Source organism: Glossina fuscipes, unplaced genomic scaffold (assembly GCF_014805625.2).
Source record: "Glossina fuscipes isolate IAEA_lab_2018 unplaced genomic scaffold, Yale_Gfus_2 2, whole genome shotgun sequence".
Taxonomy (NCBI): domain Eukaryota; kingdom Metazoa; phylum Arthropoda; class Insecta; order Diptera; family Glossinidae; genus Glossina; species Glossina fuscipes.
The window spans coordinates 10,976,458-11,046,313 of NW_023998416.1; the positions used below are offsets into that span (position 1 = coordinate 10,976,458).

At 33.3% G+C, this 69,856-nt stretch overlaps 1 protein-coding gene across 1 annotated transcript; it reads left to right on the plus strand.

The window, feature by feature from the left end:
• The first annotated feature begins 20,782 nt into the window (after positions 1-20,782).
• Positions 20,783-57,693, plus strand: LOC119633037 (lipase 3-like). Its single transcript, XM_038026228.1, has 6 exons — positions 20,783-21,578; positions 45,966-46,143; positions 46,325-46,536; positions 48,553-48,702; positions 48,826-48,984; positions 56,611-57,693. The coding sequence occupies exons 1-6, from the start codon at positions 21,279-21,281 to the stop codon at positions 57,163-57,165; spliced, it is 1,554 nt and encodes a 517-aa protein (XP_037882156.1). The 5' UTR covers positions 20,783-21,278; the 3' UTR covers positions 57,166-57,693.
• The last annotated feature ends 12,163 nt before the right edge of the window (positions 57,694-69,856 follow it).

Below are 69,856 nucleotides of genomic sequence, written 5' to 3' on the forward strand. Positions count from 1 at the left end.
ACGCAAAGACGTGCGTTATCCCGCTGAAATGTAAACTGCATAGTTTTTGAATGAACTGAGTTTTTTATGAAAAACACATTTACATTTTGTGCTCCTTATTTGTGAATGTTACCTAAGCGATAGCGAAAGTTGTCTTCTTCTAACCATAAGTAGTGAAGATAATAAATGTTTTGGAATCTACAGCAAACGTTTTATCCTGATATCTTGGTTGTATGAGAAATTCGCAGAACAGGAAAGGAAAGGTGAAAGGAACTTCAACTTTAATACTCTTTCTAACAGCTTTCCAATTTATTCGATCTGAATTTATTCGTTCTGAAATAATTTTCACGAAACCCTTTAAAGTGCTTACAGAGGACTTTGGCATTCTTGGAGTTGGGCATCCAAGAATTCTTCTCTTCCTCTGTCAATCGTCTTCACTGATTAGCCCATGTCTTCTTTAGGGAAATTGTTTTTAGTTTTATTCGCTAACCCAATTCTTTCTAAAGATGAATCGATAGATTGCCTCGTTCTATAGCCGTTTGATGAAAGATTCAAATTGTTAGAGACTGTTCGCTCCGCGAATTTTTCAATTAGCCGATTGTGATGCTTTCTAAAGGTGTTGTGTCACGTTAGATAAGAATTGTAATTTATGCGTAAACATGTTTCAGTTTCAAAAACCGCACTCATCCTTGAACCAATTTAATAGAGAAGTTGTTTTGAAGCGGTATGAGAATAACGTTATGATACTTTGGAAGGAAAGAGAGCAATTTAACTAGATTTCAAACTAAAAATTTCATTTTGTAGTTTACTCTATGTTCGCAACAATATTTGTTATTGTCTTTGTTCAAGCTAAGAAGAGTTGAAGTCATTTGAAAAAGTTATTGAGAAAAGCAATTTAAGACAATTGATTACTTTTCAGTTTACGGTAAACAATTGTGTTGACTCTGGTGTATAGACAGCGTTATTCGAAACGAGTGAATAAAAACACGTAAGAAAGTTTTAATCGATTCAAACAATATCTTGAATATTTACTAACTCAAGCAAAAACTAATGAAAATTGAAAGCTTTTTTCTTTGTTACGCAATCGTTTAGTCGTATCTTCAGATCTGACGAATACATGCAGCTAATTATTCCTGAGACGACTAGAACAAGAATCGCAATGACTACGTCAGACGCGAATTCAAACCCTAAGGCATTTTGACCATTCTTGATCGTTACTATATTAAGTGTTCAGGCGGTAAAGGCATAACACTTACCCATTGGACGCACATGTACTAGGCTGCAGCCATTCTTTATCGTTTTCTCTCTTTCCACACTTCTTTCTGACCATCGCTACGTCACACTTGTAGGTGAAATCTACTGAGCAATCTGTCACTATAAAAAAAGGCAATAATCTTTTAGGCTTTTCCCCTGTTATTTGCCGCTAGCTGTTCTAGAAGAGGGTTTACGGGCAGCTAGCGATGGATATCAGACTTCGCAGTCTTGTACTATCAAGGAACTCATACGTCGAGTCAATCGTTGGCAGGCTAGGCCATGCAAGTGACATGGCTACTAACAAGTAATCTAAAAGGGTCAACTGAATACATCTAGCAGGTTGACACTCTTCAGATAAGTGCTTTCGACTTATCCATTGATATTCTTCTTGTTTAAGCTGATACATTATCCTGGAGCAATGTCTTCAGGTCCGTTCTGACCATTTTTGGTCAGTGTACCCTTTAAATTGATGAGGTGTTGTGGATAGCATTTTTGGGAACTCGCAATACAGTACATTTTTGTGGAATCACCGAACGGGAAACGTTTTCTTTTCCGCCATCGGTTTCTCTTTCTTCGTCACATGCGTGGATACGATCAAAACACGACCTTCTTATAGGTCTTAGAAGCAGCAATGTCATTCGGCTCTGCATGTATCTCGTTCCAGACTTTATTACTCTTAAAATTGTGAAACTTGAGAACAATACCATCAAATGCCATAAACACCATTGATGGCTAATGGTTATGAAGGAGTAACACTAACTCTTAACCGAATGAAACGAAAGACTTTGTGCACGTAGAGTTGATAGTTGTTACAAATCGAAAGATCAATTTATAATACTCTGCTTTATAATGGTGAAAGGGGAAAATTTTGCAAAACACTTTTCCCATTTGCTTAATAAATTTCAGTTTTTCATTACATATGCTAATTATAGAGAATGTTTATGCCTTTCTATCAAATATGTTTCTTTGTTAATAGTATTTTACATCTGCCCGATCTGATCTCTACACAAATTTTCAGAATAATAACTGAAGCTAAAGCTATGTGTAAAACTCATTTATTCTTCTTTTACTTTTTTTTTTTCTTGTATTGACATGTCATTGCTTTGTCTAGACTTAACCTAATGCGGATAAAACGCTTTTTTTTCATTATTTACGCTGTGAAAATAATAATGAAGATTTGGAATTGGAGTTTGTGTGTGAAATGATGGTAAAAAAGAGTGCAAAAATCAACAACAATGCAATCAGATAAACTCTGCAATGGTCACGGCTTTTAATGCAATTTAAACTGCGAGCAACAAAAACAGCAACAAAGTTAACATTGTTAACGGCTTAAAATTGAAACCAAACAACAGAGAGGCAGTTACTGAAAATTAAACGTGATATTGCATAAAATTTTCCGATAATTAACCAAACAACCATAAGGAATAAGTCTGAGTATAGGTAAATAAATATAACGTGAGTCGGGCATAACATGCATACACTTTAATATGCAAAAGGTACACAGTATGGTTTCTCAGTTGTTTTTCGTTTCAATTTTTTATTTCTTCTTCCATTTTTGCTTTGTTTTCGTTAAAACGTTGATTTATTTGTTTTATTGCGGCATTGTAAGTGTAGCGAAAGAGAAGGATAAGAGAGTGTTAACAACAGATAATTATACAATTTAAATGATATTTACAGACTTGGGTAACAGTAGTGGAAGAGTGGAAGTTTCTGTTAAAAGTAAACAAATAATTCTTCTTCCGCAGAAACCGCCACCAACGTCGTAACCAAGTTTACAAGCCAAGGGTTAAATGCAAAAATGTTGAGTAATGAATGATTACAAAACTAAGTAAAGAAAAAGAGAAGTTAACACTAATTATTAATAACATTTGTTAATGTTTGAAATTATGGCTTTTTTGTTTCCCCAATCTTTTCAAAACACTTATCCATAAAATGTTGATAATAAAAAAAAGTACTAACGAAAGCATGTTTAGATTGCGACGAAATCTGCACACCCCGCACCTAATAGATAACGATTTATATGGAAGCCGCTTACCGTTTCACACATTTGAGCGATTTACAAAAGCCGTTTGTTGTTGTTAGTAAATCGCAAAAGTAATTTCTAATTATATAGAAATCCAGTGAATGAATACAATCATGTCCGCTTGTAAGCTTGTCGCTATTGTCTAGGTCTAAATTTTTTACGGTCATTAAGTTAAGTGCGATTTCGAACGATCGATTCGAATGAGACGGACTCGCTTATAAGCTAACAAAACGAATGACATAACCCTTCCGCGAGATATTATAGACTGGTATATGCAGCAATGCAACAACAACAAATTTTTCGTTGATAATCGAATCAAAACACTCCTTATTTTTTAAACGTAAGAGTGTGTGCCAAAAAACAATGGAGCTGTGGTTTGTAACTGCCTCTGAAAGACTGAGGCAAAGAAGAGCCGGGCGTTGTCCGTTCATCAATCCCCTTCATTCTTAAGCAAAAACGACTCTAACGTAATACGCCTTTTACTGTCGGGGTTGTCCGTACGTTAATTCGCTAGCAATGACTGCTGGTGTGGATCTTGATCTGCCCTGGCGAAATTTAGGGCGAATTCGAGATGGCATGGAAAAATAACGATATAAACAGCGAATAACTATGCATAATAAGCAAAGAGTAAAGTCCCTCAGAATGGCAAAGTTTTATCTCCCAACAGCATCTTCTAAGCACAAACTCTTCATATAAGCTTGACAATTTCGATTTCCGCTTATGGAAAGCGATTTGAGTGAATTGATGTCATAAAAAAAAAATTTGAGCGACGCGAAGAATGCCTAAAGAAAGTGCTTCAGTGAGATGGTCAAGGGTAAGAGGATAAAACTGACTCTGGTCTGCTAAGCTTCCGATAGTAGGTGGTTGACGGCTCCTCATTTCAAAACTAACCTTTTAAACCTATGTTAGGTGAAAGTAAACGCAACAGTTAGGAGATTGTCTAACACATCATTCCATTCGGCCGTCAATTGGACATCATCAATAGCCCTTCTATTTTGTCTATCAGCGAGCAACATGGGTACGTGGCGACTTCGCCAGCTATTGCAGTGGCATTGACTTGCAAGATCCTACACAAATGAGACAAACAAAGGTTTTCCGAAAATCGTTGAGGTCGCAGGGTTGAAGTAGATAAAGAAGTTGAGTAACAATTGACTATAAAATGTGTTTCTCCTCCCGATGCTATTTTTAAAAAACATTTTCAGGGAGTTATGCATAATTAATTGTTAATTTCATAACAATGATATGGGGTTTAATGTCTTATTCATTCATTGTATTTTCCGAACTTATTTTAAGCGAATGAACTATTTCACAGCTTATCGTAATATAAAAATAATAATAATTGTTTTTATTGTTTTCATATGTTGACCACTTCTTGATATTTTTAAAAATTCGATTCTGTTTCGACAAAGTTTCAATCAGAGCTCTATTGATCACGTTCGAGCCTTCTTACACTAGCCAAGACAACAATCTAACAGCACCCTTGAGAAAAATATATACGTAAGACGGCAGTTATATTGCCATCTTTGTCTTAAACAGAATACTAAGCAATTACAGCCGCATGGGTAGCCGAATAGGCAAAGGTTCGCGATTAACAATCCAATGGTTGTGGGTATAATTTCCAATACAGCCGATCATATGGTCTAAGTAATCTATCCGTCAGCCTTTAAATCCATACTTTACAAAGTGTATAGAAAATAAGTGGATAAATAGTGTAGAATTACATTTCAAGGCCATGTAGCTTATTACTCTTAAAGCTACGGAAAAATCACAAGGATTTTCTTTATTCGAAACATGGAAATTTCAGTTATTCATGAGACTATTGCAGCAACAATGAACCTGATCATGTATGCTTTTTCAATACTAGCGGGAGCGAGAAAGACAAAGTCGCCTTGACTATTGAAGGCTATCATCACATATCCGATTAATTTGGCGACGTTAAGAATTGCTTCTGCAGGAAGATGTGACATTATATCTTTGGTGATCCTTTGCTTTCACTTGAGTATAGCGGATAATCCATACATTGGCGCTCGTCTTATTGTAGGAGTAGGGAGAAGGCCCCTTAAGGAGAGGCTCCAGAGGATGCCTTACCCAGGCATTTGTACATTCACCTACAAGGGACAATTTGCGTATATCTACGTTTTGCAAGCGCAGCAACAAACTAGTGCATCTGAATGTTTTTATAGCAATAACCAAGATAATGACGAAGTCGGTTAAGAGACACGAATTTGCTGACATCATAATTAGTGTTCATTAAAATAAATGAGTTTTTACTTTTAACTACGAATAAAACGTCATTCTTCTTAACCATTTCGTACTGGTGTTAAAAGCAAAAGTCTTTTCATTGTTTTTTTATTTCTACCGTCGATATCACCAAGAGAGTAGTAGTTGGCTTATCATGACATTTGTAACACATTGACACAAGATAGACGATTTATGAAGTGAGTTAAACAAAAATTTACACAAAACTTAATTCTAAGTTAACTTAATTATTAGTTAGCACACAAAACAACACAAATCACACATACACTTCTACAGCTTGCTTTATGCGTTCGATTAAACTTTTTCAAAAAAAAAAAAATAATAAAAAACCATATATTAGAAGTGAAACCGAACTAATTACTACTTCTGAAGATTGTCCTAAAACTCAATGTTGTTATTACAACATTTCTACAAATAAGACAAAAAACATAATAACATAAATTTTGTTTTATATGAAAAAATTTAAATTTTTTATTCATGTTGCGACAGTTTTTCTGTGCACAGACTAACTAAACTATTTTTATTTTGCTTCGCTTTTATTGCATTGGCATCGCAATCTTTCAATTGTAATAACTAATAATATTCGCTTAATTGTAGTTACGCTGGAAAGGTTTTAATTATATTTACCAAAAAACCAAAAAAACCAAAAAAAAAAAAGAAGCGATTTTTGGCAAAACAACGAATCGTAAGCTGCTACCTTAATCAAAATAAGTACTACATACATATACATGTATACAAAATCTTCCTCGATTCCATTAATTCTTGACAACGGTCGCGTATGACGATAGCCCTACAGCAAATTTGTCGATGCCTCTCATCTGACATCGGCTAGAGTTCATTGGTTAGCAAAAGTTTTGAGCTTTTCATAAACCGTAGTTATAACCATTTTTTTTATTTTTTTTTTTTTAACTATTTTCGGAGAATCTAATGATTTTTTATTTAAATCAATTGTTTCTAGTGGAGAAATTTAAATAGATTGGCATTTAAGGTGAATTTAAATCAATATATATATATATATATAGGGTTTTCGATGCATAGCTTTACTGGTCCCATTCGTACGTTAGTGGAAATAAAAATTTCATATCACTCTTTTTTTTTCTTTTTATATATATAATTAAATTATTTTCTCACACATACCCAATTAAATTCGCTGGATATTATCAACATTGTTTAAGTTCATTTATGTGAAGATGCTTATGCTTAATGAATGTAAGTAGTATCCATGTTTGTGAACGCTTTTGGATTTTGGTTAACATCTATATAAATGTATGTATGTGCGCGTGTATATGTATGTCGCCATACGAATTACTTATTCAATTATGAAATTAATTTATTTATACAGATGTTCAAACACTCATGAGCTTTAATGGCAACGTCACTGCGAACATAATTGAATTTCTTAAGCTTAACCTTAAACGCTTCGACGCATTTATTTTATGTAAATATGTATTTATTTCAGTTGATTACATATAAAATGATTGCATTAAGGATTATTTGTTCGTTTTAAGGAAAATAAGTATGTAGTAAAGGATATTGAAAAATGTTGTAAACTTTGCTATCGATCTTATCAACGAAAACAATAAATCAAAAATCTCCCACAAGAGCTGCGTAAACATTAATCAGTAATCAATTATTGACTGACACGTCATTTTCATGATTTTTGTGATAAGCAGCAACCATGTCCGCGATATATAATATAAAAGTGAAACGTATTTTTTTCCTTTAAGCTAGCAGCGCCCACTAAAGTGAATGCTGCAACAACAAGTGAGTTCTGTTCGCGATACCAAAGTTGCGTTATAGAAGTGCGATGCAATCGTGACAATACATTATACAAAGTGAAAATTTTTTCTTAAACCAATGTATTGGTGACTGATAAGGAAGCTGTTTTTTTTTTTGCTTTTGCGTTAAACATATCAAGAACAAAGATGCAATGAATTTGCATTTACATCCGCTGCAACAAGAAGAAGGCCGAAGTGTATGTAGACTACGTAAGCTAAGTTTCGTAGACTACATTAATTAAGGCTGAATGATGAATAAGAGAATTCAGATTATTCAATAGTTTTAGCTGCTGAAACATGAAGTGCGCATGAAAAATATTTATTTAATTTATTCTCATGCCTGCGGACAATGGTAAATTAACTGTTTGCGGATATATGCAATGCCCAGAAGGACTTCGCATAGCACCTTTTTTTTTTATTATAACAATCGATTAGAATAAATTTTTTAAATTCGTTTAAGCATATTAGTCCGTCTGTCCGTACACTTTTCTGGTGAACGCGAATGTCGAAAATATCGCAGATATGTCTTGGTTCAAGCATGTACTCTGTCGGGAATGAATTGAATCGGAGCATATTTACGTTTACTAACCACATAAGGAGGAAGTGTGGAAATACTTTGCGGCAATTAATACCTTTCAAAAAAATTGATCAAAAATAGTAAGCAATTGGTTACAATTTGGATCGGATGCACCCTTTTATGTAACTTATCTCTTAAAAAAAAAAAAATCATTATATAATGAGGATTCGCTTTCAGTTGTAGTAGTGGCTCGATGGACAAATATCGCAGGATAAATTTGGATTGATCCACTTTTGTGACCCCGCCTGATATAACGATCCTCATGAAAGATAAGTCTAAATTTTTGGTGCTTTACGTCCCAAACAGCCAAAGAATAATGAGTTCTACATACATACTACATATGCTAAGTTTTGATCTAGTCCGGTCACTTATTAGACCCCAAGCTTTCTACGACTTTTTCAAGAAGTCGTTTGTTTCGAGTTTTAATTTTTCTTATTTAGGGGCTGCCAAGTAGATACGAATCACGACTACGAAGAAAAAATCTTAGCAAGGTTTGACGCCACGTAGGCGTAGCTACAGTGAATGCTTCGTCGGTGAAAGCATAATATTTACTGTTTGCGCTCGCAGCCACTCCCTTATCTTCTTTTCTCTTTCCTTACTTCTTACTGTTAGTCACTGTCTTACACCTATAGGAGACCATCCCCTGGATGATTGGTTAAACTAAACTAAAAAAAAAAAAACTCGGTCCTTTGTGCTTTCAGGTCCAGTTTGACCTTCTCGTGCCGTTTGAGTGCTTCAAGTATAAATTCTTAAGGCAAAGGCTTAAATTTACATCTTGGTGTAAGTTTTATAGATTTTTGTTTGCCTGTCTTTACAAAGTATGTCATGTATTTCTTGCTGCTGCACACTTTATCAGGCTTATGTAGTCATAAAGGGATCCTTGCAACTGCAGTAAACGTAAAATGAAATAAAATTTAGGTCTGGAAAATTTCAAGTAATATTATTATCAATCAATTCCTCAAGGAATATCCATTATTAGCAACAATGATAAGATATATGTGCTCTGGAATGCTTTTTTTTAAAACTGATAATATCTTTTTTTTAATAATAATAACAATAATAATAATAATAATGATAATATATAAATATGTAATGAAAGGATTTATTTTTAGTTTAATCTTAATGCACAACATAGTTTTTGTATCTTTTATTATTATTATTATTATTATTATTGTCAAATGTGTGCGTGCTTAGGTATGTATTTAAGCAACTATTTTATTTTACATTTGAGTGCATATTTAACACAAATTTCTACATGTTTTCTGTTGTTGTTTTTGTCCCCAAATCTAAGTGCATAAAAGAGTAAATATATGGCACATTAGGTATTCTTTGTCTCTTTCAGTTGTTTTTTTCCGTTTCTTTTTTTTTTCTTTTTTCCAGGTACACACATATAAATAAAAATTTAAAAAAAAATAAAAAAAAAAAAAAAAAAAACAGAGAAAAACATTTGCTTTTGTGCATGCGAGAATTTCATCATCATTCATATGGCCCTGAAGTACTTTTGTTATACATCTGTTTGCTAAGTTGGTTTTCCTTTTGTTTTTTTTTTTTATTTTTTATTTTATTTTTTTTTTATTTATTTTTTTTTTTTTTTTTTTTTTTTTGTTAGTATATAGTATATACTGCATATTGTTAACTTTATCGTATTGCATTTGGCTGTTGGAAGTGATGATGTTTGTATTGATGCTGTCCACAAATAAAAAAGATAAAACCTCAAAAACCTACAAAAAGCTTAACCAGCAAAGTGTGTCAACGATAAACATTAACATGAACACATTTGCAAAGCTAGAATACAGAGATGGAAAATTTAAAACCAAATTGACATGCAAAGATAACTACAACTGCAAGATTTCTTTCACACACACACACACACACACACAATAGGAAAAAGAAAAAACATCGTAATCTTAAGTCAGGAAGTTTCTTCCGTTTAAAGGCGATTGTTAGATACCCACGAATCAAGTCATTTGGTGAAAATGAAAATTTCCTGCTCTTCTTAAAAGTGCGTATTCCCGATTTAGATCTAGAACAGAAAATTCGACCTTAGTTATTCTTCTATATATATATATATATATATTGACCTTAGAAAGGAAAATGTACAAAAATCAAAGAATCGCTTTTGCGAATCGCAGAGTTTGGCCAAATAAATAGTGGCATTACTTTTCAATTCAACTTCTGTCGAAATCGCTTATAGAGCAACTGCAACTACGTTAAGCAAACTCTTTTAAATCCAGTGCTTTACGGCAAATTTTTATTTGCATCGTATTATTGCGATTACTTTATGCTATCTATGTTAGTCTCGCTTTATGTTCGGATACATTAAGTTATTATTAAAAAACCATCGATTAGATGAGTTTAAGAGCTTAAGAAAGTCTTTGTAAGTTATGTAGTGTTTAGGAAATTTTTGGTGTCTTTTTATTTGCGATCTTTGATCTTTGAAACTCTAAGTTCACCTTCTTTTCCACCTGATCTAGTTTTCAAGATAGCGGACAACGCATATCTGCTTCTACGAAAGTGAACTAAATCGCGTCATTTTTACATATTGCAACATCGTAAATACATTATCTAGTAAACATAAAGCATAGTAGAGATGACAGCAATACTCAGTAAATTAATAAATTTTACTATAGATGAAAACAAGCTGAATGAATCTGGACGATTGTGTTTTTAGATTCTTTTATTATAGTATTTGAGGTTATGTGAAGTTGTTTGCGCTTAGATAACATCCATTTTCACTTGCCTTACAACTGCATATAACTGGACGGACGTAGTTTTTGAATTTTGCTTTAGCATACGCCTGGTATTGCTGCAAACTGTGTGACAGTACAAATATGCTACCATCTGTCGATGGCATATGGAAAAGAAAAGAAAACGACAAGTTAAGAAGGATATGGAAATTTAAATATTTATAAATAACATTTCTATATGCAGATAGATGGTTAAGCTGCATCGTAGCTACGTGCAAGTTTATGAATACAAAAACAGCAACAGCATCAGCAGCACCAACAACGACCCATCCTTCTCAAGGTAAAATGAAATTTTATATTGCTGTTGTCATATAAACAACAGCTCCAAGAAACACATGGTCGTAACAAATCCCTTCTCTTCTCTTCTCTTCTCTTCTCTTCCCTTCTCTTCTCTTCTCTTCTTCGTTTGATGGGCACTTTGTGATTATTGTCACGAAAGCAATAATATAAAGTTATATTATGGGATGTGTAAAAATTGTAGTTGTTGTTGTTAAATGTGCTATACGTTTGAGTGAAGGGTGATCAAGATTTCTCTTTTTTGAATCGAAAATTCTATGAAAAAAAGTTTTTATCAGTTTTTCCAAAACCCTCCTCTTTACTCCTGTTGCGAACAGTTGTCAACAATACCAATTATAGCGATGAGAGCTTAGATGTAAAACTACGAGCGATTAGATGTAAAACTACTGAGCCTCAATAACGTGTATACATAGCGAAATTTAAGAAGGCGAAGAGAACGGTAGACATTTTTGGTATTAAAATTGCCCAAGCTCGTGCTCATGTATTTCTTTTTTTATTTAATCGAAAGAAAAGGATAGCAAAAGATTGTGAAGACCATGCCTCAAAGATTAAAATAAGTTTAACCTGTTTTGGACTATTAAAAAATAACGACTTCTCTGCAGAGGACGAAGAGTGTCCGGGGGTCGTAAGGAAATTGTATTGCAAGACGATACGCAAATGCAACACATGATGGCGCAACTCTGACGCGATGGTATCCTACATCGTACATTTACACATGATAATAGGAATTTTGGATTTTGGTCAGGAAAATAGGTTACATATGAGCTGAGTACAAGAACTCCGCTTCCAAAATACGAAACAAGGTCGTTTTCGTTCGCAGCATATTGTCTCAAGCAACATAAACTGAAATTGCTTTGTAAATCTAAAATCTAAAATGTGAAAATAAGAGAGATAAGCAAAAACAATCCGCATTGAGAGAAATCATTGCTCTGTGTTTCCTGGAACCAGAAAGGTGCCGTGTATTACGAACCCCCCGCACCTGATGAAGTTATCAGAGTGGCAGACAATAATATAGTACGTGACGTCAGTGGGTCCGCGCAACATTTTATATAGTGACTTTTCGACGTGACTACGCTTAGCGACAGTACGAAGCTGGAATGGGCCACCACTTCCATTGTATTTTCCCGCTATTTCTCTTTTTAAATCAATATCAACTTCAAATCATAGCGTATTGTCTGCGCTAGCACTGTTGTGACGATACCCAACAATTGAGATTTTCGTGGGTAGCCTCGGAAAACCAGATGTGCTTTTAGCATGAAATTCATATCGGGCACGAAAGATGAAAAAAGTATGGATCAAATGGCTTTTCGCCATTCTCTTGAAGAAAAAGACATTTCTTCTCAAAAAAAGGTCGATAAGTATTCATATTGTAAGCGCCTGTGCTTGCATATCTCATCGCGTCGTCACATCAATGTGTAATAGTGTTGTCCTCGAATGCTGGATATCTAGTCAATGTCTTCACGTGGTTTGCATTCATTCTCATCAATTTCAATATTTCCAGCTGATCGGAAATCAAATATCATTAGAACTGGCAAAGTGGGCTAATTTTTGGGCTTTTGAGAATGTTTCTGTAATCTTCGCGTTGCGTCATGCCTTAACCCTGCTTCTACCCACCTCATTGACCATCTTCGTCAATCCCGTGTTTATTTATGCATAAAAATATGATATTGATGTGCCATATATTGTGAGTAAGTTTTCCGGTAGCTCAACACTCGCTGTACAATATTTCGCAAAAGTTGTTTATTAACTTTCCTTTTTTGTACTTTTACCTTTAGCTACATGTAAAAAGTTACATGAAGAAAAAAGATATTTCTTTTTTATTTGCTAATTTACGAACACTTCCTTTTGCACTCTATACCAATAACAAGTAGACCATAAGAAGTTGGCATTACTTTGTTTATTGTTATTATTTTCCGATGATGCTCTGATACCTTTTGATTATTTCAGTGAAAAACTTAAAGTGAAAGGTTTAAGGCATACTTCATTTAATTGATAAGGCGTCTGTAAAGTTCCAAAATTTCCAAACATAACGATCAATGTCATGTTTTATTTAAGCTAAAGTAAACTAAACCAAAAAAAAAAAAAAAAAAAAAAAAAAAACAAATAACCGCCGAAAAAAAGAAACAACCTTGAGCCTGACATTGTTGTAAATTTTCCTCACGGCTTTATTTATTTCAAGTGATTTATAAAACAAAAAAAAACAAAAAAATTGCAATTGATTGTACTTGTACTTGATTGCGCTTTTTTATATTCAAGAAAAAAAAAAAGCAAAAACAAAAAACAAACGCACACTTACAATACTTATGCAACTTCTTCCTTATTCAAGTGTACATACTCGATGCAATCTGCGCTCACTTAAAATAAAATGCATACTATTTATCATATACCCTTGACCGCGCTTTAAGCTGAAATCACTAGTCTGACTGTTAAAAGGAATTTTAACTGGGTATGTGAAGCCTTTTTCGGTATAACTCAAATCTAAAGGCATTTATTTGTTCATTTTTACACTCATCATCGTTGAATTGAAAGACATTCCAAGTTTTTTATCTTGTTTGTTATAAGCAAAAATATATAATGATATATAAGAAATCACCGGCACAATACTGAGCGGTGGCGAAACTTGAGGTAAAAGACTAGCCTTTAGCGCAAAGGCTTGTACCACTTAAGTGCCCTACAATTGATTATTAAATTGCTCTTCGATTATTAAACAATCTCGGCTCTGGGGCTGTTTAGGACCCTAGTTTATAGGGATTTTCTAATTCGCCAGGGGGCGTGGGTTACGCTTAAATAACCCCCGTGGCTTGGGCCACCGTGACGTTAAGCCATCAAGGCAGATACTCACGTTAAACGTTTGTTGCGATCTGCTCTTCGATTATGTAACAAGTGTTAAGGCAATTCCCTGTTTATCTGATGGAGCAAACAGTGCTGTAACCATTCCACTGACAAGAGCATATGTGCCAGCTATGAACATATTTTGCCTGGATGTATATCAGAAAAAGCAAAAGTCAATCTTAAGTTTGGATCAAAATTTTCAAGGGAAACCCTAATGTTTGACTTATGTCTTCCTGGCGTGTTCCGTATACAACAAGATAAGAAAAAGAAAAGTTTTTTTCAAATATCTCACAAGCAACGATATTAGCGAAATTTGAGGAACTATGTCGTCGTATTTATTGGACGTACACACTGAATAAATCTTGTAGTCCAATTGTAGCGGGGGCCCCTAGTCTATATGTATTGTCTAACGCTCTGGAAGGTGTCGGTTAATCCGAATCTCAGCGGGCCTTGTGAGGTGAGGTTCGCACGATAATTACTCACGTTAACCCGCTCAGGCGTCTTTCTTCGCGGTGCACGTAAAATTTCTTTTTGTGAATATTTTTACTGTCATAGCTAAAGTGCTAAGTGTCAACTATGGACGGCGATTATCATAAATTCGCTTCAAGATTTATATGAACAACTTGCAGCCTGAAAGGGTAGGTACCGAAAATTCGTCATAGGACGCATACAGACTTCTTGCCTTTGCCTTTCGTTGTTTTGCATTGTGGCTGCTGCCACATAAAGTAAATTAATCATAGTGTTTTCCTTTTTGCAAAGGTATTTATAATACGTTTTTCTTTTCTTATTTCTTTTTTTTTTTTTTTTTGAAGTGTCTGATCATGACATTCTTCTTTTCATTAAATGCAAGTGCTTTGAAACATCAAAAACATTCACGTCTTGTCTAAGATGAATTGCTTGCACTTACGCTTAATTATTTATTCTTATGTTTGTTGTGTCTTACTTAAACAGTTCAACAATTTGCGCCAAAGTTTGTATAAAATTTTTATAGATATTTACTTATAAAATACTCTTTGGTATATAACTAAATTCAACACAATGGCTTTAAACCGGTTTATACGACTGCACTAGAGTCGTAAGCAATTTAATTTTAACGGTAAGCAGTGATATAAATTTAAAACTTAATGTTTCTTAAAAGATCTTATTAACCCCATAAAAAGTGAGCTAAAATAAAAACAAGTGAAGGTTCACTATTAAATACCCTACACAATTGTGCTTAAAGCTACTTTTTCGAATAAGCTGTTTTATGGGAAGTGGTCAAAGAAGTGGTCCAATCCGAATGTTTCTCAAAATCATCTGTGCTTGGATGACAAGTTTCATCTAACTATGTCAAATATTGTGGTCTGCAGGTTGAACGCAAGAAAAAAAGACGCACAGACAGACCAAAAATCTTAGATCGATGCAGAAGATGATTCTGACCTAATCCGTATAAAAAAGTGAACCTATTTCACGTCCATGCCAAGGGTGTTGCAGACATCCGTACAAACTTAATCTATCCTTATACCATAAGTCGTGTAGAGTATAACAAAAAATATATGTCTTTAGTGTGAAATAATCTGAAAGTAGTGAAAATGATTTAATTCGAAATCATAAATAAATGATTGCCAAGCAAATAAAAAATAATGGGTGGGTTTACAAAGATCTCATATTGAAGATGAGTTACAATTAAGTCCTGAGTTCTTAGAAATTGTAGAAATTTGATGAAAAGTTTATTGAATTATTGAAGAAATATTGAAATAAACAAGCGTAATAATAAATTGCAATCTTTGAAAGCTATTGTGGATTGAGAGATTTTATCACACTTCAGTCAATAAGTTCATAGGATTATCTGTAAAAAAAAAATTACTTTTAGGAAAAATTCGACTTTATTCGTTAACATAAGCTTGTGGAAGAGTAATACATTAATTTCAATGCTTCTCTAAAATTTATGTGCCGCTCTTATATAACGATCTGTGTAAACCTTCAATATACTCTTCGGTTTCGCCATTCACCTCTTCATTCCCTCATACCATTCTTTAAATTTCGCAAGCAAGTAATAGTCGCTGGATGCTAATATGATGGATCTGGAAGTGATTTCTTCTTCTTCTTATGGGACAATTTGTTGTAATTTCGTCATTAAAACGAACTAATAGTCCTATGTATTATTCACTACTGATCCATTGTCCGTTTTCAAGATAATCGGTGGGTATTATGCGATGCGTTTGCTAAAATGCAGATGCGATATCATACCCATCCCATCTTTGCATTTTTGATTGCTTTGAAGGGCTTTCGCCAATCGATCAGCAATTCGACTAACTGCCGATTGGACTACGAAGTGTAATGACAATCGTTTATAAATCAAATTTGTATGCAATTTAATTAACGGCCAATTAAAGGCTTTATAACGTTGAATTCTAAAAAAAAAACATTTATTCCCAAAAAAAAAAAAACAGTTGTAGCAAAATTAAAATGAAATGAATATTTGAAATCATATCTGTTACTTAAAGTATTATAGTAAACTATTAAAAAAATTTATCGTGTAATTCATCCATGAATTAAATAATTTTAGCTTTTTTTTCGAAACCTTCAACGAGACAGCTAAGCATAAACGTTTAGGCATAGGCGAACGCAAGCATTGTTTTCCACAAATGCATTCCTCTTTTCCTTGTCTGTTGTTTAGACAAATAAAATAACAATTAAAGTCATTTCATTGAACAATTGCACACAAATTTTCCCGAAGCACCGACATACTGACCAATTCAAACACTTATTCACGTACGAACACTTGTAAAGAAAATACCAAATACTTATGTATATATATATACATATATATATTATCCAGTCGGCAGTTTACATGTATCAGCACAATTTCGTACAGTCAAGAAGACAAATATAAATAAGCACACTAGCAAACAAAACTTATGCAACACTAGTAGGTAAGTAATACTTATACGTTATATGTAGATAAATTCATAGCTTTAACGTTTTAAGCTTGGTACCGTAATCACGTATACAACACGTATATGTAAAAGTTTTCGCTTGAGGCCCAAAAGTTAAACATAATAGAAAGGTGAAAAATTTAAATAACTGCTAAAGGATTTGACATACACTACAGTACCACTAGTGGATACAACAAAAAAGCTGAGAGGTCATTAAACGGGAGCGACCAACAACAAAAGATCGCTTCCTTTCTTTCCTTTTTGACGCACGTTTGTGTGCGACATTTCATAAAGTTAGCCAGCCTTAGAGTATAAGGAAATGCTATGTCTTGGCAACGCGGGGAAGAAACACGGGTTTCTTACATTTCACTTACCAAAATCTTTACCTTATTGACGGTAGCGAGTGATGCTAAAAATTATCTTTATCAAAAATGATAATTAGTTGGAGAGAGAAAGAGAAGTAGTTAAGATAAACTTATGCTTGACAAACCTAAGATTCTAGGTTGACTAAAGCGTTTTATGCTACTATGCCTTTAATAATTGTTGAATGGGAATCTTGATCTACGTGAAAAGGCTTTCGTCAAAAACCAAGAAAAATGTCTTTTTTTTTCTTTTTTTTTTGCGAAAAATGGAAAATATCAATTTCCTAAAGAGCTTAATTTGAATCCGCTGAAATCACCCACGAGTGCTTGCCTAAGCATAACTATCTGCTCGCCGGAGAAACCCATCACTTTTTATGAGAAAGCTGCGATGCATTAGCTCGGTTCTAAAATGCGTACATTTGCAAGCTTTTGCTGACTTTATATCCCATAAGGGCTTTAAGCAAGCCTTTCAACTATGGGCAAGAGCTGTTCTTAACGCTTTTTAGATAGAAACCTATATATTGGAAGTTGCTGTCCGTTGTGTGAAAGCTTAATAACGAATTATTAATTTCAGTGAAATGTTAAATTTCGAATCAAATATTGTTTCTGCAACCAATTAACTTCATCTGGTCTTGACGGTTGTCAAATGTAGCTGTAAAAATTGGAACATTGCCATACGTCTAAAGAAAGTAGTAATATATTCCAGTAAATATTTTCATTGCGAAGCAATTCATTGCATAATAGAGTAAAGTATATTTAGAGGCACTCTCGTAAATCATTCTATACTGCCTGGCATAATATATTATTATAGTGCGCTAGAGTTATACATGTGGAGGAACAAATAGCTTTGTCCGCTAAAAGCCTTTGAGTTGGTGGACCGGGTAATTGGCTTCTTTTTGCCTTCATATATCCAAAATTTGACTGATAAACTTTTATCTCGAACTGATTTGCTATTACGAGGATGACCCATCGCGGACTTATCCTTTAACATCTAATAAGCTTGACGTAAAGCTACATGTGTTAAATGCATATTTTTAACCTTAGGCCTCTATAAAGTTGTCACGTGTCTTGAAGAGCATGGCCTATGAAATGCTGGATGTTCACGTGGAACCTGAAACCTTAAGCCTTTGAAATGAATACATTGTTTAAAGCGTACTCTAAGCGAGAATCAATATAATATACAAGGTGCATACCATAATACTTATTTCCAGGGTACGGCACGGTGAGAGGTAGATACAAGCCTAATAGAAAATATAATTTAAATCTTCGATGTATTTTTTAACGAAACAATCATGGGTAGATCACAAACAAAGGAAAGAGAAGAAGAAGGGGCTTAGTTTAGTTGAGAGAAATCCAAATAGCATATGAAGTATTTTCACTTTCTTTCGCTCCTCCCCTTTACATTAAGATAGCTTGAAATATTTAAATAAAAATAAATAAAACAAAATGAATTAAAAAAAAAAAAAAAGATATTAATAAATTGTTGATTATTCTGGACCTGTTTTGTATTGTCCATTTCCTTAAGCAGTAATCGATCAGTGGGTCAAAAAAGCTGTTCGTATATATACCTCTCCGTCACAAATGCGTAACGCGCCTACTAGTGCATAATTTCCATTTATTATTCCGGTATTTTTTATATTGATTTTCAGTTCACTATTCAATCTGACGATATAGTTATTGTTTTATCGCCTGTAACTGCATTGCTTACTACTTAATATAAATTAAATGTTCGAACTCAAACATAATTTTTAATATCGTGCTTTATGAAGCTAAACGTATGTGATGGATTGGTGTGCAATGTACACACACAAAAACATTTGCTTGGAAGTATTTATGTCTGCTGTATTGACTGCTTAAAAATTTCATTTTCAATTTACATGCATATATATACACACACAGTTATACACGCATGTACATATAATTATACAGGAAAAGTTAAGTTTATTCAGAATTGAATAACATAAAGCGAACGGAAGTCACTTTTTGTACAGTAATGAGAAATTAAGCCGGGATATTAAGTGATTGAAAGCAGCGATGGTAAAAGTGAAAAAAAAAGAAGACAAAATGAAAAGATGGATCTGTTCACAATAATTAATTGTCTCCATAGATAATGGAATCTGATCATGTAAATATTTGCTCTAAGAATTTATTGACAATAAAAGCCCAGAATTTCACTAAGATCAGAGATTTTTATATATTAATGTTATACAATTTGTCTCTTGCTTACGCTTTAGATGTCTACTGCTGGCCTTATAATCGTATTTAAAGCGAAAAATATGAAGTTTTCTGAACATTACACGGTCCCCGGTAATTTGTTTGTACATGACATCGTCTATGACGGACACTTAATGAATGAAAATTTATAAATTTGCATAGCAGTCTTGTGAATCGCTCCCACTTTAAGGCTTTATTAGCCCTACGATTTAAAATAGTTTTAATTAATGAACTAATTTTAAGCAATATCATGTGCCTTTTGACTTTTTGAAATGTGACAATCTTATGGGTACCCGCAAAAAACCCGATAAAAATACATACATTTTTGGATAATAATCTATTAATAGTAGGATTTTAATTTCAGGGGGAATTTATGCAAGCTTTTTCTTAGGCAGATAGGCCGATGATTTCATCCTCAAATCTTGTAATTAAAAAAAAAGGAAAAATTGATATGCAGGAGATGATAAAAGGAAAACTTCAACTTGATCGTGAGGTTCAAGTCCTAAGCCTCATTTCACACGATAATTGCAATTCAATCTTCCTTTGAGAGCAGAACAGCTATAATCTTTCCGCTTATCATTTTAGTATGCTGGAGTTTCAGCACAAGTTGATTGCCAATTGCGCCAATCGGAAATTGAATTTCTAGCTTGCGGTGACTCCTAGTACATTCAAATCGCATCGATAGTTGGGAGATTGCTCAATTCCAATTCAAATTCCACTACCCAAAATTCATACAGCACCATCAGCACTCTTCTTCCTGTAACTAGGACGCGCAGTTTATCTCAAGCAGCTGTTCGCAAAAACTGTTCTTTAGTAGGCACAGGCACATCTCATCCGATTTATAGTAGTATAGTAAAGTAAAATTGCTTTCCCGAAAACTTTAGCGATTGACCTAAGGGCTTGACGCATAGCATTTAATTCAAGATTTTTTAATTGCACCAAAAATTTTAAGACAATTTCAAAAGCGGGCACCACTGCCCTATTACGTACATTTTCATTTATTTTTGTCGTGTAAAGTAACTAAAAAAAAAAACACTTGTAAACAAATACAAACAAAAACGTTTGAAATATGTTAGTAATTTAGTAAATTTACTTTTCATATTTTTAATACGTTTGTCATTTGCAATAAATATAAAAATATGAAAGAAAGAAAACAAAAAAAAACTAAAAACATTTCCTAAACAAAACATCGAATGTATTACACATGCAAGCAAAATCATTTTCAATGCTTTTTGTTAAGCAAAATCAATCTGGTAATTAACGGTTCGTAAACGTCATCATTATTAGGCTAAAGTGAATTGATTACATCTAATAATAATGCTGCACATACTCTAGCTCCGATAGCGTACACACATACATGCACATATGGCTTTAAATCTCTCTCTCTGTCATCTTCAAACTTTACTCGATACAGCTTTAATGCAGCTTTAAATACATATCATACTGACATACAACATGTCTGAAGCTTTAAAATTCGATTCAAACAGGTGCCGAATGCATTAAAGAAAACCCGGCTTAGGAATGAAACACAAGTAAAAATCACAGTTGTTGATTAACTCTCATTGAAAGCGGTTTACTGCCAAAACTAAGCAGGAAGTTGGGCAAGTGTTTGCAACAAAAGCTGTAACTTAGAAGAAAGTGTTACTAAAAAACAAAAGAAAGAAAAGAAAAAAATTTAAAAATATTCAAAAGCATTACAAAAAGTAATTATTTAAGAAAATAAAAAAGTAAAAGCACTCGAGAGTTGCCATTTTATTGCAACGTTTCTTGCAGATGGAAGAAATAATAATTTTGTTGAATTTTATTCATGTAACAGGCGGTGGTGGTGTTACGGTTATTGAGAAACGCATTTTAAAAATAATAACAACGCAACACTTTACTTCATCCAACTTGTATAACTAACTGCTCTTGTAATTACTAGTTTTACTTTTGTTTTCTTCACTTTTTATCTTTTATTTTGCGGATAAAACAAGTGACAGCAGACAGCATTTAATAACTCAAGTGAGGAAAAATAGAAAACGAAATTTTGTGCAAAGCAATGAAAAAACAAATCACCCACCTTACGCTAGTGGAGGCAATGCTAAAGAAAAGTGAAATTGTTAGCCGATTATGTGGACATGGCGGCTGCCGCCTTTGGCCGCTTGCCATTTTATTCATATCTCTGATGTTGCAATTGTTCGGAAGTTCAATGGCATTTACTTTGCCTTTGCCCTTCGGTTATTCATCGTTAAGCATTAAAAATCTTTTAAATAGTGTTTTATTATCTAGTAACGCCAATCTAGCTGGTGGCGGTCGCAATCTTAAATCGGATGTACTCGAAGATGCCTCACTGATAACGGTATGTGTTTAATATGAATTTAAAAAAAAAAAATAAAAATATTTTACACATTTTCCTTCATTTCCGAGAAGCAATAAAATAAAAGCTGAATTTAAATCGGTTTTTAACGTAACTAATTATATTAGAAATATATTATTACCGCAAAAGCCTGAAAGACTGGCAAAGCAATGAAAGTCTTTTCATCATTTTGTGTACAATGAAAGCAATAAGATAAGTTAGTTAATTAGTCCTTAATAGCGGCAGTTGCGAATATGGCTTTAACTCATGGCTACAGTTGCGAGCTATTATATAAAATATTATTACTATTATTATTAATATCGTCAAAGAAATAAATTCTAAGACTCAACTCTTAACAGCATTAGCATCTAAGGCTATCTATCGGCTTTTATTAAAAACTCTACCGCACTCGAGATTCGAACCCACGAATAAAAAAAATGTATATATAAAATAAAAAGAATAATTCAGAATGTGTTCGACAGTCGAAAGTATCTTTAGACCTAATCATTAATCTTAATATGTCGAAGGAAACTAGTATCACTCTACTAATCTATAATGCGCTATATTGAAGTTAACTCATCTGGCCTTCCAATCATCCAGTTCACCCGCATCTTGAAAGTCAAACAGCTGTAAAACTAGTGAAGAGTATTCTCTTAGAATCAACTACACAGATGCGATTGGGAAAAGTGAATGATTTTTGTAGCCACGTGCTTACTAAAGCCAAGATCTGAGAAAAAGTCGAGCAAAGTATAATTAATTTTTGTATGTTTTCCTTAACAAACCATGATTTACGGTTAACTGGATACCGATTTCGACTTTGAAGATAAATTAGAGTCGCTTAAAATTTCACGGAAGGCCTGCTTATTGACACAAGTTAGAGAGTAGTTCACGATAGCGGCTATTGAACTTGGAATTTCGTATAAAGCAACGAAGACATTTGTAATAGGTTTCAATAAGTGCATCTATAAAAGAATTACAACATAATTCATAGATTGGATAAATTGCAAAACCACAATCACTAAGAAACTGCGAAATGGCGAGAAATGTTAATTCATTTAGAATACCCACGTTATAGTGGTTTAAAGATTAAAAGGAAAATCAAAATTTTTGGCGAGTTTGCAAGTGGAAAGCAAAAATGGATCCAAAGTTCGGATAAATGTATAAACAATATAATAACACTATTTCTAACAAAGCAAACCTCCTTCATATTATAATTTCGACTTAGTTTCTAGGCAGAGGAACAGTGCCAGCTACTTCTTGAGGCCGATTTGCGATTCCGCTTTCATCTTGTGTATTGTTGAAAGCTGTTGTCCCTTCAGCAAGCTTCAGAGATACTCATTTTAGATGCATGTATGTAAGTTGTGTAAGACAACCGCTTTGCATTATATTCACGCAGCCAGTGTTCCCAACATGTAACTATATTGCATAATGTTCATATTATTTTGTCCACCCCCTATAGTTCCTTCGTAACCTAAACATTAGCTAAAACCGCTTCGTTGGATGTGCTTGAAATCTCCTGCGCGACTATTCTGATAGAGAGAAGATTTACCAGATTTGAGATTTGAAACCACAAACACTGACTTGATAGTCGCGGGTCTTGCTTGCTCGGCTACTCAGCCTTAGATTAGAAAGGATTTCAGTTAGAAGTGGTCGGGAAAAAACGAAAGCGCCCAATGTGATTTTTCACATGTCCGTAGATTCGCTACACTCAGTACTCTTCTTAACATAAGTATTGAAAGTTTTTCATATTCCACAATAAAGGCGCCAAATAACATTCGATTTTGCTGAATCTTTTATGTCCACTACACATATACCTTAAAAAAAAAAACCTCTTTCAAGTTCCCATAATGTGCAATATTGAAATGACTTGTGTCGACTTTTCTAGTTGTGTACACATAGCGTAGGATTGATCACCCATATAAAAAATATGCACCATTTGTGTAATTGTACTTTGTGGGTGTAAAGCAGAAAACCTGCTGTATCTCGTTTACAAAATCATGCGTTCTCAGTTTATGTTGTACTGCTCTGATTTGGCCATTCTCCATACTGGACTGCTAGCGCTAAATTTGAATGGTTTTGCAAAAAGTCGAGATGACTTAATTTTTACAACTAAGAGTTTTGGAGTCTATGCTCATGTAGGTAGGAATACTTATATAGAAATTTGATCTTACACCGATGGACGGAGGGACATGGTCAGAGGTATTCGGATTTTGATAACGATCAAGAATTTACGTACTTTACAGAGTCTATAAAGATTCGTTCCGGATCTTGCAAATGTGTGTACTCTCGGGTGTAAAAATAATTGATTTGTAATTGTTATTCCAATGTCAGCGTCATCTTCGAGAAAAATCAACTTTGTAGGTAAGATGTTGCGCGCGTAATTTGAAAATTTTGAAATGAAAATTTATGAGAACTCTTCAATTAAGCCTTCTATTTCGAATAGAGATATTTGATGTGATATTTGCGAGCATCTGTTGCAAACAATAGCAACGTTAAAGAAAGTTCACGTACCTTCAAGTGAAGGTATAGTAAATCATAGGCATATAAGTACGGCAAACGAATTTCTTTCAGAAAATCGTTCTATGGATATAAAAATCCTTCCCAAGCCGAACATAACCTTGCTCTCGTTGCTCGTTTTTCCACTTTTTTTTTCCTCTTTTGTTTTGTTTCAATGGTTTTCTTTTGTATGTATGGAGCTTACACGTATTTATTTCTCACTTTGTTTCTACGCATTATATTTTTCTTGTTTTTTTTTATTTTTTTATTATTAATTCGCTCAATTTGTGTTCTTCAAAATGGGAATAATTTTCCATTAGTGTAAGTATGTCAATAACCCCTTTATGTACAAATAGTTTTCTGTGTAATCTCGTTTCTGCTTTTTCCACTTTTCTTCATAACTTTGTTTTTATATGGGTGCGATTGTGTGTGCATAAAAAAAAAAAATATGTTATATGCTTACATCAACAACTCACACTTTTTTACTGTTAGCGAATATTTTTTACTGCGATTTTTAATATGTGCAATACAGAAGTTTACTGTTATTGTTTATTAATGTTTTGCATTTGTTTACCCTTCTTTTGTTTTTCCCTTGCACGACGTTGGGCTTGGTTTTTCATGATTACTTAAAAGTTCATTGGCCAAAAGATGAGATCTGCAATAGTGTTTTAACGATTTTTCACGTAAGATGAAAGGATTCTTTAACATAACGAATGGAGTTCTCATATACCTTAAGTATTTTTAGAGATATATAAGCCTAAATGTTTATGAGAATCCGATAATAATAGAAATCGTCAATAAAAAATATATCATGCATACATGCATAAATATCTTAACTTTCCAGTAAATCAACGCCATATGAAATCCAATCAGAAAAGTTAATCCGTGATACACAGGAAATTCAACGCTTAATGTTTCCCATCGGTTCTAATTCGTAACTTCTATGCAGACCTAATAAAACTTATCTACTTATCTACTTGTATACATTTTGAATTATTAGCTGGGTTAGTTTATACTTAAACGTGTGCTGCACTGTAATCAAAAGGAAGTAAAACTTTTTTTTATGCCGATGAGCAGTTTCTTCTGCTTAGATTGGAAGCATCCTAATTGCTATCTTTGTTAAATTTCATGCAAATATCTTCAATAATCAATCAAATCATCTTACTTCCTATCGTCGAAGAAAGCTACGCCTTCATGTCTTCAAATCGATTCGGCGCAATGTCCGAACAAGCAAAGCTGTATTAAGCGAATAGAGTGGTTGGAGGACAATATGAGTTGGATTCATGTTAAAAGAATCTCGAAGAGATGACAAATTGAATTGTCGTGATGCGAAGACAAGGATTTGTCTCTTCCGAGTTAACAGAGAAGGAATTGATAATGAATGCATCATAGTTACACGAAGATCAAAGAGAACTTAGTTCTAGTTCGTCTTGATGATCAGTCTAATGTAGTGCGGAATCACTTGGTGTTATGTGAATTATCATTACTTGGTAATCTACCTTGGAAACTTCTTCTAGATATATATATATACCCAGTTTCAATCTTTTTTCATGAACATAAAAGTTTCGAACTTTTTTGCCGAAATTGATTTCTTCCTCTATTTTACTAATTAATAGCAAATTCTCAATTCGATCTTTTAAATTCAATCAAGGTAATGTCCGAAAGGCATTACTTATATGAGTAATAAAATCTTCTTTAAATTTCTGATGCCATTCTTTTAGAGTATATGAAGAAAGTTTCAGTTCATTCAATATGTACGAGGACTGTTTTAGAATCAAAAACCATTTTGCGACAAACAGGTAAGAAAGTAATACTTGGACAAAGCGTTACCGAGCAACTTTTGTCGAGATATTATTATTTTCTCCAACATAACGACTTTTCAAAATGGAGCGTTGCATGAAGAGTGATCGACAAAATGGACCGATTCGAACCACTTTCAATAGGACTCGTGTTCTTGGGTCAAGGCACGTCAGCGTAACAAATTTCATAAAAATATCTCAAAAATTGTGACATATACATGGGCACGCATCAGCAGGACAGACGGACAGACAAAATTAGATCGCTTCAGAAAATGATTCTGATCCGATCGCTATAGCAAATGGTGGGTCTGTCTTAAGCCCTTCTGAGTGTTACATACGTCCGCAATAACTTAACATACTTTATACAACAAGTGCTGTAGGATATAAATAAATAATTTGAGTGACAAGTGAATAAAATTTTAACCAAGCAACGAGTTTATCGAATAAATGTTTTCAGCTTATTTATGGCTTTGGGTGGGATCTTCTAAGCAAACGCCTGCAAAGGGTTAAAGAATAGAAGGGTTGATGATGCTCAATACATACTTGCTTACATATTCATTTTTATGACTCAATAAAGTAGAAGGGCAGTACGATTAATGAACAAATCAAAGTTAACGCTAATTTCTTCAGTTAGTAAGTCATTGAATCTTGCAAATCAGTTGTATTTTAGGTTCGTTAGTTTGATTATCAAATTGACCAAGAGCTTCAACTAGTCAGCGTTCGCCTCATAATTCAGAGTTTATTGTCTGCAAAGCTAAAGATATTCGCCTTTAGATTATTTTATTTAGTGCTTAACAATAAAACCACATCACGTGAAAGCAAACGAAGCATATTGTAGCGACCTAAAAAAAAGGTTTAAACATAAGTAAAGCAACAGCCTCTTCCTCTTCAGTTCACCCCATTAATTATAAAATAGGAAAAGTTTTTATTCCATATTAACAAAAAAAAAAAATAAAAATAAAAATATTTTCGCATTACCATACAATAGTTATTTCTATTATATGTAGAGTGATGTTAAAGGTATTCAGACTCATTGGCCTCTTTCCGATTTTATAATTACAGGGTGAAGATATACTAAAATGCGCGCCTTTTCATCGTGTTCATGTTTCTTCGATGCTAATGCAAAACAGATACATATTTTCTTGATCCTTTAATCATAGTGTCTTTCGAATATTCGAGCTATCAAAATAGCGGCAATTAAACTAAAAAGTTGAAGCTTTTAAAATAACCAAACAAACAAACAGTTTGGAAGTGCATCTGAATCGCAAAGAAATCTGGAAGAAAAAGGCAAGCAATCTCACGAAAAGTTAGAAAATTCGAGTTTACATGAGTTAGTGAAGCGTTTGTGTAAAGGGTTAGCTTCGTATTCTCTAACTCTCGTGTTTCCTGGAAAAAAAATCAAGGTCAAATTTCGATATCTTTATTCCATTCTTATGCTCAAAAATGAAATTGAAAAGTGGAAATTGAAACCTAAGAAAAATGAAAGCTCTATAGCGTTGTTACCAATAACTTATAACTTAAAGGCGTAAAAAATGATAAACGAGTGAATAATGCATGTATATATGTAAATAGCAAGCCCGTATGGATTTTTTATGTTTACTGCAAACTCAGATGAATCTTTTGTTAATGTTAGCCCATTTTTGTTATGATGTTAGTTAAGCTAAATAATTGCTTACTCGGTTCCGACTACTTTGGCTATCTAAGTGGTATGGGCACCCCAAGAGTGGAAGCTTAGAAAGTTTCCATTTCCTTGAGTCAGATTGTCACTATCAGAACGGTAATGTGAGTGTATGACGTTCAGCACAGTGCCCACTATCAATATCAATTTTGATTGTAAGTTAGACGGCGAGCCTTTTGAGTGGATATCGTCATTTAATGACCTTGGAGGAATTTTTGATAGGAAACTGACACCTGATCCCGCTGTGAAATCGGTTGTATGCAAAGCGAGATCAGCGTTTGGATTCATTGAAAAGTGATCAAGGCAATTTGATGATGATACGAACGGTCTCTACGCGGCTTTGGAAAGGGCATTAGTTGAATATGCGTTCTGTTATTTGGTCTGCCAACTGCAATATAATAGAATATTACCTCCCTGCCTTTACCTACTCTCGAAGGCATCAGAATTGTTTTTGGAATAGGCTTTTTACTGAAACTTACCCTGGGTCATATATCGTTACGAGTCTTGCTTAGTAGACTTGATTTTAATATTCCTACAAAAGTTCCAAGGATTTCCCTTCGATTGGCGCATCTTCTTTTCCGCCTTTTCACGCACTTTGTAAACAATTTAACGATTTTTATTATTTATTTTCAATGGGCGATTCATGTGAAGGCGGCTTTGCTTAATCTACGTTATTGAAACGACTATTTAGCTCAACGCCATTTGTCTTTGGGCGAATCTTTAACTTCCGTGATTTCATCATTCTTTGCACTATAAATGCATTTTTATAAACTTGTCTCCGTTCTCCTTCTTCATATACTTGGAAAGAATGAGTTATTAATTTCGATCACTTACTTGATTTCACATGTAATCCTGGCTACTTAAGTGGTGGGTCTACCCTTTCTTGTTAGTCTTTATTTCATATAAATATTTCAACATATTAATCATTTTTGTTCACATTATCTGATTAATTAATCTTATATTTGTATAGTGTATTCAAACAAATAAATAAATATAATTTATTTATTATTTTTTAATGCTTTTCGCTTTTTTTTTCGGTCAATAATTGAAATTGACCGCAAGGTTGCAATAAAAACAAAGTTATATAGAAAAAGTACACATTTCATATTTATATAAGATAATAGAGTGCAATATCACTGGACCTGCCCCATAAATTTATTGTCTTATATAAAAAATAATTAATAGCGTAAACGAATTTTTGACATTCATGGTAAACTTGCCTTAAGATATAAGTGAAACTGGTACTTTTATGACACTTCAAAGAGGCAGAACAGGTTGCTGTACTTTTATTTTATAGTTCAGTTTTTATAGTTTAATCGTGAGCCAAGTTTTTATTTATATCGTATAATAATATTTTTTAATGTTTTTCGTGAAAACCATGTATAGTAAAAAACTGTTTGAGCCGTAGAATTATTTTTATTTAATTATTTCAAGGTCAATTGCCTTTTTTCACATACGCCTCGTAGAACTTCAAGGTCAAAGCAAATGCTCAAAAAGAAGACTGCACTTGTTATACCCATCATCGAAAGATGACGGTATATTCATTTTGTCAAAAAGCTTGCAACATCCAGAAAAGAGGTCCAATAAAGTATATATTTTTTTTTATCAGTAACAAACTTTGACCTTGATTTAAGCACATCAGTCTGTTCGTCTGTCAGTCTAGGTGATGTCTGTTGTAAACAATCTCCATGCTTCATACATAAAAGGAATATTGAAAATTCTTATCCGCAGATTTGTATTGAAAATAGGACAAATTGGGGAAAGAACACGCTCCCGGTACAACGTAAACAGACAGTCACTTGGCTTTCAAGAGGGGAAAAGGAAAAATGGGCACTTTTTCCCTATTCACAAACTGTACCAATAAAAATTTTCTAATTTTTTTTTTTTTAATACAAATACAGGGGGATTGGTATGAAAGATTCGGCCACAGTCGGATATAGTTATTTTATTTTTCTTCTTTCTTTTTTTTTTCTACTAACTTATAATTCGATTAACAACCCTTCACTAATTGCAAAAGATTCAATCGAAGCATCTGCCAAAAAAAATTTTTATAGTTTTATATTTTGTGTATAAAAAACCTTCACGATATTTTTGTGTAATAAAATTTAACGAAAATCTACCTACCATATTTATTCACAATTAAAATCATTGGTAAGAAACAACAACATAACAATGGAAATATATTACCCTTCCAAGGTGAATAACTTCAGAGACCCACGCAAAAATGTACTGAAAAATAAGTAGGCAGTGTTAGAAAAGCTTTTGTCAGCGGCGCCTCGTGTTATCTTGGAAACCCTCAATCAAAATTCGGGACCCTCTCGTATATCCAACCGGGTTGTAATTTTGGTCACGTGTTTGCTTTCGATGATCACGTTGTTTACATAGCGCAGTTTCTTCATATTCAAAATTGCAAATAGTCTTAATGTTAAGAATCTGCTTTATATGGGTTTCATATAAAAGGGTTTACAAGAATAGAACGCGAATAATAGCAATAGACTAAAAAGTGAAACATACTTTAATAATTAAAATTTTTTTTTTTTATTTAACTCTTATCGTAATGAATATTAATGCTTCCTATAATCGTTTATGTGTCTGTATACAAAAAATTAATTTTCTACACAAGTACTCGAAGCTGCACAGTCATATAAAGGTGATTCCGAGAGAAGATTCATTATTCACCAAGCTCAGGGTCCTTTTTAAACACCATGCCGTTCATGTTTATCTTCAAATCTCCGCCGGAATCGACTATGGTCTGCGCATTGTTTAACAAATCATCAGGGAAGGTCACACATCTGCATCGCGTAAATTTTTGTAAATTTATTATAAAACCAAAGAAACCCATTGACCCACACTTGGCGCCTTACTAATTGGTCTCGTAAATAATGAAAATTGCTTCTGTGATCACATTTGATGTGGTGTAGAATTAACGTATTTTTGTGGTGTAGGTGGATAATAGATTTTCATATGTCTTGTTTTTGTTAGGAGTAATAAGCGGAAAGCACGAAAAAAGTGAAAAGAACCACTTATAAGTTTATATAAGCCCGGCCGATTTCTTTCATTTGTGTACGTGGATAGCATGATCCTCCATAAAGTAAATATAGAAAGTATCAGCTTTCTATCTTTTATAATTCACGGATAATGAGCTAAAATCCATAAATTTTTGCTTAGAGGTATCTTTCATCCTTCGACGATGGGTATAAGAATAATACGGTGATATTTGCTGCCATTATGTTTTATTTCAAATAAAAAGCAAATAAAGACACCTTAGAAGACCACGGCCTACAAGCAAATACTCTACATCACTTTACTTAACGGAGGTATTTTCGAAAGTCATTATATGGGAAGTGGTAGAAAAAGTGGATCGATCCAAACCATTTTCAATAAAGTTAATCCTTGGGTCAAAAGTATCTGAAAAATTGCGGTTCCGAGATTGCATACAAGAATTCTAGATGGACAGACGGACAGTTGGTTAGACAAGCTTACACCGATTGAGAAGTGAGTTGATCTGAAGCCCTTTTGTATGTTACATACATCCGCACAAACTTAATATACACTTGTATTACAAATGGTGCGGGAGGATATAACAAAGACTCTTTTGTGATCCACTCATAGTTCATTATAGTAAACAAAAACTTGTTATTGGGTTTAATTATCTAGTGCTTGTAAAGATGACCTCATATGAAAGGCTCCAGGAGACTGTTCAATTCAATCTACCGTTAATCAAATTTTTGCAATATTTATTTTTAATATGATAAAATTTTTACATTAGAAAGTCGCTATAAACATACATAGTTACCCTTCGTAGTTCATACTGAATACATGGCGCAATTTCTAACGACTGACTTTGAACGTTGAATACAAACAATTTCCTAGTAGTTAAGATATTGTAAATTTATTACAACCATAGACCCACTAACCGAAATTTATATATCAATTGAAAAGAAGTAAACATGAATTGAATTAATAAATAAATAAAAAAAGAGTATTCATTTCCTAGTTAGTTATGTAATATAATCAAATCAACAAGAAAAAGTTTATAATTTCAACGAAATATAAACCTTTTCATTTATGAATTAAAAATGATCTGCACGCATAAGGAATATTTACACCGACTATAATATACAACAACAAAACTTGCATACGCAATAGCGTTGTTAAAATAAAGAAAAGCATAAATCAATAAGCAAAACACGCACTTACCAATGTTTTGATTGCCAAATCACATATTGTGCGGGAGTGTTTCCTTACATTGGTGTTTATTTTATATTATATACGTGCGTCGTTATTACAAACACTTACAATAATAATTTATGTACATATCAATGTACAACTACTACGAAGTACGTAAAGTAAAAAAGTTTAGCACGTGCAAACAATAAGAAGTCGTTACATAACCAAAAACATAAACATATAAATAAACAAATAAAATCATTATAGTTTAAGAAAGCCAACGAAAAAGCACTCTACACATCTTTGTCTATTATAAAATTTTTATTGTTTGTGATCAAATGCCATATATTACATCACAAAATATATAATATATCCTGTTCCGATATGAAGACATATAATGGAAGCCATAACAGAAAATGCCCCAAAATATGAACTGACGTGGTCTACGTGGTCACCAAATCAATTTCCTTCACAAAGATCTTTCTATTCTCTATATATTTTTTTGATCTATTTTGTAAAGCATTAGAAGAGTTACACTTTGTTATAAAGGTCTACTTTTCATGGGAATGCCTATTTAAAAAATAGACTAACCTAATCCAAACTTTTATGATAAGTTGTTTAATGATCCAATTATTATCGTAAAACCATCAGATCCTTCCGCTATATATTAGCTTACTTTTCATAATAAGGACCCTATTAGAGAGAGTTCAAACCAGAATTTTCATCCGATGCAGTATTTTCAAATCAAGTAAATTTGTCGAAATAAAATTTGAAATTTTTTCTACGCAACTGTTTAACCCAAAAAAGGCGTGATATGTCATTGTACCAAATTTGCTCAGAATATCTTAAAAATTTGCATTTGTAGGTTAAGTACAAAATTGTCTGGGCAGACATCAGACAAACGGATGAACGCACAGACAAATAGGCTTAAATTGACTTAAAAAAAATGTGCCTAAATTGTTCGATATATTCAAAGAAAACATCTTTCTTAAGCTCTTCTAAGTGTTACATACATCTGCACGAATTTAATAGAGCTTGCACCGCAAGTTGTGTAGTGTACGCAGACAAATTAATTCCCAAATACATGAACGGCCCCATAGCTAAGTGCAGGCTTAGTTAACCTTTAAAATAAATTTGTAAAGAGTTTGTTTTGTTTGCGTGTGTGTGTGTGTGTGTGTGTGTGTCTACGTTTTCGCTAAAATGTAATATAAAGTTTGTTAACATTTTATGAGCACACAAGTTTTAAGTGTTAACAACAATGCAAGTAAGTAGCAACTAACTAACACTTGTACATATAATTCATTAAATTAACACATTCCGTTTTCTCGTGTAAGAAATGAAGAGAAAGAAGTAAATAATTGTTATATTTTTTCTAATTTTAATTCGTTGGAGTTTTAAATAACTCTTTTATATGCAGAAAACTCCTTACTTTTCATAGCCTTTTTGTTTTTTTTTTTTTTTTTTTTGATTTTTTTTTTCTTATAACCACTGTTGAGCAGAGTTGGGCATAGTAAGTTTCCACTTTATATACTTTGCGCAAAATATGTGCATATGTCGTAAATCACTTTGTGGCTTGGGAATTATTAAAATAAATGTGTCAATAAATATGAAAGAAACTTTTAGTCACCGCAAGATGAATTTAAGGATCCTCTCTTTTAAGTAAATATATTGTAACTTAAACTCTCTAGAAGAAGGTTAGACACGCAGAATACGGTTACGGAATAAGTCATCATTTTATTATACACACAATTGAAACAAAGACAAACGACATCACTATATATTTTGGTTTGTTTTTGCTCACCTCTTGAGTATGAAATTAGGGGCGATTTTCTAAAGTTTATTTACGAAAGACCAATAAATGTCTTATGTTATATATGTTTGCCTACATTCTTGATTTGGGAAAAAACAAAACGGCGTCGCAGAAATCTTCGCATGGAAATCTTTGACTAAAACGCGTCAATCAAACAATTGTCAACCATGCATTTTTCAATAAAGAATGCTATTATAAATCTATGCTAGAAATTGGAAGTCAATCTTCATCAAAAATTGAAAGCGCCAGAGGTAGAGTGAAGTGGACGAAATTTCAATAAAGTATTCGATTCTTTTCATTTGCGTTATCAACACTGGTTAAGTAGTTTGTGTTGCGATGTCAAGGACGAAATTCGATTAATTCGAATTTAAAGTCGAAATGTTAATGCATTGCATTGTCACGAGCTGAAGCCATTGCACTCATTTGCAAAATTGACTTTCTAGGCGATGAAAGGTTTGTAGAACGGCGAGCATCAGCAAACGCGAGTTATCAAAAGCCTGACGAATCTTGATTGTTAAGAAGATCGCTAGGAACGACCGATGACATTTGCTAACGTCACTAGCATTAACTTTGTGTAGGATCCCAAATGCGAATCAAAATATATAAACGGATATATCGAACGATGGTTGAACGGGCGAAAGTACAGAGAGAAGGTAGAAAGTCGACCTTAACTCATTCTCTTCAAAAAGCTAACACTAAATAGCGGTGGACAGGGGGAAGTATCGCTTCTCATATCACGCAAGATATATCATACAGACATTTCCCAGCCTACGACTAATTTAACAGGTAATAACAATGCATTTGAACTTCGTGTTGTTTTATCACACCATGATGCTAATGAACGTCTTCCACAAGTAGTGTCAATCACAGAATTGTTATGCAACACTTTAACTCGCACCGTTACGGGCATCGTGAGAGTTATATTTATTCGACATTACTCTTCTCGCTAGGCATCATGTTCTAGTAGATTATGCGTTTGAGTTTCGAAATATCATGAATGATTCCAGCATTGTTTTGCTTATCTCACATTGTTATTTGCTGCCGCCATGGGATAGCACATAAACAAAATCATTTGCCTATAAACAACAAAAGGCCTTCAATTAATGTCTTCATCTTCATCCCGTTTATTCAACTCATTCGCATATAGTCGGGTAAATGGGATTAACGGGTAAAATACCTTCTTATGCTTAGATAATACGTCGCTCGGCTCGTCAAAATGTCAAATAAATTAAATTTCTTCTTAGCGAAAAGTAATCAACATTTCTTATACAACATTTATTATGTTAAAAGAGAGAAAATGTGCGTATGTGAGAAAAATTACTAAAAGACATTTCGCAAGTAGCAACAAAATCGAGCTTAACTGATTTTAATGAAGTTATTGTTTAAAAAAATTATTTTGAACATATTATGATGTGGGTAATAATCGTTAACGAAAGCGTAAAAAGAAGGAAGTTATCATATAAAATGCAGCGATGCACACAAACACAAAGTATGTCTACTCAGCAAGGGATGAGATATGAATCGCGAAAGTTAGAGTAACGAACTTGTGCCCATCTTCTCTTACTCATGTACTCATCTAATTGACTTAGTGCTTAAATGTACTTTGAATGTATTTGTGCAATGCATGATATCCTTGAAATTATTTCAATTCCCTTTAACTAGCAGTAGGGCAATCTAATAATGCAACATGTTCCCAAGTGCGCTATATAATGAAATGAAAAAGTCGTCATTATTCACTGAGCTTCTTTCATATTTGATTCACGCACAAAAATGAAAATATTTATCAGTATTACGGCATGATTACAAAAATGCGGAACTGATTTCATAATATTTGCATTGAATATTTATATATATATCTATATATATGTATATATATATATATATATATATGTATATACATATACATGTATATGTATATTGTTGTTGCATTGTGTTGTTTTTGTCTTTCAAATTTTGTAAAAAATTAAAAAAAAAAAAAGACAAAATTTTGTGGGCCGAAAAAAAAATCGTTAAAAAAAACGCTCTCAACTAATCCATGAAACTAACGGTAAAGCCATTGAAGAAAAAAAAAAAGCAGGCAAACAAGAAAAGTAGCAGGCAGTCAAACAAGCAGACAACCGAACGAGCAAAAACAAATAATATTGCAATGTACATACATACATACATACATACATACATACATACATACATACATACCTACATACATGTATAAACCAAAAAAAGAGTAACAATCATTTCCTTATTTCGCTATGAGTTAACATTACTGACCACATAAAAACATATATATGCGAATAAATATTACTGTTTATTACTGCATACGTAAATGCACATAAAGTCAAGACAATAGTGAAAAATGAATTAAACAACAATAAAAAAGAAACAAATTGTTAATAAATGCACTCGCGGTGCCATACAACCGTCGAATACCAATCAGCTGATAAATTGCAGCCTATTGGAAATGCGCACACAAGCGTACACATGCTTGCACTTACTTGGCTTTACGTTGCCTGCACGCCTGCCTGATTGCCTGCCTGCCCGCATCTACATATTATATTAAATTTTTAGTGGCATTCATGTTATGCTAACCCACATTTCAAAGTCAGGCTAAACCACTGCTCAAACAACAACAATCAACTTCTCTTTTTTTTTTAAATCAGTTTCGCGCCAATTGGCGCTTATAAACAACAATAATTGCTACCGGACTTATCATAAAAGTCATGGTGCTTTTAACCACCAATTTTCTAGCATCTAATAAAGAAACCAAATTACGTTTGATACAAATTATAAACGGATGCGAACAAGTGAGAAAAAAATAATAAGGGATTTAAAGGGTATCCTACATCCTCTCCAAATGTGCATCGATAAGACAACATAGTGCGCGGATTGAAGTAGAATTGTCATCACTATCGACGAAATCAGCAGCAGTAGCTTAAGCTACTTTTGTTTTTGTAATTTAATGACAAAATGTGAATTTCATGTTAGGCGTCACGCTGAGACAACACCAGCTTGCCAACTAATGGTCGTAAGGGCATGAAATATTACGATGTTTAGTTTGAAGCTTGATGCCATCTAAAATACATATAGTTATCCTACAACTGTATATCATCCCAGGCACTTATTGAGTGATGGGATATGTTTTAGGCGATCAAGACTTCCTATCCTTAAATATGCAAAATCCTTAGATTTGCTATTATAATTTTGAAATTCACGTTGTTGTTGTGTTTTTGACAATTGCTGGCACCTTGTTGCCTTTAACTTGCTTGTAAGCTTCATTTTGTAGGTTTCGACCTCGATATTCCATTCAAATGCGATTTAAGCAAATTATAAATAGTGCTACTAATGGATATTTTGAACATTAAGAACCCAGCGTTGAAGCTTATCTTTGAATCCTTAAAATCAAACCATTGAAGCCTAACTTATAAGTCGCAGCGTAAGCGTTTTCTTTAAACTTACAATTACTAGAAATCGATCGTTTTAATTGACCACGTTTTCTGTCTTCCAAAAATTCGGTTAACCAAATCACTTCTCTCATGTGCTTCATATATATCCTCTTTGTTGGGAGGAAACTCAACAATGTCAAAGTAAAGCAAGAAATAGTCGTATTGTCATCTATCGTATCGTGCTCATCTTATTTCAATTCAACAATTTATTTCTTTAGGATAAATAAATTATAATAATGATAATAATGATAACAATTATATTGTTATCTGCTAAATGTAGAATTTTTGCATGAAAATACATCAATTTTTTTCTTCTTCTTCACAAGAGTTTCGTCAGCAGAATATAATAGATTAAGCACATTGTAAATACGTATATATGGCATGCGAGAAATATGTAAGCTTAAGAAGTGTATCTATTATTCAAAAAAAAAAAAAAAGGAAAGAGAAAAAAAAATGGAAATTGTTATAAATTCTGGGAAATAAATAAACATTCTTGTACATAGCTATATATATATTTATTACAATACATAAGATGAACAGAAATGGAGATAAGTAAGAACAATTTAAGAAAGTTAAAATCTTAAAGACTTGAATGCTCTTCAATCGCGGAAAGTATGTTGTGCTGGCGAGGGGGGGGGTAAGGATGTGTGTGCGGGATAGTTTTTATTACTCAAGACTCAAAGTTGGAATTGAAGAACATGAAGCGATGATCATTTTAGAGAAGAGTTGAAAATCTTTAATTTCATCAATTCGTCCACGAAAGTACAGTTATCCGACATTTTTTCGGCCCTCAATAAAAGCCACAGTTCACCAGAAAATCGTATTACTTTCTATCTACGTCTTTCTTGTCAGAAAAACTCTTGTCTTCCTATTATTATTAATCAAACGTAAAACATAAGGAGACGAAGAAAAATAGTTTTGTCTCTTGGGGAGAAGTATAATAACATAGAGATTAAAACTTTCTGCTTTCAAACAATTACTTGACCTGACAGCAATACAAGCAATTTGTTTATTGATCGTCTATACAGCTAGCTAGTTAGCCCGCTGACATTGTCTCAACAAGAAATGACAAAATGTAGGATAAGATAGGGGTAAATTGGTCTCAAATCGTGAGCTGATCAGTAATCAACGTTTGTATGGGTATGAGGAATGCTTGCAGGCATGCTGCTTAATATTACAAACCATAAAGGTGTCCACCTCTTTTAAGTATGCCTTTGAACACATTTTCTACCCAATGTAATAAGGGGTACAGTGTGTGCTCAGTCGGTGAAGATATAGCACTTACCGATTGGGCACTAGGTTATGGCCGTCAAAGAAAGATTTTCTTTCATATTTGTGGAAGAGATGATACGAAAAGTTGATTATTCTTTCCACGTTGTGCATTATGTCGTCGTAATGGCTACCTTGGAATTAATTTAATAGGTTGCAGTTGATGGACCCAGAAATAAATAAAATTAAAATTGTATTCTATTAATTTTCGTCCTTTGGTTCGTTGAAAACTTTTTTACAGGATATCACTTTTATATCCATCTCTCTTTCATTTTGTCTTTTTTTTTTTTTTTTTTGTTTTCATAAAAGTAAGTTTCAGAGACTTTACAAAGTAATTATATAGTGTCAGCATGAAATCCTGAATTAAGTAAACCGTGTGGGTCCGTCTCTGTGTAGAATGATAGACGCTGATCTCAACAATGAGATGTTGTGCATATCTTGTTAAAAATGATGCATTTAGAAGATTTTTTTCCCAACACTATATAGATTTCGTCATCAAACAATTGCCAGATATATGCCCCATATATGGTGTAAGACAATTTCGATTAGACGTCTTTTTTAGTTAGCTTGACCTAATTTGTGTGATATGAGGAATGAGGAAAGTAAGTTTTTGTGAAGTAAATTAATTTTTTTTTTATTTTAATTCAAACTTAATAACAAACAACAAATACTTAAGAAACACATTCAGTAAAATCGCTCCAAATTTCATTCGTATGTATGTACGACTTTTTTTTGGTACTTTGTTATGACGGTAATAAAAATTCCATTATGTGTGAATGTGTGTATGTGTGTGTGTTGATGGTGTTCAATTGGGTTTAAGTATATCGTTTGTTTTTTTTTTGTCTTTTTTTTTGTTTTCTTCTGTTCAGCCCGTTTCTTGTTTATATGTTAGTAGTTTACCTTGTGTACATGTTCGCACGGATGTACGTATATATATATATATATATATATATATGTATATATACATTTATATATAGTTGTCGCGTCGTTGTGGTAGTTTGTTTCGTTGTCAAGGTTAACGTTTAAATGCATCGCTGCCGCATTGTGGTTTCTCTACATCATCAAGTAATGGTTTTGTAATACGTACGTAATATCTGTACGAATGTCTGCTTGCATATGGTCGCGCCACATATGCATGTGTGTATGTATGTGTGCGGTATGGTATTTCTGACTTGCAGAGCAACTATGTAGAGACAGGCATACAATGAATTAAGAATTTTTGGCGCACTCCATTACGTTTATGGTAGCGAAGTTGATTATTATAAGGTTTCGTATGCATGTATTTTTTTTCTCTTTTATTTTATTTATTCATTTTTTTTTTTTTTTTTTGAAAACTACGTAATGATAATGTTATTGTTGCATGTGGTTTTGTAAAACTTAGTGTTATTTGTGGTGTATTAAATGTTTGCTTCTTTTTTTTTTTTTTTTTAGCTTATATACTAAATTGTGTTTTATTACTTTGTTATATAACTTATATCGTATTCGTACCACATACGTTTCGCAAAATGTATGATAAATTAGGTAAGGAAAAAATGTCGGGTCTTTTTTCCATTAAATTTCAAGCAAACTGATATATATATTTATATATATATATACATATAAATTAAACGAAGTTTATTAAACCTCACTTTTTCAAAATTCAAATTACCATGGACTCAACTAATAAATGTCATAATATTTTTATGTTATAATTATGTATGGATTATCACCTTTCATACGCAGCTTACCAAGAAGCCATATACGCCTCTGAAAAACTCTATTGGAAAAAAACATCATAAATTTATTTTCTTCTTTAATATTCAGACATGAACAAATAATGCCTTAGTTAAGAATCAAATAAGTTTTGTTTTTTATCAAAAAAAAAAATTTGTTTTTCAAACAAAACCGGTTGCCGGCATTAAACAAGAATTTGATGCAAGCGCAACACGTTTGCATTGCAGAGTCATTATCAAGGCTGTCTACTATGATATTAATTTTACATGGGTGGTTAGCTAAACGCGTAAAGATTTAATCAAGAAATTTTATAGACAGCAAAGCTATTATCAAATATTGAATGTCAACTGACACAAAGAAAATTGTGTAATTTTTTCAACTTGCGTTTAAAATCGATTTTTTTTTATCGATTTTGTTTAAGGCAATTTTCTTCATTTCAATTTTATAAATTTTCTACCAATATATATCCTCCTTGTCAACTAAGTTAAGTTTTTAGTCTAATTTTTGAAGATTTTTTTGTAAAAGGCGATAAAATGTATTTACAAGAAGCTATGTACTTGTATAGGTAAGTAAACTGACCTACAGGGAAGATGAGAAGTTTTCTCTACGTCAGATCTGGGCGAGATAATATCACTTGTATCGATCAACTTCCATTCATAGAAAATGATTTTCATCCCGCAATAGTCTCCTTTTATCCTACCCCACTGACAAGATGATATGAATTTATGATCGAAACATAATTTTCCGAATAATTTCCTTAATATAAAAGTTATCAACGCATTCCTTGGGGAATCTAGCAGGGTAATGTTAACTTTTAACATTACCATTTCCTCTTCTCTGCTCTTCTTATGTTTTCCTTCTAATAACAAGACGATGTAGATTGACGATATAGGCGATATAGATGTAGGTATACATGTATGCCAAACAGAACATATTTTGAAACTGTCGTCATTAGGCACCAACTTTTCTTCTCAAGGCTAACTTTTTTCTCTTGCATCCTTTCGTTAGTAACGTAATTATCATATCTACAATATATTTTGATTTCCGTATTTATCTCTTCCTGACATGGGTGAAATCAGTTCATCGTCCTTGTTGTCTCTCTTGTCTTGTCTTCTTTATCGGAGTTAGGTCAATTTGCAATTTAATGGTAATATTGTGTTTGTTTATTGGAAGATAACACTTCTGAAAATAAGATTGAAACAAATAATAGGTCATACGATTATTATGATAAATAATTTTCAATTGATATGCAAACTTACACACTAACTAGTGGGAAGTTCAACTCAATGAAATGTTTCTATAAATATGTTGAAGAAATTTTTACAGAGGAAAGGGACTAAGATGAAGTAATAAAAACATTTTTAAAATTAATTAAAATTAAACAAAAACAAAAAAAAGAAAACAAATTCAACTAAATATTTTCATATCTGCCATATGCTTCTTCTATTATTTTCTTAAAATATATATACATTTCTTAGCTTAAGATAATATTTTAGTAAGCTATTTTCACTACTTACAACAGCACTATTCCACATAAGTACATAGTATGTGCAAAGAAAACAAATATTGATTTGAATTTTATGGGAAATATTTATAAAAAGTCCTTGTAAATACTTCGAATCAATCAAGGTCTTAAAAAAAAAAAAAAAAAACATTAAATCATTAAACAAGTGTCTTTAATGAAAGGTACACATAGCAATTTTTTGAAATATTAAATTTTGGGCAATTGGCGAATGTTTGAATCACCAAAAAAAAAAAAAGAAGACAATTTTTGGTTGATCAAAAGCGTTTAAACTCACTTTTCGAAAATCTCTTAAGTGAAGCTTCGGTGAATTTCCTTCTAAAGACATTCGGAATTCAAATAAAAAGAGCGTATATTCTTGGCGCGTAAAAGGAATGTTTCGAAAAAAACTGAGTCAAATTTTTGCGATGTGTTGTACATGTGTTTGTTTTATTACTTTTTTTTTTTATAAGCCTCTGTACTCATTACGGGACCGGAACAGATCTTTTCATGCCCAAACATTCCTCCTCATTCTCTCCCCTCGGCAATTCTATGCTATACGTCGAATTAGCCCATTTTTTCGTTTGAAAATACTTTCAAATGAAAACAAGTACAAATATTGTAGTCGACCAGAACAGACCATTAAATACCCATCACTACCTCACTTAATACATTCACAACGCCTTTCATTGTTTTAGTTAACAACTTCCCAAAAATATGGTTTTATGGAAGCAGTGGGCGAAAAGGTAATCCGACCCATTCGAACCATTGTCAATAGTGTTCGTCTTTGGATCGAAACACATCGGTATATGAAATTTCGTAAAAATATCTCAAAAATGATGATCTGTAAGTTGAAGTAGGTAAGAATGCCGCACGGACAGACGGACTGACAAGGCTAGAGCGACTTGGAATCACTAACTGAGAAGTTCGAATATCACTCTCTAAATTGATCGTTATAATTAAAGCCGGATTTATTTTAAATGCTTCCGAGTCTTGCATAAATCCCCACAAACGCAATATACCCTGTACCACAAGTGGTGTAGAATATAGTGATAGATAGATCTGAACTAATAAGACTATAACTTGCAAGCAGGTAGTCTTTCGACATAGTTTGCCTTTTTGAAGTGCTCCGGGAGAAAGATTGAAATTTCAAGGGCAAAATTTGTTGTAGTGAATTTTCTCCATATATTCCAGATGATTCAAAGCATCTATAAAGCTAAAAAAAAATAATTTTTTATTATTATATTTCCGAAAATCCATTTTCTTAATATTATTATTAATTTTTTTTTTTTTTGGTTAATATTATAAGATGTTAAAAATATTATGCCAAAAGGTCCAGATCAATTGCGGTAAGACTCGAAGAGAGAGACCCTTTGAAAACTCCCAGCACTGGCACGGACAGTTTAAATCTTTATAGCTTTTAATTCAAAATCCCATTTTTGAAGGTAGTGGTCGTGATTTCTCACAAAAACACACGCCGAAGTACTTGGACCATGTTTCTTCTAGATTGGATTGACTAGTGGAAGAACGAAGGCAATTTATACTTTTGTGCGTGTAACTGTGTGTGCGGCAAAAATTACAAATTTCTACCTAAAAAGTTTGAGTAAACTGAAATCGAATCGAACTTTTGACAAGCAACACTTAAGAAATGCAGTGTATTTGCCTTCATTATGGGTATTTTCCAAATTCGTTTTAGAAAAATTTTTTACATTTTCTTTTCCTCCAATCGATAAACTTATGAAACTTATTATACACTAAAAATAAATTGAAAAGTGTTTTGGCACATATTTACCAAAAACCTCATTATACTTACTTACTGCTTAAAGATATAAAAACAATCAATTATTGCCGCAATACCGGAAAATAAGAAAAAAAAAAGTTAAAATATACGTTTTAAGCTAATTCCCATTAGCCTAATGAAATTTGGTCAAGAAAATCTTGGGGAAGTTTGTGCATTCAACCGTTAGTCATTTGGAAAAATTTATATGGTTTTTATATAAAATAATAAGAAATTAAAGAAATTTCTTTCGAGTGATAATGAAAAATTTTAAGATATTAACTAAAATAAATGTGTAAGGAATTCAAACTAAACCGTCTCACCCTAACATCTTAAGAAGCATAGAATGGGGAAATCAAAATAAATAATAGGTTGGATGGAAAGTTCTGTCGTATTTTAAATAGGCAAGTAATTTTTCTTGTAAACAAAAAATCCACATTTATTAAGTCGAGAAATTGCAGAAGAGTTGGGCATTCATCATACAACTGTTGGCCATCACATTAAATCTGTTGGGCTTATGTTAAAACGCAGTGTTTGGATTCCACATAAATTAACGGAAGAGAATTTGTCTGATCATGTAAGAATGTGTTCATCACATCTGATTAGACACAATATGGAGCCGTTTTTGGACAAGCTGGTTACCGAAGATAAAAAGTGGATTCTTTACGAGAATATTAAAAGAAAAAAAAACGTACTGTAAACCAGGAACATAATTGGAACAACACTTCCAAAGATCCAGTGTACTACGAGTTGCTGAAACGGGGAAAAACCATTAACGCGGATCTGTACTGCAATCAGTTGGATAGATTGAATGCAGCTATCAAAGAAAAAGGGCCTGCATTAGCGTGTAGAAAAGGAATATTGATCCACCACGATAATGCTCGACCGCATGCTGCAATGGTGACACAACAAGAACTCAATGTCCTGAGTCACCCTCCGTATTCACCTGACATCGCACCATGTGATTTTTACCTGTTCAGATCTCTGCAAAATTATCTAACGGGAAAAAAATTCAATTCTTTTGAAAGTTTTTCTAAGGCAGTTGCTGACTAGGACTCCAAGGGCGAGAACTTCTACGAAACAGAAATTCACAGGTTACCTGAAAAATGGCAACAGGTTGTAACAAAGAACGGAGCTTATATATATAATAAACGAATTCAAATATTTTTTTTTAAATACGACAGAAATTTCCCTCCAACCCTCTATTAATAACAATTCTTGATTACCTCAGGGAAAAAGTTCGCGTTTATTTTTTCTATTTTTGTAGAACTGCGCTCTAACGCTCGCATATTTTATAAATCCAAGTCCACATCTTATGGGATATACTTATAAGTTTTCGAGTTACATTTAAGTTTTATTAGTTACTGAAAATCAATGCCACGTATATATAGCACGCTAATCTAACTGATTCAGAATCCGGCTATATTTTTGACGAGGATGACAGCAATAGCAACGATCGTGTACCTGCTGGCAATTCAAGTGTATACAGTGGTTGGTGAAGTTGTCTACGAACCCGAAGATGAAACGCTTCTCGTATCCGATGACAAGATCACGTCGCGTCTCAGTCGACCACATCAAATACGAACACTAATATATAGACAGAAAGTAAACAAAATCCTGATTTGTTTACTTTTCAGGGCAATAAAGCAAACCACAATTTATCTGCTCAAGGTGTTTCAACATGTTTCTGTTCATGCAGGCTAACCTTGTTGTTTTTTTGCTCTCTTGCTTGAGACCATCAATTCGTATTTGCGCTAACATGCCACGAATTTAATCGTAGCTTTATAAATGTGGCAAGTAAACTAACTACAAGTTAGCTCGGCATTGACCACCAACACGTTAAGCATAGTTCAGGCGAAAAAGCACTTTTTTTACGTCATCTGTTTTATTTCTCTTGAAAATTATTCCTAAAACTATGCAATTAATTAAGTAAGAGTTAATCTTAAATAATTGCATGCTGTTTATTGCATTGAAACTTTAGTTGCAACTTTAAACGATTAATTTCCAATCTTTTTTCCTTTGCAACTATTATTTTAAGAAAAATCTATTAAGTAATTAAATAAACCGCATTTCTTATTCAATTCTATTAAAAAATATTCATGAATAATTTTAATGAATATATATATATATATATAGAGTTGATTACAGTGAAGCAAAAAAAAAAAAAGAAAAAAAAAAAAGGAATTGAAGAAAAAAAGGACAACTTAAACGTTCTTCGAGAAAAATATGTAGAAATGCAAATGCATGCAAATGAAATGCGTTGCAGCAGCATTAGTTGGAATTTTGCATAAAGAAAACTTTCCTAACTAACGCAGGAAAGAGTCGAATTAAGTCAAAATATAAAAGCGTTGTGAAAAAGTAACTTTCTTAATTAAATTCATAGTCAGAGAGTAAAAGAAATAAGAGATAAATTAGCTCATAGCACAAACGCTCACGCATACACGTGTGCATAAAAGCCAGTAAAGTTTCATTTTCATGTTCTTCTTACCGTACTTTTTGTTCTTTGTTTAATAGTCACCTTTCATTTGCATACGAAATAACAAAAGGCAGCTTATGACAAGAACGGAAAGATAGATGGTGAGAAAGATGAAAAGAGAAAAAGAATGAGAAAGCGAAAGCGAAAGAGAGAGATACGCACAATGCAATTTTCATTTCATTTTCTTTTAGTTAATATTTTACTTATTTTCTTCGAACTTTATTACAATTTTCTTTTTACTCCCTGCTTTCTCGTTTTTAGCCCAAATTAATACGGAAATACGGTTACCCTTCAGAAACGCATACCGTATTCACTAAGGACGGCTACATACTCGAAATGCATCGCATACCAAAAAAAGGCGCCCAACCAGTGCTTTTAATGCACGGCATATTGGATACCTCAGCTACATGGGTATTAATGGGTCCTAAATCCGGTTTGGGTAGGTTATGTATATAAATACATATGTATATATGTATGTATTTTCAAACATACCATCTGTTGCTGACTTGCATCTGTGTGAGATGCATTAAAAAAAAACAAACAAACAAACATTCATTAGCATTTTCAACTTTTTTGTCCAATATTTTGTTTGATGGTTTGGGGATTATTTGATTTTCTAGGTTATGTACTTTCCGACTTGGGCTACGATGTATGGATGGGTAATGCACGCGGCAATCGTTACTCGAAAAATCACACCAGCCTTAATAGCGATTATGTCGAATTCTGGGATTTCACATTTCACGAGATGGGCAAATACGATTTACCAGCCAATATTGACTATATACTGGCCAACACCGGTTACGATCAATTACATTACATAGGTCACTCACAGGTTGGTATCAGACTCTTCGCATGTGAAGATCATAGAAATAAAAAATCCGATTAACATTTGATCCATTGCTTTAATACATCTATTAAAGGCAAGAGATAGCTCTTGGTTTTTACTATAATCGATTAAATAAGAGATACGTATGCGATAAAAATTTATGATAAAATATTTGTCCTTCAATTGTTTAGAGGCTCTCCAACGCGATAGAGACAACATTTGCCCTAATAATGTTAAACAATTTTTTAATAAAGAAGAACTTTATTGTAAAATCCAATAACAGACGATATCGTCTGTTTGCAGACCATAAAAACCGAATTGTTACCTAAATTGCTCTTTAGATGTAACAGGTAGAAGAAGGTAGAGTACTATATTAACCATTTCTGTGATAAATTTAAACGCTACAGTAGTTATTCTTAGAGAGTGGCGAGTCTTCATTCCAAACGTGAAAAGGTTTAAATTCATTTCAGATAACTAATTGAGCACAAGTTACTACAATCCAGACTTGAACATAGGGCCTATCGCCTTGGTTCTATTCTGATTCAAGATTACACGACTACTTTCCTGCAATGTTTTGCAATAGTCTTGAACGGCTGCTCCTCATACGGTCGTAAAATTTATTGATAGCTGTATTACGGTATCATGTTGAGTATCGCAATCTTTGCGCTATTTTATCCATTATTAAGTCGTTATACCCATCACGATTGAACAGTAACTTCAACGAGAGCTTGAAGTCGTTTCTGTGACTTCTGCTTGCAATATAAGCCGCTACCAAGACCTTAATTGTTATTTGTCCAGACTCCCCAGACTTGTGCTAATTTTAGTTAATCATTTCTAGATAGAGTTTCAAGCAAGACAAGATCTAGAACTACTATCCTTCAAGCCCAAGTGTGCCCCATGCTAACATCTTAGGTTTCAAAGGCATCCATTAACGTTAGCCACGCTCCGACTTTAGAAAAGGTATGGCTGATAGACTATCCTTAACTTTTAAAGAACTCTCGTATACCAGAATATGTTTAAAATGGCAGTACAAGCTGGAAATTGTTGATGAGATTTTCGATTGCACTTCTTTACATGCTGTCTGAGCTTTCCTCTGTCTGCTATTCGCTGTTAAGATGCCTACGATTCCAAAATAAAAATAGAAACCTGATACTTGAACATATGTATTTTCACTTCATGGCTACGGACCAAAACTGACAAGGCCATGATCAGTTTACAAATATATATAAAAAAGTCGAAGACCTGTAAACTACAAATTTAATAACTAAATATTCAATCAAATATTCAGTCAAAGTATTTAGCGGTGGCTTCGCCGATTGCTGGGGAAAACGGGAACGGTCCACCTTGCCATCTTATATTGATGTGAGCTTATGTTAATGTGTCTATCCGCAAGTTGCGATAATTGCGTGTTTTTTGTAGGAGTGGTAGGCATGTAAGAGAGGTGTAAGGGTGGAGGGAAAGGTTGTCATTACTTGTTTTATTTGCGAATCCCAACTACTGGATTACTAGGACGCGTTTTATTTTTCTGTCGTTCTTTTCTGCGACTTAGACAAGTCCAATAGACGAAGCGATTCCATTAAGTCGACTTAAAATTTTCTCACAGAAAATATCATATTACAAACGGTTTAATTAAAATTGGCTCACCGTCTTCCCTTTTTCTCCCTCTTGGTGTCGCACGGTGGTGGTCACCACCGTGCAGAGGACATTCGCTGACTGGCCGTTCAAGTAAAAAGAAACAAAATAAAAAAATTGTAAAGATATGAAACAAAGCTACCAAGCTGTCAAAAAGCCTTTTTCGAATTTCTTTGATGTGCAAAATTTTATCTCAAAGTCTACACTCGGAGTTTCCTCTCATTGTTCTTTAATTAAATAAAAATAAAAAAAAGAAAAGCAAAAAAACGAAATCCTATTTTTCTTAAGTAATATGGCGAAGCAGATTTGGGCTTTTCGAGACGAAATCACCAACGACTTCTTTTATTCCCCATTATTTATTTGTTTATTTATTAAATTTTTGTTCACCAGGGTACCGCTGTTTTCTGGGTGCTATGCTCAGAGCAACCGCAGTATACACAGAAAATTTTATCCATGCATGCTTTGGCACCCATCGCTTATATAGCTGATATGAAAAGTCCGCTGTTTCGTACCTTGGTGTTATTTTTGGACTTTTTTACGGTACGTAAAACTGTTGTTATGCAATTGATGATAATACTCTTTGTGGTGATGTGATTTCACACTATCGCCTATATAACGCACACAATGGTTTTAACTAATAAATTTCATTTTGCTATGGTATAGGCCGCCTCACGCATGTTGCGCATCACCGAATTCATGCCGAACACGAAATTCCTCGTTGACCACAGTCAGTTGGTGTGTCATGACAATGCCATGACTCAGGAAGTTTGCTCGAATATATTGTTTTTGGTCGCTGGTTACAACTCAGAACAATTGAATAAGGTGAGTAAAAAGCCATACCAGTAAATATAAGTTTATTTCTTGCTTTTTCCTTTTTGACTTTTATGTCGAGCATTTTTTACTTAGGTGCATGTGCAGCATACGCAGGCAAAAAATTAAATGCTTCACTTAACGTGTTGAAAACTCTTTCATTTTTTTCGCCTTTTTACTTTGGTTTTACTCTCGTTATTTCAATAATTATTTTCAGCGCACGTATATCCCAGCTCACGTATAGATAGGATTGCTAGCAATTATACAAAAGGCTCTGTGACACATCTATGATTGTGAGTCGTTTTTGTGGCGGATAATAATTTCAGTGGCATTGTGATGCGTTCACCTTCATTTTTGCGGTTCGTGGCAGGCTTATGGTAATTTCATGTAATACGCTTACGTTCCTCGTAGTAATAGTCCATAGTGTTTGTTATGAAGCCGTTGCCATATCAAACCTGTTCCAGATAAACTTAAGGAATTCAAGAAAATTTATAATTGAATGCATGTTGTATTGAACTGTCGAATAAGTCTATCGTAAGGACCACAACCCGTTTGCTTTCTCATTTCAACTTAAAACAATCAAAAAAAAAAAAAAAAAACAATTGAGTGCAGAATATATTTAACCAGTTGTTGTAGTGCAGTGTAGTCATCTTTGACATTTTCACAGGTTATATAGTAAACGGAGCATTTTCTTTTACCTCACAAGACATATCTTAAAAATTAATATATTTTAAAATTAAGTTAATGCTCGCTGCAATACTTACTATAAAATACTACTAAAGAGAACTGTGATAGTATAACAAGAAAAAGCAAGAAAATTTAAAAGCTGAAGCGAACTCATATGTTGCATATATATGAGATGTCTCTGTTAACTCTGATTGAAGTAGTATTGCTACGTTAGCAGCCATTCGTTCTTGGTACTTCATTAATCTTTCGTTTTCGTTCTTGGCAGGAGCAAAATGTCTATTAAAGTTTCTCTGTTTCATGCTTAATGTTTATAAAGCAAACGCGGACACAACTCTTTCGCTGCCCTTAAATAATAATAACATTTTTTTTATCCGATTCTTTAGTACATATTAAAGCAGGGTGCGGTCGTCATTAAACCCCCTACTCCTCTTTGCTTAATACTGTTATTCATACAACGTCACAGCAATATAGAGTGTTTTATGGAAAGTGTTTGACATCGAAAGTGGTCCAATCCAAAGCATTTCTTATAGCGTTCGTGATGTCAGAACATGCCCATGTATCAAATGTGATCAATGTATCATAACAATCGAGACCTGTAAGTCTAATCCAAGAAAACAAGGTGGATACACGGACAGACCTGCTTAGTAAAAGTGATCCTAAATCGCTCATTATAATGAGAGATGAATCTATATCAAGTCTTTCTGCATTGCATACTTACGCACAAACTTCATATATCATCGTACCACAAATGGTGTAGAGTACAAAAATGTGTTTCACAATATTTTATTTAAATGGAGAGTATATATAGTGCTCTTCGATTATGTTACGGCACTACATCAGTTTATTAAGATTCTGGTCATAATCTCAAAGCTCTAGTTAAAAAAAAAAGCAAATTTGTTTTAAATTTTTTCTTATCATCCTTGCCAGGTTAAGTGTGAAATTAAACATAACGATTAATACTTCGGCAAATTGCGAGTTTAAAAATATGACACACACCTACATACGATATTTTTCAACGTGTCCTCGCTCTGCCTTCCTATCTAATATCCTGCACAAGCTTATGATGTATATTAAGATATACGATCCAAGCAGAATACACATCGTCTCGCTTATCTCTCTCTGCTATTTATCGTATTTAAATTAGGCTTCAAGCAAACATCCACTTGTGCGATGAGTGAAAAAAACCACGAGAGAAAGATTCTGTTAAGCTTCGGTACATTTGATCAAAACGATCGGTTTTAATTTATTTAATCAATCACATAGGGGTGACCGCAGATTCCATAATCTCTCAGAGATAGTTTAAAAATACCATTTTAAGTCTCGTACCCTTTTAAAGCTTCGGGTTTGTTGAATTTTAATAACAGAAACTCTTCGATTTACTTTGCAAGCAAATTTCGAATATATTTTTAAATACTCGTGTGGTATTCGTTACAATACCAGCAATGGAGAACACACTTTTCTTCGACCCTATGTAAGTAAATTCCCTTCGTCTTCCTCTATCTATTAAGTTTGCTGACTAGCAGTGTTCCTATAACACATGTGCAGTGAACACCACTAAGTCCCTTGTGGGATGTACACAATTGCATATATATATATATATATATATATATTTATATATATGTACATATATATATGAATATAAGGCGAGAAATATAATTTCTGCGTTGTTTTTCCCTTCCTCGCCATTGCCGTAGCACTGAGAAAATAAAGATGCACTTAGAAAAAAAATAGTGGAAGTGCATAAAAAGGCTATAGTGATTATTAAATTGAGTTAAAAATTTTTCATTCAAATTCAGAGAACCTTTCGTTTGAAATTTAGAAAACTGGAATCTGGCATAAAATTGAATTTAATACATATAAGCGTTAAAAATTTTCGGGTGTCAAACTTGATATCAAGGACGCTTTACGCAACGAGATTTGCGATACCCATTTCAAGTGCAATAAATTCGAAGGAATAAATACACACGACGAAAGACATAATTCAAAGACGATCTCTGTCTTTAATTTGCTATTAGTTGAAAGTTTTTCTATCAATAGCTGAAGAACTTGACTGAAGCACGAGTGTAAAAGAATGCGATCCGCGCAATTAGAGATCTTGAATAATTTTTGTAAACTATTGAAAATTGCTTGGAAACCCATGACTAGATACATACACACACAACCTTGAAATACCATCACATAAGCGCTATTCATATTTCAAAACTCCTTTCATTAGCGACTCGAATTTGCAATCTTTCGTCGTCGATCTGAGAGTTCTATAAACATGGAATCATAAGCACTATACACACATTGAACTTATGAACTTATGATCAATACGTGTTTCTATTTCACTTAAACGGACAATTTTTTCACATCGTATTTAGCTGGCTGTGCCGAATGGGCTTTGAGTAGAAAAGATGCAAAGTCCTATGTGCAGACCTTTTGCCAAAGTGTAAGGAGCAGTATTGTTGTAGCATTGAATGTAACGAAACATAAACGAAGAAGAAAATGCGCCGTTGGTGGAGAAGAGATTGTTATTAGCTCTGTTCAAGTCGAACAACAATACTACCATGCCAAACAATCAATTCCGAATCTTGGAGAAGCTTGACCATCAATCGAGAATACTTACTGCATTTTTAATAAACATTTAATTTTACTAATAGAGAAGAAATCTAAAACCTAATTAAAGATCCTTTTAGTTGATAGCTTCTTCTTGCTTTGTTCATTTATTGTTTAATCGATCTCCCTCTAATGAAGTGTTGAGTTCGCGTCATAGCGCACATAGCTTGAAGTTTATATCCTCGTCTGGAAGGGATAAGTTTTCTCACAGTAAACAAAAGGAAATTATTTCTTTGCCCAGCTAATGTATCCACCTTTTCGCCACATCAGCCAACAAGTGTTAAAATGTAAACAATTTTGAATTTTAAAATTGAACAATTTCTCTCCATACCGTAAGGCAAGTGTGCATATGCATATGTAGTCACATCGCTTACTCCCTTGTGGTTATTCACGTTTTCGAGCAATGTACACAATTTAACACTTTGCAAGGGTACAATAAATTCCAGTTCATCACCTGTACATGCATACAATATGTTTAATGATTGCGGGCAGCGGTTGCGAGAAACAAAAAAAAAAAAAAAAAAAAAAACCAAAATAATAATAACAGTAGCGAGCACAAACACACTTTAGGGTTGTGTGGCCGATTATATGGCATGTTTTGATAAACACGGGTGTCGCGTAATATTAACTCATAAAAACCGGTCAAGCGATTTAACGTAAAGCGTGCAACTCGTTTCGAAAACCCAACGTACAATTGCATTATAAGAAAATCCATTCTGCGTCGAGAACTTCAATCGGACGCTAAAAACGCGCTGTTGTATAGGAAATTAAGATAAACACGAATATGTTAATGTGTGCACTATCGCACACTACGCAGCATATGAGTGCATATGCTGCTTAAACGAAATAATTAACTAATTCGTGCATAGCAAAGGGATAGCATTCAACTGTCAGATGTTCTACAAAATTTTTCGTCTAGACCGTAAACATTGCGCTGACACGACACTTAACCGAATTTCAGTGCTCTACCCATTGTCCCAATCACTTGCACATATGGACGCATACAGTTGACAACACTCTCTAATGACAGTGGCCACAAGTGTAACAACTAACGCCGACTGATGTCAAAATTTCATTAGTTTTCGTTGACTACTCGTTTCGTTCTCTACTGAAGCTCTCTCTACTGTGTTTTAGATTTTTTCGGTGGTTTTTTTGTTTTTTTTTTTTTTTACTTTTGCTTTTGCTTTTGGTTGGAAATGTAAAGCACGAAAGCGTAACCGCCAAGTGTAAACCGCATACACCCACCCATCTGATGGCTGTCGTTCGCTGCCTTTGTTACATTTGTTAATGTCGTTATACACTTGATTGTTGTTGTTATACGATGTGTACTATGGTTCTATGCGAACTACTAATATTGCCTGTTCTCTGTTAATAGTGTTATTTGTTGCAGTTGTTATTGTTTTTGCGGTTTTTCTTTTTTTCGCATACAAAATAATAATAAAATGCATTATTTATTACATAATTGAAGCAACAATAATGATACGAATTATTGTTATGCTGTAATATTTACATTTCTCTTCACTTTTGCGCTTATCACTTGCCAAAGGAGATATAACTATTTTGTTATTCCGTTCGTTGATTTCATAAAAAGTGGACTTGCTTAATACTCGAAAGATTTTGAAATGATTTAGTGATGTCCGTCTGTCCATCCATCGGAATATGTAACATAAACATTGGTCAAATGTCTGAGAAAAAGTAGAAATTTCGCATTCGTTGAATGCGTCAGTTCAAGTTTGAAAGCATCTTTAAGTCGATCAAAGACTTGAGCAAATATGTGTGACAGTTGGAACCATCCGGGTAATGAAATCGATCTATTGAACTGAAACTATGCGAAATCTTACAGGTAACAAATATTTCGGGCATCTCAGCCTCTCTCTCTCTCTCTCTCTCTCTCTCTCTCTCTCTCTCTCTCTCTCTGTCTATCTATCTATCTATCTATCTATCTATCTATCTATCTACCCATCTATCTATCTATCTATCTATCCGGCACACTTTCCCTCTCTCGTTTTCAGTTTGTCTCTCTCTCACTCATTGAGACTTGTTCTTCTCTCTTTGGTACAAACCGACGAAAAACTTATAAAGTTGTTTAAACGTTCTGCGAGAGTGCTCGAAATTCGCTGCCAAAGCCCATTTACTTAATTCACTTGTTTATAAATACTAAATTAAAAAAAGTTGCTGATGAGATAATAAACAATTTATTTCAATCAAGGGTGACAACTAATCATAAAAATAAATGTTTACATGTGACACTGTAAGTGTTTTTTTGAAAGTATTTACTTACGTTTCTCAGTTGCGTAAATAGATTAAAATTTGCGTAATAAAGATTTTTTACAAACCAACCTAATAAGTAAAACGAAAAAAAAAAAAGAAAATAAATAAACGCACACACACACACCATTTGTAACGCAGGAAATGAACGTTTGAACAGCGGCGGTTTTACTTAATGATAGTTATCTTAGAGGTGCTTGAAGCGCTTGATGAGAACTTTTCAAATTCATATTTAATTTCAAACCATTCTTTTCAAAAGTGATTGCTAGAAAGAAGGAAATAAATATCGCTTAGGATACCTACAAAGCATACAAACAATGTCGAGCACATACATTTACCGCACAAAAACGAGATTAGACTACAAAAGCAATATATTTTTTACACGATTCACAGGACACCTCTGCAAAAGCCGAAATAGCTCTTTGTAGACAGTTTTTCGTATAAAAAGAAAGTTAGCAAAATAATTAATTAATCAATCAAGAATTAAAAAAAAAATAAATTATTTTTCAAAAATATTAAAACATGGCAACGGCAGTTCCGCTCTTGCTTTGCAGCTTTGCGCAATTGACAATTTTCGGGATGGAAAATTTCATATTTCTATAATGGTTTTCCAAGCTTATTGCAAAGAGTTTGAAAGAAAACAATGGGTTTTAGAAAATACTGCATCGAGAAAAACGCATTTAATGTTTTAAAAAGTTGTCTATGAAATGCATGTACGAACGAACAGATTAATCAAATTATTGACAATCGTTGGCTACTACTTGCTCCCATCTATATTCAAATATTTTGCTATTCGCAAAAGACCCTATGTTTGGATAACGTCATAAGAATCAAAGCAACACTCGAGCAAACGCTAACACATCAATTGAAATCCGAGTTAATCGGAACGAACAAAGTATGCTAATTGCAGTGGGAAGAGTAGAACACTTGAGTTTAGAATTGCAAACAATCCCTTTTGCCGTATGCGGCGGAATTTCCAACCTAAGTAGGTACGGTGGCCCCCAGTTCCAAGCGGGACTGCGATGGATAATCGATTTTACCGTCGATGCTACTAATTCGCATTACGCTGTATCATGGTTATTTCGGCCTTAGATGCGGTAAAGCAATCCCTGCTCATCACTCCGCAGCGTTATCCTTCCACTTAATTAGGGAAAATAAAGTTTGCCTCAAATTGAATTTCGCTGGCAGAAAACTACTCGTGATTAAAGCTCCAAGAAATTGTGTTGTGCAAGCTTCAGTGCGATAACGTATACAGTTCCCTCTGGCTTTGAAGACCGCGCTTACAAATGGTGAAGTCATCATTTTATTCTTCATTCAACAGCACTACATGCAGTCTCTCTTCGAAAGCGGGCTGAACGAATTTGTGCTCCCAATATAATAAATTTTTTAAAACTGACCTTTTCCTCTTTCACTTTCCTCAGGTATTCTTCTGTTCCATTGCTCAAAGAGGGAAATGGACGCTTTACACTTTTTGTTGCGAAATTTTTAATTTTATAACTGACTTCGCAATTGCCGACGACAACAACATCATTCGAAGCTTTTACTTTTCTAACAAGGCTCTAGCGCCTTTCGTCTGTTGAATGATCGTCTTGACTATGATAGACCTAACTAATCTTTGTTTCAAAAAATGGTTATCTGAAGGTGGCGTGCCCTTGCACACTTGCAAAAGTCATTCATTAGATTTGTATTGAGTTTTTTGTCTCTCGGTCAAGTAGAATAAATGTTTTTCCAGATTCTCTGGGTCGTAATCATGTCCTTTAATTTTCAAAAAGTAAATGGAACGGTTGCTGCACATATGCCGCGGCCTTTGAAGATTTGTTACGACTTAAATGAAGCGGAAATATGTTCGTCTTAATTGCATATCGAGTTGTTATTCACATGTACACCATGCTAAGCAACAATATTGCAATACAATGACTACTTCCTTAGATCCTTTTTTATTTTCAACAGATTGATAGATTTAATTATGTAAAAGAATTAGGCAAGAGCATGGACATTCGAGTGTGTATGCCTTCTCTTTATTTCACTTAATTCGTAGAAATTTAGATTTAATTTCCATCTTGTTATGTCAATTTCTATTTGCAGACTATGTTACCGGTTATGTTGAGTCATACACCTTCCGGTGCGTCTATCAAGCAACTTGAACACTTTGGTCAACTAATGAAATCGGGGCATTTTCGTAAATTCGATCGCGGTTATTTAAGGAATCAATTGGAATACAATCGTATGACACCACCCGATTATGATTTGTCCAAGGTTAAGGTGCCGGTGGCCCTCTATTATTCGATGAACGATATGTTAGTGTCAACGACTGGCGTTGATCGTTTAGCACGTGAACTGCCACAAGTGATTGACAAATATCTCGTGCCAATGGAGCAATTCAATCATTTAGACTTTTTATGGGCAATCGATGTTAAGACTTTGGTTTACAATCGCTTAATACGAAATTTAAGACGTGTTGAAAATTTCAAATTAAAACATGCTAATAAAGGTCTACAAAACATGGCTACCGCTGGCGTTGCTATCAGTAATAATAACCTACAAAAAATGCATGCACTCGCGACAGCAAGCAACAATACGCCTAATACGCTTCCCTTAACGAATGCCAATGCAAATGCGAACATCAATTTGAATGCGTGAATTTTAATTTTGCACACATAAACATAAACACAAACACACACACAAACACAAACACAAACACACACACATACAATATTTGTTAATGTCTTATTGTTGACATATTGTTCGATGCTAGATTATTTGTTTTTTATAAAAATGTATGTATGTACACTCTTATAGGCATAAGTATGCACATATATTGACTGTGATGACACAATTCTTAAATTTTTCATATTGTCCTTTCAGTGTATTGTTATTCCTAATGTTTTTTTTTTTTTGTGAATGAAAACAATTTTGTGAGTTATATACTGCCGCAATTATTTAATGCAATCCTGAGATTTTTGCTTTTTCTCTTAGATTTAGTTCATCTGAATTTTTGCTAATTTATATATAAAAAAGTTTTGATGTACAAATGCTAACTCATACCTAGATTTAGTTTAGTATTAAAGTTTGCTTATAAATGCTGTTCAGGATAATTTGAAGTTTTATTATATTTATGTTAAGATATTTTACTTCTCTTAGAATAAACATTAACGATTATTTTGTAAAAATTTTATTTAATACATATTTTATACTTTTAAGAAAAGCTGTGATGTCATTCTTTGATGTCAGTGTTCCCCCCAAACACATCAAACGGTAAAAATTTTTTTATTTTTCACTTTCTTCATTCATAGGAAACTGGGAAATGCTCTTTTCTGCCATATAAGGGCTTGGTTTTCATAAGAACCCTTATATATTAGGATCTATAAAACGCACCTATGTGGTCTAAACTGCTTTCGTTAATTTTTGAACTAAATTGCTATTATGGACCAGTTGTCATCATAAAATAGTAAAAATTAACCTTTACTATTACTATTCTTAAGAAATCTTACATAGAGTGGGGTCCAAGAAGTAGATCCATGTGGTTCAAATTTAGTCCACATCATTTTCATGTTAAATTACTACGATTAAAAAATTTTTTATCATAAATCATTAAAAATCAGGACTTTTTGGCATGAAAAGCTTTACATTTCGTGAGAATCCTTATAAGCGATCGCATCCAAAATATAGACTAACGTGGTCTGAATAGCATAAGGTTGTTGCCTATGTGAATTTGCTATTATGAATTAATTTTCCTTATGGTTTAAATAAAATTATAAAAAAATTCAGTTTTCGTAGGAACGATTATACGAGAGGAGGTCGAAAAATCTGCTCCAAGTGAACCAAATTTTTCGCACCAATTTAGAAATTTGAACTATTATTACATAGCGGCTTTTGTCAAGAAATTTTGAAAATTACAATCTTTTGCCATGTAGTGCCTTTTTAAAATAATGCCTTATAGAAAGTGCGTCGAAAATTTGAACCGATTCGAATCATTTTCACTAACGTTTGTCGTTGGATCAAAACGGAGTCCGAGTACCAAACTCCATGCATATATCTCAAAAATTGCAAATTTTACGTTGAACACAAAAACACTTGGATAGACATCAGAGGGACGGACGCGCATACAAACGGATAAGCTTCGATATAAAACCGTTTGCTGAATCACTGATTGATGTAGAATATAAAAAACAAGTGAGTTTATTGTATGAGGCTATAGACGAATTTTTAGTACTCAAGACAAATGTTCGCAGTTTACATTGCACCGTGCCCGTGTCCCTTGACCGATCACGCTAATTTTGAATAGTAAGATAAGCGCAAGGATTTACGATGTTTATACTAGATTTGAAACAAATACCACAACATTTGCGACCCGAAAGAATATTTCTCGCAGACAAGCATGCCGGTAGACAGACGACGAACAATTATGTCAAGGTAGAATTGGAATTTTCTATTACCCATCCATATATATATATACCTTGCAGGGTCTTTGAAAATCCTGTTAAACTAAAGAAAAATTAAAATTGCAAATTTTCGAGATTCAAAAAAAAAAACAAAAATAAAAAATATTAAAAGTTAAAGTATAAACAAAAACCAAAACTGACTACAAATTTTAATTTTAATTAAAAAATAATTATTATAAATTTAAAGCAACATTAATGAAATGAAATCCTCTCTTTCGCTGGAAGGCTTGACCGCAAGAACATACGATTCCCCAAAAAGTCTTTCACCACTTCACAACCCTCTTGCCCAACTGCTAGCACTTGATTACTTATTATTTAAGACTTAAAGATGGCGTTCGTAGTTTTTGCGTATTTGCTACTTCAGCGAAACGCTGAGCAACCTCGTTTTACCTAATAGCTGATATTTAAGTTACTCAACTTAATTGGATTAATTGATTTCTCCTTTATTGTCCATGCGTTTCAACAAACTAAGTCTTCGTTATTATTGCCATCACGTATTCGTTATTCTCAAAAATTCGAAACGAAAAAATGTCGACAATTCATAATATATAGCGACGTGGATGAGTTTACCCCAAGAAATGCTTCACCAGTACTTGACGTATAACTAAGTTATATGTAGTTACGCGTTATATAGCTCCGAGCTAGTGAAAATTACAAGTTATTTTGAACACTGTCGTTACACGTCGCATAACCGAACTCATTTTACATAGATAAGTACGTACATTGTATGCGGATTAATTTCTATACAAGAGAGAATTTATGGCAGACTTACTTGTATTATGAAGAAGAAGAGATCTTACTGAAATTTTGAGTTTTAAACAAGTGATAATTTTACATTTCACACGATATATGCATAGCGCGAAAATAATAGTTTGGATGGACTTCTAGGCATGACGAACGCAGTTAACTGCATAGGTATCTTTACCCGAAAGAGATTTATTACTTTATTACTACTAAGAGATCTTGGTGTCCTAAAGTTTTGCAGCTCTCTTGTTACACAAATTTACAGGCATAGGAGATTCCAAAAAAACATATTATAGACATTAACGTAACGTTCTCTTTTCCATAGAAGGTGATTTAAAAAATTCATCGAGATATATATATAACATATTTTCTAATCCCCGTAATTTAAGATTAGGGTTTCTCGTAGGAACTCAAAAACCTTTCTATCACTTATTAGTTTCAAAAGCATACAAAGTTCGATTTTCTACCGATAGTTCGGCTTTCTGATGAGTAAATTTCTTTTAAGCAAATAATTTTATATAACAAAGACTTGTTTACAAAAATATAAATCCTACTTTAGATATTTTAAGAAATTTAAGCAACAACTCTTTTCCTGGGATTTTTGAGGGAAACGAGTTATTTATCAGCAGGACGTTCGCGACTAATATCGACAGGCGAGAAAGAATTGTAATATGAAGGCCCAGGCTTCGAACTGCTTGCATGTGATGTTCAGCGCGTCCGTGTGGAGTTACTTTGCCGAGAACTCTGAAATGGCATTGCGACACAATTTAATGTGGAGAGAACGACATGTGGGGAGCGGTGTTTAATCTCAATTTGATCCCCTTTATTGGGCTTCTCGTTTCTCACCGATGTTAAGCGATTAATAGAATAGAATGCAGATAATGTAAATATTCCCAATACCATGAAGCAGAGCAATGACACAAGAGTCTGTCGCAAGATTGGGTTTTCCTCCGAATATGCAACGTACTCTGCATTTCTTTGAAGGTAATCCATTGTAAGATTTTCAAATAGAGTAATACATGCATCGGTTCTTAAACGATTAGGGCATGCGCTGATTGGGACATTGCCATCTGAAAGACTTGTAATCTGTTTAGAAAAAAAGAATTCTTTAATGAGTTGCAATAAACTCTGCTTTTTCTTTAGCAATTCTGCACAGTGATCAATTGCTGCAAGCATCCAATTAGTACATATTTGTCCCATCCCCAGTTTTAATTCGTTGCATAAACGTTCCATATTTGTCTTCTTAGGAGCTCACTTGTTTCTTTAAAGAGTTTTGTCATCGATTTTAAACAACGAAAGCGCTCTTGCTCTCCTGATAAGCATATACGTATTTGTGTAAATATAACGGAAACTGTGCGTTTTATTAAAAAATTCCAAGAGCAAATTAATTAGAGGAAAAAAAGCGAACAATAGTTCGACATTAAAACACCGACTATTCAGTTCTGCGTCTACCTTCGATATGTTGATCCATTAAAAAATTCGAAGAAAAATTAGAAAAAAGTTTTATTTGACGTTAAAATGAAAACTATGTTGTAAAGAAAAATTAGACAAATAAAATCATATGATTATTATTAATAATACAAAGGAAATAAATTCTGAGACTAAGGTCTTAAGGTATTACCATCCAATCTATCGGTTTGGATTGGATGCCATTATTTTATTTAAAAGAGTTAAGAGTTGTCAGGCTAGATAGGGTTTATGTGGTTCTTCATTAAAGCGTTAAGAAAAATATTCGGCCGTGCTCTCTCTCTCTCTCTCTCGCTCTCTCTCTCTCTTTCTTTCTTTCTTTCTTTCTTTCTTTCTCCTCTCTCTTTCTCTTCCTCTCCCCTCTCACCAACCGTCTGCCGATTCTACCTCTCGCCATCTTTGTATATCTTTCTCAATCTAACTGCGCCAGGAAGCAAGAAAAAAGCTAGGCGAACATCTTATTGGTTTGGCAGCGATTCACTCATCGACTCATTCAGGACTTCGAAACAGCTTGTCAGCCAAACCATGGTGCACCAATCTGAACAAGTGGTAACCAGGAGGCGCCATGTCTGGTAAGTATGCTGACTATGGCAGAACTATGAGCTGCAATAGTTTAACCTGGACAACTCTTGCAACAAGTGACCAAAGACTTGCATTTTTAATCAATTCATGTCGCCACTTCTAAACCCTTGAAACCAAAACTGACAATTGGAATATGATGGAGCGGATTCATCGTAAGCTTCTGAACGTGTTTGGTGACCTTTGACCCAAGATTTCGTAAAATAAACAACAAAAGCAATGAATTTGTAACAAGAAAAACTTTGAGCGCTTCATGATTAATGTTGGCGTACGCTAAATAAATCAATGAAATGAAAAATTGTTGTTTTTTATATAGGAAGGTCAAAACAATCAACCGTTATGTACACTGATATTTCCCATTTGTTTATTATTTTCAGACTCGATCATTGAATTACTCTCAGATGCTTCTATATTCAGGTGGTTTTCAGACTCGCTCATTGAATTACTCTCAGATATTTCTATAATACGGTAGCTTTGCTAAATTATGAAAAATTGTAATGCCGAAAAGTAGGCAATAACTTTAAAATTTAAAATTGCTATTAACGAGAAAACGCTAAAATAAACTAATATAATAAAAAAATCAACTTAAAATTATTGTTCGCACTATGAATATTAAGATACAGTGAGTATTTTCTTAACGGGAAAACTTTTTAATGGTTACGTTCATTAATAAGTTTTCATTGAACACAACAATCTATCTGTATATATTCACAACATTTGTCATTTTCACTGTCATCGTTACAATGTTGCTAAATTGCTTATACAAATTTGCACTTCATTAAATGTTAGTTTTGAGCTTAATTCCATTTTAAGCACTTTATACGCAATGCTTTGAAACAATTTGTTTGTTGTAACAAACTTTATCCTGTATCGAATTGGCAATTCCGGGCCAACTGTCTTTTGCTTATTTTATAGAAAGAGGAAACAAAAGAGATATAAATAAAAACATTCACTATATACGCCTTAAGAGACAACTAAAATAATTGCTATTTAAAGTAAGTCTTTACTGAAAAGTCGCTTTGAATTTAATTGTTTTTAAGCAGATCATACAGCCAATTGAATAAATATTTACAGATAATTTGGATATGGACTCTCTCTCTCTCTCTCTCTCTCTCTCTCTCTCTCTCTCTCTCTCTCTCTCTCTCTCTCTCTCTTCTTAAGATTCTCAAGACCCATTTCGGAATATTGATTACTAAATGTGTAAAATATACAGGGTAGATGTAATTCGAACGTCGGTTTAGTACGTAGAAATAAAAACATTATCAAAGACGACATGAAGAAGATAAATAAGAAAACCTCTGACAGTTATTCGAAGCAAAAAGACATTAATGAACGATTTTACATGTAATCGTGTACGCGTTTGTCAATATTGTTAACGTACTGGTTGTTGTGCATTGTGAACACGAGCACAGTAACCTAAGATGAATTGCTTTCATTTTTCTCTTGCAGCTACAACGAATAACTAACTTAGTCTTTGGGTGGCAGAATGTTAACTTGAAGACACTGTTTTATTTTCGAATTCTGCGCGTGCTTTGTATGTGCGAGTAAGTTGTTTGGTGGGTTGATTGGAACATTCGTATATCCTTGTGCACAAACCCGCCATCAATTTCAATTACAGTTTTTGACTTAAAGTTGATGCTCTTACCGTCTTTCTTGATTTTGCCTACGTTCGTTAGTTAATTCTTTCATTCGTACGTTCGTTTATTTCCTGGCTGTTGACAAGAGAAATTGAAAAATATACGTGCAGTGGTTAAAATGAAAATGTTTGTATTAAATTAGCACCGAGGATAGTGGGTATAAGGATTTTGCAACGCAAATTATTTTCTTTATCTTACTTACACTCCTCTATAACATTATGTATGTATGTTTGCTTTTTCTCAATTAAGTAGATTTCGTCGTCGTAATAGAAAATCATCGCATTCCTAATAAACGAAGATGAAAAGGACGTAAACATCACGTAAGTCAGCTAAATTATTTCCTTTTCATTCCTTAAAGAAAACCTAAATCATATTTGTGCCTAAGCAAAAGTCAAAATGTAAACAGATTCGTTTAAATTTCAAATATTATTTAGTAAAAAATTAAAAGAAAAAAGGATTTTTTACCTAACAATAAAATGAATTTTATTGCTTTGTACTTAAACGACACTTTCATTAACGGTTCACAAAGTAAATATCAATCAAACAATTCTTTCAATCCTCTTTAATGCATTCTCAAAACGGTAAATAACGTTTACTGAAACGAAGAAAAACAAAACAAAAACCACTAATTGATTCTGATTGTATTACGGTCTTTAATAGCGGGACTTGCAAGCAGGCGCATGTGACCGTAATACAAACTATGCATTTAATTCTTTCATTTTGCAGAGATACCCTTTAATTGAGAAATGAACCCCTATACTTATGCATCACTCATACGTCACGTTTGCCTTCACACACTAATGCTTCACTGTTTGCGCAAAAAAAAAGAAAAAAAAAAAAATGCAATCAATTTAGTTTAAATAACAAATATTTTCCGAAGCACATGACCTTTCCGCCCTTGCTTTCTGAGTAAAGAGAAAATTTATACAAGTCCATTAACAGAGAAAATTAACTCTTTTGCATTTCCAACATATTTTATTAGAATATTTTAATTTAGGAGAACATAGAGAAACTCACCGTTTCTTTTGATTAACCGATTAATTGCGAAATGTGTTCACTCAATGACACTTTGTTATGAAATACTTAATAGTAAGTTAAATATTTTATTATATCTTAATCTTAATGTAAATGGAAAAGTTTTGCGGTAAATTACCAAAGTGAGAAATCCACAAAGCCTAGGAATTCCCTTTTGTCAAAATTTATTTTAAACTTTTTTGTAAAATCTTTGCAAGGACATCAATACATCCGACGAGGCGAAGATATGAACTAGGTGTGTGAAACTCTGGTAAATAAATATTGTGGAAAATGCAAATACCTCATCTTAATCAGAGCTCAAATTATTTTTGCTCCGATAAGACGCCTTAACAGAAGATCTTACCAATATTGGACTGAAGCTTGGGTTTTCTAAAAAAAGAAGAAAAGAAATATTATTTTGATATTTATTATAGCAGGCGAATTCCCGCAAGAAGAACTCTCCATTCATAACATACGGTATTAGTCATATCTGAAGCATCTGCTACTTTGATTTCCCCGACTGCTTACCTATTGTTTGATGGGCTTATCTCTGTTGCTTACATAACTGCATTCATTACATATTACAATTATTATTGAAAAAACCTTACTTCATTTAATAATTTTTGTACCCATCAGAAGGCTGATGATAACTTGTGCTCAGCACAAGAATATTTGTCGGAGGCTCCGCTAGTAAAGACTTTCTAATGTTACTTTGCTTTAGCCAGGCTCGTTGCGACAACTAATGCCCACTGGCTGGTGTTTTTATTCATTCCACTTGTATCCCGCCTGGCGCATACAAACCAATTGTTTACTTGCCCGCGATTTCTCCGCCTGGTGTTGGTGGTTTTTTGCCAGTCCGTGTGATTCTAGCCAATTTAGTGCATGCTTGCTTAGTATTTGTCTATCTAGTGTTTGCTTATCTGATATCTATTCCTCCGGTGACTATGGATCAAAAGCTCTTTTATTTGTCTAGACATGATATATCCACAAGTACTTATTATTTTCCCCTTACGGATATCTCATTTCGTTCTTCATGAAGGACGTTGAAGAGGTTAAATTTACACAAACAAGCGCAAAGAGCTCTTCGTTAATTTGCAAAAAAAAAAAAAAGAAGAAAGTACTCAGCTGAAAATCAACATTTTTTTAAAAGTGAAAGGTTCTCACCATTAAAGTCTATTGGAGCAGAAAGGCAAAGTAGGATTCTGAATGAAAGAAGAAAGAGAATATTTTAACGCCATTAGCGTAGTTTAACGTATTGGTTGTCCTAACCGGAAACGTGAGATAATTAATGTGCAAGTTAAATAGAGTCGATCCTAAGTCAATGCCTTGAAGCATTCCTGAATCTTAAAAAGCTTAAAATTGATCACGTATGGTTGGAGAGTCAGTAAACTATATATGAGGGACAGCCGAAACTTCAAAATATATTTATAAAAACAATGTAAGTTAAATTTGCACAAAAGCTTTATTAAAAATGGTTCAGATAATTGCGAGCGTTTGAAAAATTTCTTAAACGCATGACAAAAAAAAAAAACGAAAAGAAAACAGAAAAGATATTCGCTTGCATGAAACTAACCCTGTCTCAATGGTGGATATAATGAAAATATCTTCTTTCATTTTGTAATTGTAGTGCAACGTTAGTCGATATATAAGAGGAAAAGAAATATTTTTTCATTCATCATTTCATTATGTTCGCTCTGTGTTTTTTGCACAAGACAAATCGAACGCACTTAATTGATTAAATAAATTCCTTAACACAATCTATTCGACATTTTCGTTGCTGCTGCATATATCCCTTTGGCATCATCATGCCAGTCATCCTTTACAAAGTAACATCAATATATATAAATAAATTTTAAAGTTTTTCTTCTTCTTCAAAAATTTGCATGTTTTAGTTGAAAATTGTTGCCTTTCCCCTATGCAAATGAAAAATGGAAACCTTTACTTATAATGAAAGTTTATGAGGATATTTAGTGATTACATTTTATGAAAATATTAATACACAATTACATCGCGAGCTATACTAAAAGTTACAAAATACTTTTTAGCTTCCGTTTTAGTTTGAATAGTTTTTAGCGTAATATATATATAAATATATATGTATTTCAGTCTCCTTTTTGTTTTGATTATCCCTCGAAAAGTATTTTATCATTAAATTTGTAATGCATTTGCTTGACAACGAGTAAATGCCTTAAAAAATATAATCGCATTTTCTCATATTACGCACGCAAAGGAAACGTTAAAAGTGAAATAAAAGATCCGTGACATACAGAGAAAAACTTGCTTTTTTTCATTTTAATTAAGGCTGAGAAATGGAAAAAAGCTTTGTAAGTTGAAAGAATAAAAGTAATTTAATTGAAGCGGAGCTTACATAAACTATACGGAAATAATGATACTTTTAAGCAGATTATTATTGCTGTTGACATATATATGAAATATCAGACCTTAGAGGTTGAGCATCCTTTTGTTACCAGGACGAAATGTAAATAGAAACATTTAACGATAAGAAGCAGCAAATAATTCGAGCATCTACTAGAGCTTAAAATATAATTTTTGATGCACTAGTACGCCGTAGTACTGCCGTAATCACGCCGCGGTCACGCCCATTTTGTGCAAATCATACAGCATAGCCAAGAGAATATACATCCAAATTTTTGTAGGTGTTCTCAGCTTACGTGGTATTTCACGTGCGTTCTTTGACCGATTTGGCCCATATTTCATATCAGAATGCGGGCAAGAACTTTGAATGTTTCTGTCAAATTTGAAACCAATAGTTTTATCTTGGCGGCACGGAGTATATTTAGGACAGATGGACACATGGACATGCCTAAATTGATTCAGAGTTTTATTCTGATCGAAATCATATATACTTTATGAAACTTCCCTCTGGATGTTGCAAGCGTTTCAACAAAATGAATGTAGCTTGCATCCTTCGGTGATGGGTATAATTATGGCTTTCGAGCAAACCAACCACAAAAAAATTACATAAGCAAGGAATTAATCGGAAGCAAAATGTTTTTAACGACCTTAATCAGTAATATCGTCAGATTTGTTCACTTTAATCTTCAGAGTCATTTATATCGTGTTTCGTGTTTCGTTTGTAAATTCTATAAAGGGCTGGACAAGCGATTCCGCCCATTCCTTGTTTTTGTAAAGGAAATTTTTTTTTTATAATTTTTTTATAACTTTTTTGTAGTCATAAATCACGTTATAATGTTTCTATAGCGGCTTAAAGTGTTAGGTCTTCAAAAAAGGATACTGAGTAGAATTAGTAACGCAATTAGGGCACAAAGGTAGAGCATGTCATTGACAGTTGAAAAAATTGTAATTATAAAAAATTTCCTGTCAAATTATATAATAGTTAGGGCAGTTTAGTTGATCTACTAAGCCATTTCCATACCACTCAAACGGAATGATCCTCTCTATCTACATATATAGAGCAGTGTTCTTCTGCATAATAATGAAAGCCCTGATGTACGGTGGTTAAGAGATTCATTTCTCATTCAGCTTACTTGAAACATGGTTTGACTTTAATTGGAAAATCTCGCATTGTTATGAAACGAAAATTCTATTCTTATTGATCTCTGTCTTCACTCGTTTCAGTTATTCAACCTGGTTATAATGACTACCGTCCAGTGCAAAAACGTATTCAATTTTAATATCTAAAGTGATTAAAATACAAGGATATATAAGCAAATCATTGAGTCATTTGCTCTCGCACTCTACCGATAGCTCAGGGATGTCGGTGTTTTCGAAAAAATAGTTGCTTACGTTAAATTGCACCGTTTAAAAGTTTCATAAAGAGTATTGAGAAATGAAACTTTCAAGCTCCTTTTATATCAACGGTAATATTTTACCCCTACTTTGCCGAGTTTTATGTAAGACAATTAAAAGTACAGCGTTACTTAAATTGAAATTCTTATCATGCATTAATCGTAAATGCAAATGTCGCTTGGATTCATTTTCAAGGAAAACTGCTGGTTCTTTGTATGATAGCTTTTTTAACGCCTAACGAATATTCAAATTGAAAAATATTTGCTTTATGGATATATATATGTAAGAGGGGCTTGCATACAGCACTATAAACTTGATATGCTTTTAGATAAAAAGCACACATTAGTAGCTAACGTTGCTTAAAAAAAGTATAAAAAAAATAAAAAAAATAAAAATGAGAAACACAAATCATTTAAGCAGGTATTGTTGTTCATGCTCACTTGTTTTAAGCTTTTTCGTATAAATGTTAATTTCTTGTTTACTCGTCATAAACTCGACAACTAAAACACCATATAACAATAATGGAAGAAGTGCTTCTCTACCACACATACGCTAAAATGTTTGCATATACAGTATTATCTTTTGTTTTAAAGTATGTACTCATCATAATGAAAGCTTCTTCCTTTTGTACAGAAACGTTATTTAAACTGAAAACGGAAGTGGGGTAAATAGGACAATAAAACGTTTTATATGCATTCCAGCTTTGCGGTATATTTGCACTCATTCATAACAAAACATGCTATTTTGCTAAATTGGCATTTTCTTCGCAACAAAACGTATTCGCATTCATTCACTGCTTAACTCGGTGATATACGTAAAGCCAGAGCAAAGTAAAATAATAAAAAGCAAAAAAAGAAAAGCAAACAGAATTTCTTTTAATACTAACCTAGTTTGCATTACTCTTTAAAAAACATACAAGTTTGCGATTTTATATATAAAAAAAAAAAGTTTCAAACTGTCAACGGTTTGTTACTTATTACTATTTTCCTTTACATATAATTTTGATACAGAATTTATCCCGAAAACTTTTAAATTTACTTACGACTTTTTTCGGCATCGCAACGAAATCCTCTCGAATCCAAAAGCAAATTGCAATCCAACGCGTGAGTAAAAGAGACGTAAAGCAAACAAGAAATTTAATTTATTTCGCATAAACTTTTATTAGTACCTAGAGTGCTATCAAATTATATGCTTTAACATGTCGAAATTAAAGAGTATTGCAAAAACAGGAAGACTGAGATAAATATATTCATCTCTTACAACGAATCTTATATACCCATCATAGCAGTGCCAAATATATTTTTTCTTTACTAAATTGAATAAGTTAGAGACCTAGAGATATAATAATTATACATAAGATATATTAAATGTCCAACTACATTTTCAGATTTCGCTAGGTTGGTGTCGCTAATGACATTTATAGAGGAGTAGTATAGGTCTGACGTTGTGGCTTTTTTATAGGTTGAAAATCTGTTAAAAATAATCATTCATAACATCACCAGGTAAATGTCGGCTCTTGTACCAAATAAATCGCATTTGCAGAAAGCTTGACTTTTGTCACTTAATTCGTTGTGACTAATGAACAATGGATGCGTTACGGCCGAGCAACTGTGGCGCTAATTAGTCAGCTAATTAGGAGAAGTCAATTATGGATTATTATGAGCTTTTTCAAATAAA

Coding starts and splice junctions, on each gene's coding strand:
- LOC119633037 (XM_038026228.1), top strand. CDS start 21,279: ATGAAAAAACAAATCACCCACCTTACGCTAGTGGAGGCAATGCTAAAG. Junction 46,144..46,324: donor GGGTCCTAAATCCGGTTTGG/GTAGGTTATGTA, acceptor TTGATTTTCTAG/GTTATGTACTTTCCGACTTG. Junction 46,537..48,552: donor ATTACATAGGTCACTCACAG/GTTGGTATCAGA, acceptor TTTGTTCACCAG/GGTACCGCTGTTTTCTGGGT.